Source organism: Pararge aegeria, chromosome 27, assembly GCF_905163445.1.
Source record: "Pararge aegeria chromosome 27, ilParAegt1.1, whole genome shotgun sequence".
In the NCBI taxonomy this organism is placed as follows: Eukaryota; Metazoa; Arthropoda; class Insecta; order Lepidoptera; family Nymphalidae; genus Pararge; species Pararge aegeria.
In genome coordinates this window covers 6,320,800-6,388,209 of record NC_053206.1, presented here as the reverse complement: position 1 = coordinate 6,388,209, position 67,410 = coordinate 6,320,800, and the positions used below count along the sequence as shown (strand labels likewise).

The 67,410-nt window shown below is 36.9% G+C and overlaps 6 protein-coding genes across 7 annotated transcripts; 2 read left to right on the top strand and 4 right to left on the bottom strand.

Annotated features, from left to right (window-relative positions):
* Positions 1-17,831: 17,831 nt before the first annotated feature.
* LOC120635816 lies at positions 17,832-45,577 on the bottom strand. The gene is made up of 11 exons (XM_039906980.1): positions 45,235-45,577; positions 42,407-42,506; positions 39,785-39,952; positions 37,333-37,436; positions 34,281-34,377; positions 31,083-31,254; positions 28,125-28,247; positions 25,878-26,039; positions 24,925-25,101; positions 22,508-22,632; positions 17,832-20,594 (listed from the first exon to the last, which is right to left on the bottom strand). The coding sequence occupies exons 1-11, from the start codon at positions 45,314-45,316 to the stop codon at positions 18,875-18,877; spliced, it is 3,030 nt and encodes a 1,009-aa protein (XP_039762914.1). The 5' UTR covers positions 45,317-45,577; the 3' UTR covers positions 17,832-18,874.
* A 186-nt stretch (positions 45,578-45,763) lies between these two features.
* Positions 45,764-46,436, top strand: LOC120635817 (protein LLP homolog). The gene has a single exon (XM_039906981.1). It carries the CDS (start codon positions 45,856-45,858, stop codon positions 46,294-46,296), a length of 441 nt encoding a protein of 146 aa, XP_039762915.1. The 5' UTR covers positions 45,764-45,855; the 3' UTR covers positions 46,297-46,436.
* A 1,480-nt stretch (positions 46,437-47,916) lies between these two features.
* LOC120635706 lies at positions 47,917-50,265 on the bottom strand. The gene is made up of 2 exons (XM_039906826.1): positions 49,880-50,265; positions 47,917-48,114 (listed from the first exon to the last, which is right to left on the bottom strand). The coding sequence occupies exons 1-2, from the start codon at positions 50,180-50,182 to the stop codon at positions 47,929-47,931; spliced, it is 489 nt and encodes a 162-aa protein (XP_039762760.1). The 5' UTR covers positions 50,183-50,265; the 3' UTR covers positions 47,917-47,928.
* A 187-nt stretch (positions 50,266-50,452) lies between these two features.
* LOC120635569 (GATA zinc finger domain-containing protein 4-like) lies at positions 50,453-52,039 on the bottom strand. Its single transcript, XM_039906581.1, has 2 exons — positions 52,018-52,039; positions 50,453-51,300 (listed from the first exon to the last, which is right to left on the bottom strand). The coding sequence occupies exons 1-2, from the start codon at positions 52,037-52,039 to the stop codon at positions 50,453-50,455; spliced, it is 870 nt and encodes a 289-aa protein (XP_039762515.1).
* Positions 52,040-52,656: 617 nt separating this feature from the next.
* LOC120635828 (zinc finger imprinted 3-like) lies at positions 52,657-57,117 on the top strand. Of its 2 annotated transcripts, none has more exons than XM_039906998.1 (4): positions 52,657-52,830; positions 53,175-53,303; positions 54,815-54,952; positions 56,203-57,117. In XM_039906998.1, exons 2-4 carry the CDS (start codon positions 53,194-53,196, stop codon positions 56,783-56,785), a joined length of 831 nt encoding a protein of 276 aa, XP_039762932.1. In that variant the 5' UTR covers positions 52,657-52,830; positions 53,175-53,193; the 3' UTR covers positions 56,786-57,117. The 2 variants fall into 2 exon arrangements, with proteins under 2 accessions (XP_039762932.1, XP_039762930.1); XM_039906996.1 differs by having other exon boundaries at positions 54,794-54,952.
* Positions 57,118-61,035: 3,918 nt separating this feature from the next.
* LOC120635783 lies at positions 61,036-66,992 on the bottom strand. The gene is made up of 6 exons (XM_039906939.1): positions 66,731-66,992; positions 65,363-65,470; positions 64,388-64,588; positions 63,361-63,436; positions 61,485-61,559; positions 61,036-61,212 (listed from the first exon to the last, which is right to left on the bottom strand). Exons 1-6 carry the CDS (start codon positions 66,966-66,968, stop codon positions 61,164-61,166), a joined length of 747 nt encoding a protein of 248 aa, XP_039762873.1. The 5' UTR covers positions 66,969-66,992; the 3' UTR covers positions 61,036-61,163.
* Between the last annotated feature and the right edge of the window lie 418 nt (positions 66,993-67,410).

The window sequence follows — 67,410 nt, the reverse complement described above, 5'->3', positions numbered from 1 at the left end:
ATGTATAACTGAACATTGGTTAAAAACTCATGAATACATGTTTAATTTTGGTAACCATCATGTTGGTAGTTCGTTCACCAGAGTTACTGCAATTCATGGTGGCTCATTAATAATTAAATAAAAATTTGAAATTTAAAAATAGAACAGACATTGTGAGCCTGTCTGTTGAACGAACAATTGAACTTGCCTCAGTGGAATTAGAGCAATTCATTGTTGTTACTGTATATAGACCACCCTTATCAAACTTTGAACTTTTTGATCATGGATGAAGTATTACATAAAATATCTAAATCGAATAAAAACATTATTGTGTGCGGTGATTTTAATGTCAATATTTTAGAAAGTAGCTCTCAAAGTAGTAGGTTATTAAATCTATTTAAGACCTACAACTTATCAAATATGTTTATGGAGCCTACAAGAATAACTGCCACTAGCGCCACATGTTTAGACAATATCTTCACAACTATCAACCCAATCACTAAAAATATCATAAGTAAATTAGATTCTGATCACTGTGGTCAATTAATCCAGTTTAAAAATTGGGAAAAAACATTGTCTAAACATAAAATAACTTTTGTGACATCAGACCGACTGGAGAAAATGAGAATAGGCCTTGTTAAGGACCTTCCTTTTTTATCATCTACAATTGGCCCTAACGCAATGTACACTTCTTTCTTCAGTAAATTTATTCATCATCATCATCACATCAACCGATAGACGTCCACTGCTGGACATAGGTCTTTTGTAGGGAGTTCCAAGTTCCACGATTCTGAGCCGCTTGGATCCAACGGCTACCTGCGACGCGCTTAATGTCGTCTGTCCACCTCGTTGGGGGTCGACCAACGCTGCGCTTACCAGTACGGGGCTGCCATTCCAGCACCTTGGGACCCCAACGTCCATCCTTTCTCCGAACTATGTGCCCGGCCCATTGCCACTTAAGCTTCGCGACTCGTTGAGCTATGTCGGTAACTTTGGTTCTTCTACGAATCTCCACATTTCTGATTCGATCGCGTAGAGATACTCCGAGCATAGCTCTCTCCATCGCCCGCTGAGTGACTCTAAGAATTCTTATGAGGCCCATAGTTAACGACCATGTTTCAGAGCCATAGGTCATCACTGGCAACACGCACTGTTCGAAGACTTTCGTCTTCAGGCACTGAGGGATTTCTGACGAAAAGATGGCACGGAGTTTCCCGAACGCTGCCCATCCGAGTTGGATTCGGCGGTTCACCTCCTTCTCGAAATTGGACCTACCTAACTGGATCGTGTGTCCTAGGTATACGTATTCGTCAACAATTTCGAGTGCAGTGTTCTCAACGATTACTGGTTGAAGCGGAACATTCATCATTAGACATAATCTTCGTCTTGCTCATGTTCATTCGTAGGCCAACCTGTTGAGAAGCTCTGCTGAGGCCATCGAGCATCGTATTTAGGTCTCCCAGAGTCTCTGCCATTATGACTACATCGTCGGCAAACCGAAGTTGAGTGATGTACTCGCCGTTAATGTTGATGCCAAGTCCGTTCCATTCCAGAAGCTTAAAGACGTCCTCCAACGCAGCGGTAAATAGTTTCGGGGAGATAACATCTCCCTGTCGCACGCCTCGCTGCAATTGGATTGGTCTCGTAGTCTGATCCTGTATACGAACTGACATAGTGGCGTTTTTGTACAAACACTGCAACACTTGGATATACCGGTAGTCAATTCGGCATCTCTGCAGTGACCTAAACACAGCCCAAGTTTCCACCGAATCAAAGGCTTTTTCATAGTCCACAAACGCTAAGCAAAGTGGCCGGTTATACTCTTCAGTCTTCTGTATAACCTGCCGCAGCGTATGAATGTGGTCTATGGTACTAAAGCCCTTACGGAAACCGGCTTGTTCGGGAGGCTGGAAGTCATCAAACCTACGAGCGAGACGATTCGTAATGACTCTCGAAAACAGCTTGTAGATATGACTCAGCAGCGAGATGGGTCTGTAATTCTTCAACAAGGTATTATCACCTTTTTTGAAGAACAGAACCACCACACTCCTGTGCCATGCCTCTGGCGTTGTGCCTTGGTGAATAACGGAATCAAACAATCGCTGAAGGACTTTCAGTATCGGTTTTCCACCTGCCTTCAGGAGTTCTGCCGTTATTCCGTCATCACCCGGCGCCTTGCCATTTTTAAGCTGCTTGAGAGCCACACTAATCTCGTATAGGCTGACGTCTGGGATATCTTCGGTATAGTGTCGAGTTAATTTGGCTCTAGGATCCTTAGCCAAATCTTCAACAGGCGTCTGTACTGTGGTGTACAACTGTTCATAAAAGTTCTCAACCTCACCCAAGATCTCAGGTTTGGAAGAGACAAGACTACCATTATTGGTCTTCAGTCGCATCAACTGGCTCTGACCGATAGACAGATCTCTAGCGAACACTTTAGAGCCTCTGTTTTGCTCGATGGCATTTTTAATACGCTCTGTATTGAAGTGCCGCATATCACGAGTCTGTGATTTAGAGATCTGCCTATTAATCCGCCGGTAAGCGGACGCGTCTGCTATAGACTGTAGTCTCATCTCTTGCCTCTCCGTCATAAGCTTGAGTGTATTGGTTGAGAACCTATTGGCCTTGTTTCTACGGTGGGCCTTGTAGAATTTGGACCCGACTGTTTGGACAGTTTCCACAAGCCTGTTGTTCAAATCGTCCACAGTGTCGCAATCTGCTAGGCAACCGAACCGGTTCTGTAGTTCTAGTTGAAAGCTCTCGGGGTTTTGAATATGGGCACGAGTAGGCCGGAGTGTAGACTTCACCAGTCTGACTCTTTCAAGTTGAACGTTTATACTCAATGTGCCTCTTACCATACGGTGATCACTTCCGGTTTTAACCCTGTTGATCACAGAGACATCATTGAATACATGCCAATATTTAATTCCATTTTCACTAGTAAGTCTGTCATGATTACTGATACACTAGTTTTCAGTGAGTGGGCTACGACTGAATTGCATAAAAGTAGACAAAGGTTATATGATCTGTACGCGATACGAGAATATAACACCAGTGATGAGTTCAAAAAAAATGTGCAATTGTTTTCCAAACAATTTAAACGTGAATGCATTTTGGCTAAATCTATATTCATACAGAATAAAATAAAAAATAGCAGTAATGTTATAAAAACAACTTGGAATATAATTAATCAGGAGACAGGAAGAGTAACACCTCGAACTAATGACATCAAACTTGATGTAGATAACAAGTCAATAACGTCAGCTTTCGAGGTTGCAACTGCTTTTGAAACGTTCTTCACCAACATTCCTGTCTCCACAACAAAATCATTGAAATCATCACCGGACACCGCTCTCTCTTTGTTGAAGTTTAATGTGCCTGAATGTAACGATACTTTTAAGTTCAGACACGTTAGCAGCTCAGACGTTATTAAGGCATTTAAATTATGAAATAATAAGAAAACAAATGACTTGTGGGGCATTTCCGTTAACGTTGTAAAGTCTTTGATTGATATAATTGCACCTGACCTATCATTCATATTTAATAATTGTATAGACTGTGGTGTGTTTCCTGATTTAATGAAACATAGCAAACTAGTTCCGTTGTTCAAATCGGGTAGTACTACCGACCCCTCTAACTTTAGACCAATATCTGTACTACCTACTCTCAGTAAAATCTTTGAAAAACTTATATTAAATCAATTACTTCACTTTTTTAATAAGAACGATTTATTGCACGGGCAGCAATTTGGTTTTACACGGGGTCACTCAACAACCGATGCTGGTGTTGAGTTAGTAAAAAATATATTTGAAGCCTGGGAGAAGTCACGGGACGCACTTGGCGTCTTCTGTGACTTGTCCAAGGCTTTCGATTGTGTACAACATGAAACATTAATCAGGAAACTACACCACTATGGAATTCGGGGCATAGCTCTAGATTTAATGATTTCCTATCTTAATGATAGAATTCAAAAAGTTGACGTGAACGGAAAGCGGTCTAACGGGTCATTTGTGCAAATTGGTGTACCCCAGGGATCTATATTAGGACCCTTCCTATTCCTCATTTACATGAATGACCTTCCTTACCTAGCTGAGGACAATCACGGGATAGTATTGTTTGCTGATGATACATCATTGATGTTTAAAATTAAACGTCGTGAAAAAAATCTTGACGATGTAAACATATGTCTCGCTAAAGTAGTACAATGGTTTGAGGCTAATAACTTAGCTCTTAACGGAAAAAAAACGAAGAGTATTAAATTCACACTACCGAATGTTAAACAAGTAAAAACCATTGTACAACTTAATAATGAGGAGTTGGATTTGGTGGATACGACAATCTTTTTAGGAATAACTTTAGATGCTAAGCTTCAATGGGGCCCACATATAAATAATTTAGCGAACAGACTTAGTTCTGCAGCATACGCGGTAAAAAAGATTCGTCATATGACAAACATAGAAACTGCTAGGCTTGTTTATTTTAGTTATTTTCACAGCATTATGTCCTATGGCATTTTATTATGGGGTAATGCTGCTGATATAGATTCTATTTTCGTCCTGCAGAAAAGGGCTGTTCGTGCGATATATAAAATGGGCCCAAGAGAGTCATTAAGGGATAAATTTAAAGAAGTTAAAATAATGACGGTGCATATATGAAAATTTAATTTATGGCCATAAAAATATATCAAAATTTAAAAAGAAAATGCACTGTAACAATATAAATATTAGAAGCAAAAATAAACTCGTTGTGCAGTTTACTAGGCTACACAAAATTGCAAATTCATTCAAGGGCAATTGTATATTATTTTATAACAAATTACCAAATGAAATCTTTGAGTTGTCTCTCAATAAGTTCAAAGTTTATATAAAACGTAAGCTTACAGAAAAATCCTATTATAACATTAAGGATTATTTAAACGATAAAAAAGCTTGGGTGTGAATTGCTCTAGCTTCATAGCTTAATTTAAATTTACTGGATGATGGTGATAACAAAAAAATAAATTTACCCGGCTAAGTTTGTTGTGGGCTCTTCTTAGACCAGGGCGCGTTTGGAACCCTCGTAGCTTTAGATTTAAGTTGGCGAACGAAGTTATCACCATCCCGTTACAATTATGTAAACAATTATGTATGAACGCTTCATAAGTGCCTGTGATAGGCCTACATGAATAAAGAAATTTTGAATTTGAATTTTTGAATTTGATGACGTTTTTGTTTTCGTTTACGTATTCGATGATGTTTTCGTTTTTGTATACGATAACTTATTCGTTTTCGTATTCGAAGACGTTTACGTTTTCGTTTTCGTATACGATGACGTTTTCGTTGTCGTTTACGTATATGATGACGTTTTCGTTTTTATTTTCGTATTCGAGAGCGTTTTTGTTTTCGTTTTCGTATTCGAAGACGTTTACGTTTTCGTTTTCGTATACGATGACGTTTTCGTTGTCGTTTACGTATACGATGACGTTTTCGTTTTTATTTTCGTATTCGAGAGCGTTTTTGTTTTCGTTTTCGTATTCGAAGACGTTTATGTTTTCGTTTTCGTATACGATGCTGTTTTCGTTTTCGTATTCGATGACGTTTTCGTTTTCTAATACGATGACGTTTTCCTTTTCGTTTTCGTTTTCGTATTCGAAGACGTTTACGTTTTCGTTTTCGTATACGATGACGTTTTCGTTTTCGTATTCGAAGACGTTTTCGTTTTCTAATACGATGACGTTTTCCGTATTCGAAGACGTTTACGTTTTTGTTTTCGTATTCGAGAGCGTTTTTGTTTTCGTTTTCGTATTCGAAGACGTTTATGTTTTCGTTTGCGTATACGATGCTGTTTTCGTATACGATGACGTTTTCGTTTTCGTATACGATGACGTTTTTGTTTTCGTTTACGTATTCGTTGATGTTTTCGTTTTTGTATACGATGACGTTTTCCTTTTCGTTTTCGTTTACGTATACCATGACATTTTCGTTTTTATTTTCGTATTCGAGAGCGTTTTTGTTTTTGTTTTCGTATTCGAAGACGTTTACGTTTTCGTTTTCGTATACGATGACGTTTTCCTTTTCGTTTTCGTTTACGTATACGATGACGTTTTCATAATTATTTTCGTATTCGATAGCGTTTTCGTTTTTATTTTTGTATACGATGACGTTTTCCTTTTCGTTTTCGTGTTCGTATACGAAGACGTTTTCTTTTTTATTTTCGTATTCGATAGCGTTTTCGTTTTTATTTTCGTATACGATGACGTTTTCGTTGCCGTATACGATAACGTTTTCGTTTTCGTATTCCATAACGATTTCGTTTTCGTTTTCGTTTACGTATACGATGATGTTTTCGTTTTTATTATCGTATTCCAGAGCGTTTTCGTTTTTTTTTGTATACGGTGACGTTTTTGTTTTCGTTTTCGTATTCGAAGACGTTTACGTTTTCGTTTTCGTATACGATGACGTTTTCGTTTTCGTATACGACGACGTTTTCGTTTTTGTATTCGAAGATGTTTACGTTTCCGTTTTTGTATACGATGACGTTTTCCTTTTCGTTTGCTAGCGGTCATGCCCGAACCCAGCTGCTGTTGTGATGCGGTGAGCGTTTTGTCGCGATTACGAACCATATCCGGTATTGCAGCCAATAACTCTGCATTTAGTTTCGGCGCTTACAGAAGTCTACAGTTGTCTGGAATAGGGTAGTCTTTCAGCAACTTCTCTTTGTTTTCTTTGGGCAAACCTTTCCTTAATACAGGAAGCCTTATTTTGGATAAACTCTCATGTATGTATTCACCATAGTCAGGTGATTTAGACGTGGATTCTCCAAGAGCAGCCACTATTTCGCTAGCGGCGGCTTCTTCGTGAAGGTCAGGCTCAGTTATGTCCTCATTTTGGTCGGGGATATCGATTGGTACCGACCCCGCATCTTGTGCGATGTCTGGTGCAATTGGTATTGAATCAGGGATCGTGTCACAGTTGTGTTCATGATCTCCGTTATCTAAAATTACAATTTGTGATTTCATTTGTAATAATTTTAATTTGAGGTAGTTCGAAGAAGAAAATTTTGTTATAGTTTCTTTTTTCATAAGTTCGCAGAGGAACGTTACATCTAATTTAGATTGAAAACGTTTTCCTTTTTATTTTCGTATACGATGACGTTTTCGTATACGATTCACGTTAACGGTGTCTTTTACGTATGCGATGACGTTTTTGTTTTCGTATACGATAACGTTTTCGTTTTCGTATTCGATGGCGTTTTCATTTTTATATTACGTATACGATGACGTTTTCGTATTCGTATTCGATGGCGTTTTCATTTTTATTTTACGTATACGATGACGTTTTCGTATTCGTCATCGTATACGAAAAATGCCCGCGACTTCGTCTGCGTTTGATTTTGTTTTCTGATGTGGCATTAAATAAAGAGTAAGTGACAAATGTACGTCAGTAAATAAATAAGTATATTATGTAAGTAAATTATATAAGTAAATAATGTACGTAAGTAAATAATGTACTCAAGTAAATAATGTACGTAAGTAAATAATGTACTTGAGTAAATAATGTACTTAAGTAAATAATGTACTTAAGTAAATAATGTACTTAAGTAAATAATGTATTTAAGTAAATAATCTACGTAAGTAAATAATGTACTTAAGTAAATAATGTATTTAAGTAACTAATGTACGTAAGTAAATTATATACTTAAGTAAATAATGTACTTAAGTAAATAATTTATTTTAGTAAATAATGTACGTAAGTAAATAAGTACATAATGTACGTAAGTAAATAATGTTAGCAAGTAAATAATGTTAGCAAGTAAATAATTTTAGCAAGTAAATAATATTAGCAAGTAAATAATGTAACCATGTGAATAATGTAAACAAGTAAATAATGAATTTAAGTAAATAAAGTACTTAAGTAAATAATGTACTTAAGTAAATAATGTACTTAAGTAAATAATGTATTTAAGTAAATAATCTACGTAAGTAAATAATGTACTTAAGTAAATAATGTATTTAAGTAACTAATGTACGTAAGTAAATTATATACTTAAGTAAATAATGTACTTAAGTAAATAATTTATTTTAGTAAATAATGTACGTAAGTAAATAAGGTAAATAAGTACATAATGTACGTAAGTAAATAATGTTAGCAAGTAAATAATGTTAGCAAGTAAATAATTTTAGCAAGTAAATAATATTAGCAAGTAAATAATGTAACCATGTGAATAATGTAAACAAGTAAATAATGAATTTAAGTAAATAAAGTACTTAAGTGAATAATGTATTTAAGTAAATAATGTACTTGAGTAAATAATATACTTCAGTTAATAATGTACCTAAGTAAATAATGTATTTAAGTATAAAATGTACTAAAGTAAATAATGTACTAAAGTAAATAATGTACTTAAGTAAATAATGTATTTAAGTAAATAATGTACGTAAGTAAATAATGTATTTAAGTAATACATATACTTTGGGGCTAGATGGCGATGTGTGTATTGTCGTTGTATATTTATAATTATATATTATAAATAAAAACACCTTAAATCCATCAGAAACTTTATTGATCCGAAAAAACATTAAAACTACTCTCTAACATAAATAGGAAACCATACATTTAATACGTTACTAAGTCTTATTACATTTGAGATAAACATTAAACACAACATTTGTTTAGAATTGTCCAATTACAACCAAGTTAGGTAACATTGCCCTTAAACTTTTAACGGCCAATGGAAAATGGGATGGAATTTATTAAAATTCAAAATTCTTTATCAACCCATTACCGACCCACTACAGGGCACGGGTCTCCTCTCAGGATGAGAAGACCGCAGCCCACCAGGCTGGGCCAGTGCAGATTGGTGGGCTTCACACGCCTTTGAGAACGTTATGGAGAACTCTTAGGCATGCAGGTTTCCCTTCGCTGTCCAGCACGGCTAGCATGGGCAGGAGACCAGTGGCGTGCACTTCATACATGCACAAAAGCACTGCTTACCCCAAAATTGATATATAGCTCTTGTAGGAGGAGGATGAATGAATGAATGAATGAATGACTACACTTTTATTGTACACCAAAGAAAAAAAGTAGTTACAGAGATATAAAAACATATCAAGAGAGTACAATTTGGTGGCCTTATCGCTACATAGCGATTTCTTCCAGGCAACCAATGGCGTAAAAGGAAAAAACATGGAAAAGAGGTAGGTGGTGCAATAAATAATATTTAAAATTATACAAATATATAAATAATATATATATGTATATATATATATATAGGATTTAGGATGAGGAGGATTTTTGCCACATATGCAATTTTCCTGCTGTAGGCATACCCTGGTAAGAAACCCAGTGCAGGCCACTGCAGGAGACAATTATATCCCCGGGGAAAGGTTATAAATTTATCTTCTACTCACTTCACAGCTTTATCAACTCTCAGAGCACTGGCGCACAAGTGAAAATTATATCCAAATAATATATCTGTAATAATAACGGCGTCGTTTCAGTCAATGGTCTTCTCGCGAAAAGCTTCGACCAACATCTTAAGAAGCTAGTAGATACAGAAGGCCTAGTCCTTGAAACGGCGCGTATTGTTAGGAGGTTCCTCACTCTGGAGCCCTGACCGCCGGTCGCTTGGGCATTCAAAAGCCCCGCAAGCGGAGGGTGGATTGGTTTTTCTTATAAATTTTTAAAAGTGTTTGTTTTTCCAAGCATTTTTAAGAATTAAAAAAAAATTAAAATCAATAATTGATAGAAAAAAAAACGGAGGTAAACGTCTCCTATTCCAAGTTCCCATGCTTTAGGAGGTGGCCACATTAATTAAATCTAAGGATATAATTGGGGCATATAACTTTTGTCTCCTACCCGTGCTAGCCCCGCTGTGGTATTTCAATTGCTTTAATTAAAATACGCACATAACTACGAAAAGTTAGGGGTGCGTGCAAATTTAACTCATTCTTTATCTCACTTTATAAGCACTTTTGAAAAACGTCTGTTTGTCTGTATGTACTCTACCACGGGTTGTGGCAGATTTTACCGAGAAAAAGCCGGCAACTATAAATGAATTATGAATTTTGAATTTTAATACTGAATCCACCTCGAGGTTTAATACAAATAAAAACCAAATTCCATTATTGTTAGCTGTCATTTTGTTTGGTTGTTCACTACCTACTTTAAAATTCAGTCTATAATATTTCCAATTATATAAAAAACCAAAGAATTAAGAATATACAGAATCCTCATTCAGTTATTATTGCAGGCATTGAGTTCAGAAACAGAAAACGCCCCGAGCACGTCTGACTTCACACCCGCGGAATGTTGCCAGCTCACCCATTTTCCCGATTTTATGTTAAACGTTTGGAACATTAGAGGTAAAATTACTTTAAACTGCTAAATAAATGTTTCTAAAAACACTTTTTTTTAACTTCATTTATTTAGCAACGAGCGCTTGACTGCAAACACACCTGATGGTAAGTGATGATGCAGCCTAAGGTGGAGTGCGTTTGCCTAGAAGATGCCTATACACTCTTGATTTGAAGATACTCATATTGTAGGTACTGGGGAAAATGGAAGCTGGAAAGGCACTCCAGATCCTAGCGGTGCGAATCAGAAACGAAGATGCAAAAACTACTAAAGTGGAGTGGTTTTCGGCGCTTTTAATATTAGTCGTGTACACGGTTTCTGTGCATTCTTAACTCTGGGATAAAAATCAATATGGCGGCACCTCAAATTTAATGACTAGGTAATATTAATAATGCAAATCTGTCAGTCCATCCGCTGTTATCTTTAACTACAAACAACTTTCTTACCCCAATGAATCCGTCTTAATGAATCTGTAAAGCTACAAGTCGCATGAAGTTAGTTTTTTTTTACATAATTGGAAACTTCTATTCGAAAATAGGCTCCCGTCGGTCATCGAACCGGGGACCTCTCGCCAACGAACCATTACTTCTTATTTTTCTTTGCCTATGCCATTAGCAATTTTACTTATGACCTATTTTCTTTGACTTTTTAGTGTAGTTTTTTCTTTAAATAGAAAAACAACAAGTGTCTTTAAAATAAATGATTGTAAAATAAAATAAAGAGGTATTTTCATTTATTTTTTACAAAGAAATTGAAGAACTCTACACTAAAAAGTTGCGAAAAGTTTGTTTATGTTATAAAAAGAAGAAAAATAAACTATAGATTAAAAACTCACAAGCTAGGGTTGCCAACCGTACCTATAATAAAGTACTGTACTCTTTTTTAATGTAAAAGCTAAAAAGTGTGTTTGTTTACTTGAAAGCGATTATCTCAGGAACTACTGGTCCGATTTGAAAAAAAGTTGGAAAATCCAAATGTGCACACCTCATAATCTCATTCATTACAATAAAATGGACGAGATTTTTTGTAAATAAGAATTAAACTACATCTAATTATACCGTGAAAAGTAATAGGCTTCTATTCCTCAAAATACTGAAGCATATAAAAAAAAAACCAACTCGATAAGTGAAGTATTTCGCTCGTTATCGTGACTACAAGATACGGGATCCGCACATACAGACACACGGACGTCCAAGGCAGAACTTTTTAAAACAATTTTTTTATTAGTTTAAATAATAAAATGAGATTTAAAAATATCATGAGTGATAAAAATGGCGTTTTTTCTCAACATTTGTCTATTTATATTCACTTATAAAAGCAATAAAGAATAAAAAAGTGACATTTTAAGTTGGAGAATCACTCGGTGTGCGTAAACTGACAGTAATACCCACCTCAACACTTCGCTTATGAGGCGTGCAATTCTCTCAGTGGCAGATAGCCCATTTATCGAGGAAGGCTAAATGCTATATATCACGCTAAGACCAATAGTAGCGTAGCACCAATGAAGAAAGTTTCAAAATCCACTGCGTGCGTTGCGTAAACGTTTCGATGAAATGTCCCTTTCTTTCACCCCTCCATAAATCCCTATCCCACAGTTCTCTTTCCCTCTTCATCTAGGGTAGATAAAGAGGGAAAGCGAATATCTGTTATCGGATATTATACTCTATTTCTTTAAAAGAAAAGTTGGCAACCCTACCGTATACCCCATACTTTATGGTAAACTGCGATCAACTTTATAAACTTAAAAAAATAATTGTATGATCTTTTTTTTTTTTCTTAAATTAATACTTTTCACTACCATAACCATGCAATACAAAAATCTACAGGTTATTACACTTAAAGGTCGATGCAGACTTTTAAAACGCAAAACTAATACGCTGAACCATAATTTAGTTAACCTTATAACATATTGTTTAAAACATTGCCTGCTGTCCGTTGGAAAAACAGATCAATTTTATGCACTTATTAAAATTGCGTTTTTACATTGTTGATTGTTATTTTTTAGGTAGTGAGAGCGGCGCGGTGCGAAGGTGGTAATTTTCGGTTTCCTCATTAATTGTGGTTCAAAGCAATTTTATTTTAATGCTGCTGTTCTTAAATCAGAAATATGATCTCCATTTTCAGAGCGTATGTCATATAACTGTAATTTTAAAATAAAAAGTTTTTTGAGCGATTGTCTAGAGGGAAAATTTTTTTTTAACACCTACATCAATTTTGAAAGTTAGATTTTGGGGAATTATCCACCTCTCGACTAACGAATTCTAGTGATAATCAATGGTTTGGGAAGGCACTAAGATACGAGCATTCCTATTATAGGGGGTCGATAATCCAAACATGTATTTGTTACTTTTCCATTTCTGTTTTAGAAAACATAATTTTAAATCGTTTCAAAAAAAAACGCTCGACGTTCTGATTATAAAATCTGCATCCACCATTATCTATTACATCGATATACTTAAACACATATAAATCGAAATTTTATTTTCATTTACTTATATTAACACATATATATTATTATTTTATACATAGTTTTGCAGAAAAAAAATAATACATTATAATATGAGCTAAAGAAAACTTACATTTTTATTTTAATACTTTTATAAAGCGAAGCTTCTAATGGCGTATTTTCATTGGTCGATTTACAAGTTACGGGGAATCCCCGCAAAATTGTTCTAAGTTCAAAATCTAGGATATTTTTATTAAACTAAAGGAAGGCAAAAAGCTATGGGTTCTCGACACCGATGACCTCTACATCAGCATAGGCGTAGCTTCTGGTCTAGGGATACTGGAGCCAAAACTATATATTTTTTATGTTTGTCTGTCTGTATTTTGGCCGCAATACATTTTTTAAGACTTTCTAATTTCAGCGAGATTTCTAAGGGCCAGCTACTGTACACATGTGGACATATCTTGTGATTTCGCCATCAACGACATTCTATCATAGCAGTAAATGAAGTTAGGTTGTAAACTTGATTTTTTTTATACCGTACCTTGTTTCAATTGTGCTTTCGATAATTATTAAAACATATTAATCGGAGCAGTACAATAGTGAGTACTCAATAAACTCATATGTTTACGTAGTATAGTACATTATTAAACAAGTATGGTAAATTGTATTTTTTGATAGGGAAGCTGAGAGTGTAATTATCAAAGCATACGCCTTTTTCATCACGCTTGCGTATTTATATGTATATTATAAGTATTTATGTATATTATTCATAAAAATATTCATCAGTCATCTTAGCGCCCATAACACAAGCTACGCTTACTTTGGGGCTAGATGGCAATGTGTGTATTATTGTAGTATATTTATTTATTATTTACTAGCTGTGGCCCGCGACTTCGCCTGCTTTTGATTTTGTTTTTTGATGTGGCATTCAATTTAGTTTTAGTTCTAAAAAAAATTAAAGTATTCAGTATCGCTATGAGGGCTGCTGTCCGCTGAGGAGTTCTGTCCTCTATCTCCAACCACATTCATCAGATCTACACAAAGTTTGGGCAAAATTAAATACATATTATAACCTTCTAAAGTACAAAAATAATTATTTAAATCGGTTATAATTTGTCGGAGTTATGGTGTAAAATCGTCAAACACTTTCATCCCCTCTCCCAAAGGAACCGAGCTTAATGACGGAATAAAAATTATTCTATATTACTTCAAAACTTCCACGAATATGTGTACAAAGTTTCATGTGGGTCGGTTAAGTAGTTTTTTCGTGAAAGCGTAACAAACAAACTTACATTGACATTTATAATATTATGTAGGGATTTCGTCACTAATATTAATCGAAGGCTCGCCCAATGGAACTCCCTGCATAATCCACCAATGAGAATGCGCTTACAATAATAAAATACATAAACAAGCATGCGACAAATATGTATCCTCTTTCTATATTGAATAATTTACATCAATAATATTAAATATTATTTAGTATACTCACTTATAAAACTAACATCGACTTTTTTTTTTTTAAATACCAAAACCTCGATTCACACTATAGTAAAAGAGCTGGTTCTTTAAGACAATTTCTTTAACCAATACATGCCGCGACATGCCTATCACACATAGTACGTGAATCCTCGCTTGCATTGCCTTCCGTCCCATAGCATGCCTTACCGTCCCTCAGCATGCCATCTCATGCCATCGCGTCCCTAAGCATGCCAGAGCAACGTGCCGCTATTTAAAGTCTCGTCCACTCCATTAAATGTCAGTGGCATATTACTATCCTTCAATTATGCTGATTGTCTATTCAGGGATCAAGGGAAAATATTAAACATATTAAACATAATATATATCACAATTTTTGTCTCGGTGGGTTTGTGAAACAAAAAAATATGTTCGCTTTTTGTGACATTTTTTGTTTTTTTTTTTTAAATAAATAATAATTAAATATATACTACGACATTATCGCCATCTAGCCCCAAAGTAAGCGTAGCTTGTGTTATGGGTGCTAAGTTGACCGATGAATATCTTTTTAATGAATAATATACATAAATACTTTTAATATACATATAAACACCCAGACACTGAAAAAGTTATGTTCATCCCACAAACATTTTCCAGTTGTGGGAATCGAACCCACGACCTTTGACTCAGAAAGCAGGGTCGCTGCCCACTGCGCCAATCGGCCGTCAAACATTTTAATGCCAAACAAACATTATAATGCCGGAAACTGACGGATTGCCGGAGATTGGCGGATTGCCGGAGACTGGCGGATTGCCGGAGACTGCCGGAGTGCCGGAGAGATGAAAGTTCGATTGCTGCCGGTTCCGAAAGTCTTTTAATCATTTTAATTTTATAAATATTCGGTTACTCTACTTACATTTGTGCTCAATGCTTTTTTAATTTATGTTTTATAAATTATGTAAGTACTTTAATTGTATGCATTGTTTAAACTTGTTTATATTCTATTTTTTTTGTTTTTTATTTCTGTTTCTGTATTCATTATGTTTTATTGCGTGTGTACATTAAAAATGTATGAATTCATACATTTTCGGTATAGATTGTAATATGTATTAATTTACAAATAATGAGGGACTTTTGTCGAAATAAATTATTAAAAAAAAAAAAAAAAATTCCACCATCTTTAGTGACGATTAAAACACGGGTGAAACAACATGGCAAAACTAGTGCATCAAAGTGCAATCATAGTATATTGTGAATTACTAACACATATGACCCTTTGTAGTCTGAAATAAATGCATTACAATACAATAGTGTGAATCGAGCGTTACATTTAAGAAGTACATACATTAATACTAAATATATTGCACACTAAAATTCAAACCTATTTCATAAACTGACAGTACTGCTACAAGAGTTAGTTTCTGTGTGTTTATCCGAACGCGCAAATCTCAGGAACTGCCTTTCGGATTTCAATATTTTTTTACACCATTGCCATTATTATCAAATTTAACGCAGAATACAATTGTCACCAACTCACTCCCCGCGGGTGTCGTACGAGGCGACTAAGGAAATACAATGGTGAGAAGCGTTCTCTCTGCTACTACAACTATCTACTGCAAACCTTCCCGCTGGAAGAGGACTTAAGTCCACCAGTGGACTGTTGAGAGAGAGACAGAACATTTAAAAAAAATACCTCACGTAATTTATTGAGACATCATACCGGATCTGAGACTCTGTCGTAAAGGTGGTGGCTAGCCACGGCCGAAGCCTCCCAACAAACCAGACCAGAGAAAATTCAGAAATCATAAATTCCCAAGTTTCCTGCCGGGAATCGAACCCGGACCACCAACTTATTCATGTACTCATTTTCAATTTCTGTCACTTGTAGTGTGACAAAAAAACTGTGCGCGACAGTTCCGACGTTGCGCTGCGTATATAAATGAATGGGTAAAAGTTTAGTGTGCAAAACTGTAACTATTACAAAACTATATATTTTTTTTTTTATTTCTCTGAGATCTTTGTTGCGACTTAACTAATTTATAATGTATCCCGCGGTCTTAACTATAAACGATGTGAGAAAAATCACTTACTTTAGAAATCTTTTAAACCTTTTTAATTATATATATATATATATATATATATATATATATATATATATATATATATATTTATACATACATAAAAAAAGTTATATTAACTAATTATAAACCATAATGTTAAAAATAAAGTGTTTTTCTAAGTAACATCGATGGTTTTTATAACCTTTCGTATTTTTGCGTTATATGGTAAGACAGTTTTAAGGAGACACAATAAAGAAATCTCTTATAATTTTATACGAAAACTAATATTTTAAACAATATTTTTCGTACCCATTATATTTTTGCATTATATATAATAAAACTAGTCGATAAACTAGTCTAGTATGTTAAAAATATTGGTTTCTCTTCTAGAAATCTCGATGGTTTTATTACCTATTATTTTTTTGCATTATGTGGTAAGAATGTTTATAGGGAGTTAGAAAAACCGTTTGATAAACCAGTCTATGTTAAAAATAATCGTTTTTCTTAAAAACAATGTTTTTTTTTACCTATTATAATTTTTGCATTATATGGTGAGAGAGTGTTGACAAACGCGTTGTTAGCTAAACGACCTTTTTCTTCTTTCAACTGACAATTACTTTTAATTAATAAAATAAATATTTGAACCCTGGTTCTTAACGTGTCTTACATTTAACTCACATTACATTTTAGTGTAAAAATAGAAAAAAAAACACCAGTGTCTTGAAATTAAATTTTTGAGTAAAGTGTGTTTTGAAAATAGAAAAAAAAACACCAGTGTCTTAAAATTAATAAAAATAATTAAAATAGAAAAGGCATTCCCGAATGTATTTCAGTTTTGATTAGTTTTTTAACGTTTCTAAAACCTACTTTACACTAAAAAGTAATTCTGATATTTTGTTGTAAGACAGGTTTATTAAAAAAATATACTATACTTTTAAACGTGGCCAAACAACATTATATATTCTTCTTTGTTTGAATTCCACTACAAGTTAGACCTTGACAGTCTAAGATGGGCTAATCTGTTGAGGGAAGTTTTGAATAGCTATTTTTTACCCTTTCTTTCGAAGGTCGCATAGCTGATGATAGAAAGAGATAAATATATATCTAACTTTTCCCTCGTCATCGTTTTTAAATAAGACCGCTAAGTGTAGACATCAAATCGATTAATATTTATAGAAAATAGCATAGCCACATAAATCGTAAATGTGTACTTAATTTTTAACAGTGGATTAATATTAACGACTTAAAAAAAAATGGCGCCATAGTTTAGCGGCAACCCTGGAAATCGATTCATTTGATAAATTATAATGCCAACGTTAAAAAAATATAAAGGATAGTGGTAGACGGCAGAGTGGCGCAGTGGGCAGCGACCCTGATTTCTGAGTCCAAGGTCGTGGGTACGATTCCCACAACTGGGCAATGTTTGTGTGATGAACATGAATGTTTTTCAGTGTCTGGGTGTTTATCTGTATATTATAATTATTTATGTATATTATTCATAAAAATAATTCATCAGTTATCTTAGTACCCATAACACAAGCTACGCTTACTTTGGGGCTAGATGGCGATGTGTGTATTATCGTAGTATAGTATATAACCCTGGAAATCTGGAAATCGGTTATTTTAATAAATAATCGTACAGACATTAAAAAAAAATATATATTAATGGCGGCATAGGTTAGCGGCAACATTGGAAGTCGTTCAATTTCAACGCACATCTCAAGGTCGGCTGGTAGAAAAGGCTTTAGCATTAAATTTGCCTTTAGTAAAACATTTTGTTTTTGGTGTGCAATAAAGTTCAAATAAGTTTAAAATTTGCATATTACATTTAACAAAGTGAGCTTTCTTCTCTTAAAAATATATAAGTGTCAGTTATTGCCACTTTACCTATATAAATACCACTTGATTCAAACCCACTCAATTTTAATGTTTTATTTTTTTTACGTTGGCAACCCTATCTGGTAGTTTGTAGTAATGATTTGAAAATTTGTCGTATTTATTAATATTAATAGATATTAAAAATTAAGTGCCGAATAAATAGCAATTTAATATTATAATTTCATGTGACATTACTTCCATCACACGAAGACGGTTTGTGTCTTTTTTATAGAGCAACGGTGTAAATGGAATTTGGAAATCTTGACTGATACGTAGGTTGTATTATAATTTTACTACAAGTTAAAACTCTGACTTTGTTGATACAGTTTAAGATAGCAGACTAACCTGTTAAAAATTTTCGGAACGCTAAATTGCTTGGCGGCACGGCTTTATCGGTAGGGAGTGTTCGCCAATATTAACAAAAAAAAAAATAAAGGAAAATAAACAGGATGCATCAAAACCATTAATATATAATAATGTTATATATTAATGGTTGCATAATGTTTGAAAAACAAAGATTGATTGATTGGAGACAGTTTGGCTTAAACTGCCCTACACTAGCACGTGCCGCGAAGCGACTTTGCGTTCCGGTACGCACAAAAATATACCTTTCGTTTACTGCTCTACAACCCAAGACATTCGTCATTCGTGACACGGAGGCGCTGTTCTGCGATTTGTGTTAAATTTTTTTTTTTTATAATTTTTTTTTTTTTAATTTACTCATCCTCCTCCTTGCAGTAATACTGGCTGAATACGACGTCGCAATCCGGGCGGAGACTTTTGAATTGGTCGGCGCCATTCTGCGTTACGAACGTTCCAGAGAAATCCACGAACTCCAAGTTCGGGGCTGCTGTGGCTAGGTGCAGCAAGCTGCGATCAGTGATGTGCCTGTAACCGGTCACGGATAGAAACCGGAGGCTGGACCGGTCGGCTCGCGACCCGGGCGCCTGACCAACCAACATGGGCCCGTCCGGCCCTATATGTATGATGTTGATATCTTCGCCATCGGCCCTGCCGAATCGGCGTATGGCGAAATCGGTCACCAAACCACTCGAATCGGTATGGGTCGGTCGGAAGTTCAACTGCCGCAGAAGTTCCGCTGAATCCCTCGGGAATCTGTATGTGTTTAATTGCGGCCCGACGCCCACGTACAGTACGTGATGTCTCGGCTCAATTTGGTACTGTACTGGCGGTAAAGGCTCTCGCCTCTGTACGTTCTCTGGTGCGCAGTTCACGTACACTGGATCTTGGTTCTTCCTAAACAGCACGTATTTGTCTTTGTCCTCGTTCTGTCCATCTTTGGATGTAGATGCCCCTTCGTTGACTTGTCCGTTGCTCGGTCCGGGCTTCGCGTCGTCGATTTTAGCATCATCCATTTTAGCGTCGTCGACTTTATCATCATACATCTCAGCGTCGTGGATTTTATCATCGCAGAGTTCTTCATTGTCGTTGTTGACGCTTCCTTGTGGATCGTCGTTCATATTCACGTCGTTAACTGCAGCGCCTTCACCATCTTCTCCGTTTAAATTTTCTTCGCCGTTGACATCTTCTCTGTTTACATCTCCTTTGCCGTCAAAACCCTCTCCGCTTACATTGCCCTCCACGTTTGTGTTCGTGCGTGCAGGATTTTGGTTTTGTTTCAAATCGTCAGTGCCACCAGGTTTGGAAGTCGATGGCTCGGACTTCGGTCGCGAAGAGCTGGCAATCACTATGAGTTCATTCTGCCTGCCACCTGATGTGTCGCTTACGTCGATTAGCTGATCGATTTTAATGCAATCAACCATGCATTCTGAATCATTTCCTCCGTTGTTAACGTTCGCGTTATTTTCTCTGTTATCGTTGCTTTTGTATTGATAACGGTATTCGTGATTAGCACTCTCCCGATCGTTATCACGATTGCCGTTGTCAGCGTTAGCACTCCTCTGACCCATGTTACCAACGTTGATAACGCTAAAATCAATTTCAACGTTTCCCACGTCGATACTGCCCATTGGGTTAATCAAATTGAATTCGAAATTCGGTGGAGCTCTGTTATTTCCATCAGGGTTCTGTGCGTTGTTTTCGTTATTTTTACCCCGATTCTCGTTAACATTTGCGTTATTATCTCCGTTATTATTCCCGTTATTATTTCCGTTATTATTCCCGTTATTATTTCCGTTATTATCACCGTTATTATTTCCGTTATTAGGTTGTGCGGTTTCGTCGAATACGAAAAACCCGTTTTCGTTACGCACCACGGGCAATATCTTTTTTGTAACGGTGTTATTTTCGAAAGATATCTTTACGCCCGTACGCTGTCGCTTGGAGGACGGCTCGCTGTTGTCATCCGAGTCGTCTCCCGCATCGTCATCGGGTTTTCTCTTTGCATCTTTTTTATCTTTGTCATCTTTATAATCTATATTGTCTTTGAATCCCATTGTATCTTTCGGTTGAGATCTGAAAAACAACAAGTTTTAACGTATGACATTGTGCTTAATTTGCTATAATTAAGGGGGGTAAAGGGGAGAGCGACAGAGCAGTGGCAGTTAAACCATACATACCTGATCGGTTCACCGGTGACCTTGGGTTAAAATAAACCCTAAAAGTCTTGTGCAGAAGGCTAAAACAACTGCACTATACAACGTGTAACGGAATTAAGAAATACTGTTGAAGGGTGCATAAGTATATTTGATAAGGAATCACCCTGTAGAAATATTAAATCAAAAGGAGCATATTTATTTTTCCATGCACACGAATTCTAAACATTACTTGTTGTTGACAACCCTATTGAAGATAAAAGACCAAAACGCGCATAGCACCTACGCTACGCGACGCGTACTAATAAAGTGACAGGAGACACATGATTCTACTTTTGCATGTGATGTTAGGGCTGTATCTGATTTCTTTCAGTAAAAACTACGGCACTGGTTTTTAAAAAAACTGTCAGAGTTTCGGTTTCATAGACAAGTCTCGGAGGTAGTAAATAATATACCTCTAAAGCGTCTGAAGTACAGTAGTTCGGTTTTCATTTACACGCTGTATATCCGTATTCGGAGATTTTCGGCATGTATATTATATGGAAAAGTTAAAAAAAAAAAAGTGGCCCCGAGTACCGGGCGTCACTTAATTCCATTTTTACATAATCGGACTTCAATTTCCGTAAATTAAACTTTCATAAAGAGAAATTATTTCAAAATCCATTAACGTTTACAGAACCACAATAGGTGGTCTGGATATTTTTTATACTTAATTAAAAAAAAAATTAAGTCGCCAAATTTTCTAAATTCTAAATTATGGAAACTGACAAAAAGAAAATAGTCAGGGATCAATATAGGGATAAAGTGGTACTACTTCAAATTTATGATTGGATAAGTAGTATTGGATAGAAATTGACAGCCGATTGGCGCAGTGGGCAGCGACCCTGCTTTCTGAGTCCAAGGCCGTGGGTTCGATTCCCACAACTGGAAAATGTTTGTGTGAAGAACATGAATGTTGTTCAGTGTCTGGGTGGAATATGTTATATTATAAGTATTTATGTATATTATTCATAAAAATATTCAACAGTTATCTCAGTACCCATAACACAAGCTACGCTTACTTTGGGACTAGATGGCGGTGTGTGTATTGTCGTAGTATATTTATTTATTATTTATTATTATTATAAATAGGCGTTACTTTGCGGAATTCCATGATGTAGCGGTCTCCACATTACAGAACTAGATGGCGCCACAAAAATCCTGCACCACGCTAGCGAAGTGTTCACAAATAATGCCTATATATACAACTTTCAAAAATGACCACCCGCTCGGGGGAAGATCTTCCTATTGTTACGGTCGAGCGTATCACCATAGCTCCCGTACACATGATATATTATGAAAATTAAGCTTAATTTGCTATACTACGCGTAAAGCAGGAGAATCTGTATGGTGTAATTTATAATTTCTTCAATCCTTATACTCCACACCAAACAGATCTTAAGCAATGTATCCTCTACGCACGTTTCGCTCCGAAACCGGAGCATCCTCAGGAGATCTTAAATCATTATAAAATTAAGCTTCATTTTCATAATGTGTATTTTGTTAGTAGTTTTTTTTGTTTTTTTTTTTTTGCCCCTGCGATTACGGGTGCTGCATTTTTCACATATATCCGTCCCCCCTAGTTTAATATGTCCTCAAAAATTCAATCTAGGTTTATTCAAGGGGCGGATAAACAAATTCCTTAAAAGCCGGCAACGCATCTGTGGCTCCTCTGGTGCTGCGGATGTTTATGGGCGGCGGTGATCACTTACCATCAGGGCACCTGATGGTAAGTGATCACCACTTGCTCGTTTGCCCGCTATTGATATAAAAAAAAAAAAAAAAAAATAGTACCTTGCATCCGTGGATCCTGGAGCTTGGCCGATGGGAGCCAGTGGTGGCATGACATTTCCCATGCCAAGGCCGATATCTCCGAAGCTCGTATCTGGGCTATATGTCGACTTGTTGTCATCCGAATCCTGTAAAATAATGCAATTTTGATATTAATAACAATAATAATCATAAGAAGGCTCAGAATCACTCAGCGGGCGATGGAAAGAGAGTGAGAGTGAGAGTGAGAGTGATCAGATCAGAAATGAGGATATCCGTAGAAGAGCCAGAGTTACCGACATAGCTCAGCGAGTTGCTAAGCTGAAGTGGCAATGGAATGGAAGGCAATGGCAAGTCGGCCGTCAGTCTTTATGGTCGAAGTAAAGGATTTTTATTTTTTTTTATTTAAACACTCGCACTAAAGTAACTTGTGTTACGAGTGTCGCCACCTTCCTTCGGACCCATTACAACAACGTGAAATTAGGAGAGTACAATCATCGCGATACATAAGAGATAAAACAAAAATATTTAAATATCAAATTAATTACAATGATTTGAGTTTTTTTTTTTAACTATATTTATTTATTAAACTAAATCTATTCGGCCCAGTTGTTACGACTTCGGCTTAACTTTCGGGGGGCCGATTTCGCACCTCTACCTTTTCCAAGTAACCTGCTTTTTAAGAAATTAATATCCCTACTAATATTATAAATGTGAATGTAAGTTTGTTTGTTACGCCATCACATGTTCATGTTGACTTTGCATCAACATAATTTTAACGTCTTTAAATTTGTCCCTTAATCTTCAGCTTCATCGGTGAAGGAAACGATCGCGAGGATGTTGCTTCGCCGACAGAAGCTAGTGAACAATAATGAAAAAAAAAGTTTGCATCCAAGCGGAATGTGTGCCATTATCACAGTTAAACTCACAGTGATAAATGTTTGCATCCAAGCGGAATGTGTGCCATTATCACAGTTAAACTCACAGTGATAAATGTTTGCATCCAAGCGGAATGTGTGCCATTATCAGAGTTAAACTCACAGTGATAAATGTTTGCATCCAAGCGGAATGTGTGCCATTATCACAGTTAAACTCACAGTGATAAATGTTTGCATCCAAGCGGAATGTGTGCCATTATCACAGTTAAACTCACAGTGATAAATGTTTGCATCCAAGCGGAATGTGTGCCATTATCAGAGTTAAACTCACAGTGATAAATGTTTGCATCCAAGCGGAATGTGTGCCATTATCACAGTTAAACTCACAGTGATAAATGTTTGCATCCAAGCGGAATGTGTGCCATTATCACAGTTAAACTCACAGTGATAAATATTTGCATCCAAGCGGAATGTGTGCCATTATCACAGTTAAACTCACAGTGATAAATGTTTGCATCTAAGCGGAATGTGTGCCATTATCAGAGTTAAACTCACAGTGATAAATGTTTGCATCCAAGCGGAATGTGTGCCATTATCACAGTTAAACTCACAGTGATAAATGTTTGCATCCAAGCGGAATGTGTGCCATTATCACAGTTAAACTCACAGTGATAAATGTTTGCATCCAAGCGGAATGTGTGCCATTATCAGAGTTAAACTCACAGTGATAAATGTTTGCATCCAAGCGGAATGTGTGCCATTATCACAGTTAAACTCACAGTGATAAATGTTTGCATCCAAGCGGAATGTGTGCCATTATCACAGTTAAACTCACAGTGATAAATGTTTGCATCCAAGCGGAATGTGTGCCATTATCAGAGTTAAACTCACAGTGATAAATGTTTGCATCCAAGCGGAATGTGTGCCATTATCACAGTTAAACTCACAGTGATAAATGTTTGCATCCAAGCGGAATGTGTGCCATTATCACAGTTAAACTCACAGTGATAAATATTTGCATCCAAGCGGAATGTGTGCCATTATCACAGTTAAACTCACAGTGATAAATGTTTGCATCCAAGCGGAATGTGTGCCATTATCACAGTTAAACTCACAGTGATAAATGTTTGCATCCAAGCGGAATGTGTGCCATTATCACAGTTAAACTCACAGTGATAAATGTTTGCATCCAAGCGGAATGTGTGCCATTATCAGAGTTAAACTCACAGTGATAAATGTTTGCATCCAAGCGGAATGTGTGCCATTATCACAGTTAAACTCACAGTGATAAATGTTTGCATCCAAGCGGAATGTGTGCCATTATCACAGTTAAACTCACAGTGATAAATGTTTGCATCCAAGCGGAATGTGTGCCATTATCAGAGTTAAACTCACAGTGATAAATGTTTGCATCCAAGCGGAATGTGTGCCATTATCACAGTTAAACTCACAGTGATAAATGTTTGCATCCAAGCGGAATGTGTGCCATTATCACAGTTAAACTCACAGTGATAAATGTTTGCATCCAAGCGGAATGTGTGCCATTATCATAGTTAAACTCACAGTGATCTCCCAGTCGTGGAGTGGCTCGTGCTGCGAGCGTTCGTCGTCGGCGTAGTGTGCGTGCGGTGTTGTGCGTTTGGGACGACGCGCGCTCAACCACAATTTCTCCAGCTGTGGCAGCCAGCCCAACGCTGACACTTCCGAGTCGCCCACCGGTGAACCGCGGAGGTCTAGACTCTGAAATATATTTTTATTAATTTATGAAAATTAAGATTAATTGGCTATACTCCGCGCAACAGATCTTCGGCAATGTAACGGGCTTCGGCTTCGGAGCGAAACCGGAGCATCCTCAGGAGATTTTGACTTTTCAATGAATAATTGTTAAGAATCATTCATATGTCGATATATCATGGATTTCCGCAAAGTAATGCCTGCTTCTATCCAATATACTTTTTGATTTGAAATAAATAAATAATATTAAAAAATACTTTACAACAATACACACATCGCCATCCAGCCCCAAAGTAAGCGTAGCTTGTGTTATGGGTACTAAGATAGCTGATGAACAGTGGCGGGCACTTCATATATTCACAAAAGCACCCATAAATGCTTATACCTAGCCCCAAAATAAGCGTAGCTTGTGTTATGGGTACTAAGATAGCTGATGAGATATTTTTATGAATATAATACACATAAATACTTATACAGATGGGTATCTGCAGTCTGAGATGATAGCGGGCTAACCTGTTAGGGAGTATGGTAGTCATACTCCTAATCGGTTTCCACGTGACATCGCACCGGAACACTGAATCGCTTAGCGGCACGTCTTTGTCGGTGGTAACTAGCCATGGCCAAAGCCTAGCCACCAGACCAGACCAGAGAAAATTTTGAAATTATTAATTCCCAAATTCCCCCTGCCGGATATCAACCACAGCACTCACGGTAAGTATAATATTATCCTATTAGCGGCCGCCATTTATATTTTTTGTCGCATCAGAAGTGGGATCACCAACCTTCAAAACTCTGAAACCATAGCGAGCTGTCAGGGACGCGTAGGCTACGAACTCGGCCAGCTTGTAGCAATCTTGCATAATCAGTTCCTCAAGCGCCGCCATTTTGCTGAGCGGAAGCAGCGTCGCCGGGTCCATCCAATCGCATTCGGAGACGTTCAGACTCTATAAGAATAGGAATCTGTTGAAAAGCTGTTCTTTTTTTTATGAACAATATAAATAAATAAATATACTACGATTGTCGTATGGCGATGTGTGTATTGACACACATCGCCATCTAGCCCCAAAGTAAGCGTAGCTTGTGTTATGAGTACTAAGATAACCGATGAATATTTTTATGAATAACTAACTACCCTACCCGTACCCAGCACGCTTCGCCGAGTGAGATTTTGCTTTATTTTATTTAAACAAGAAACTTACATCATTAAATTTTTAATTTAAGTCTCATAATATATTAAATCATTTATTTCTCTCCGTATTCATTCTCTTCTATTCTCTTCTCGAGCGGTTTAAGATCATTATCTACACCCATGTACACCCAACAATAGAATATCATCATAGTAAATAAAAGCTGTATTTGACAGTTTGACAGTTCAAAAATAGGAGTGCTCCGATCGTCACCAAACTTTACAGGATTACTCGCCAGGTCAATCCGGAGATTCCCTGAAAGTTTCATTGAAATCGGTCCAGCCGTTTCGGAGCCTATACGGAACATACCCACACACTTTCTCTTTTATATATATATATATATATATAGATAGATAGATAGATATACATAAACACTTATAATATAAAGATAAGCACCCAAATATTGTCCAGTTTTGGGAATCGAACCCACGGCCTTGGATTCCGAAAGCAGGGTCGCTGCCCACTGCGCCAATCGGCCGTCAAATAAGCAAGGCGGTAGTACTTCCCCGGACGAGCTCTGTCACAAAAAAAAATTCTACTACTACTGAATATTGTATCGCTCATAGTTTCACGAGTGAGGGAGTTATGGTCACCTAGTCTAATTAAATAGACTACGACAATACACACATCGCCATCTAGCCCCAAAGTAAGCGTAGCTTGTGTTATGGGTACTAAGATAACTGATGAATATTTTTTTATGAATAGTATACACATAAATAATTATAATATACAGATAAACACCCAGACACTGAAAAATATTCATGTTCATCACACAAACATTTTCCAGTTGTGGGAATCGGCCCCACGGCCTTGGACTCAGAAAGCAGGGTCGCTGCCCACTGCGCCACTCGGCCGTCAAAATTGCCGTCGTGGCCGTCTGTATATCGAAGAAGCGGTGACCGCCCAGTAGGTAGGAGCTCGAATTCACTTTCGGGGGGCCGAGTTCGAATCCCAGCGCGCACTTCCAACTTTTCAAAGTCATGTGAGTTTTAAATATCACATATCTGCTATTTATATAAAAGAAAGTTACGTCAGTTACACCATTTATAACTAAAGAACGGCTTGGCCAATTTTTATGATATTTGACTTTTTGGATTCCTCTTAGACCGGAATAGGATAATCCCTACTATAATATTATAAATGTGAATTTAAGTTTGTTTGTTACGCTTTCACGCAAAAACTACTAAACCGATCCTCATGAAACTTTGTACACATATTCTTGGAAGTGTTAGAAGTAATATAGGATACTTTTTATTCCGACATTAAGTGCTCGGTTCCTTTGGGAGAGGGGATGAGTGTTTGACGATTTTACACCATCACTCCGACAAATTATAACCGATTTAAATAATTATTTTTGTAGTATAGAGATTATAATATTTGTTTATTTTTGCCCAAACTGTGGTTGGAGATAGAGGACAGAACTCCTCAGCGGACAGCAGCAAACCCCTCATTTAAGACATAGCGATACTGAATACTTTAATTTTTTTTAGATCTACAACTAAATTTAATGCCACATCAAAAAATAAAATAAAATAAAATAAAAAAGCTAGTAAATAATAAATATTAAAATATAACATTCATCAAAAAAAATCATCCGCGGTGGAAGTTCGCTGGGACAGCTAGTATACCATGAAATATCACTTGTTTCAACGGTGAAGAAAAACGTCGTGAGGAAACCTGCATGCCAGAGAGTTCTACATAATGTTCCCAAAGGTGTGTGGAGTCCACCGATCCGCACTGGGCCAGCGTGGTGGACTGCGGCCTTAACCCCTTCTCATTATGGAGGGAGACCAGTAATGGTTTAGTATGATGATGAGTCTAACGCAGCTAGTTCCACTGTACCTCTAGAACGGGCAAGTAGTCTTGAATCTTGAAGAGGAATGACTTGTTGAAAGTCATATTGTAGCATTTTGTTCCCTGCAGCGAGAGCTTCTTTAGAGTCCTCGGGAAACTGCCGAGACAGGTCTGCAACAATATTTAAACCAAACAATAAAAATATACTAAGAGTAATATGGAGATAGATATTCTTAATGACAAGGTTGCTTGGAAGCATCCGGCTCCGCTTTCATCTCTCACTAGATAAAAAAATGAATGTTAAAATGTAAATTGTTGTGTAACAGAAAGTGGATATAAACAATCGACTTACAAGAAATGGTCATAAATTAGTGACATCTGCATATCGTCTGCGAAAGGCGCAGAAGTAATTTGTGGGATTGAGTATACGCTTTTATAATATGATTCCTAAGGTAATTTTGGACCTACCAATGCATAAATTTAAAGAATATGTTAAAACACATTTATTACAGCGAGGTTACAATACAATTGATGAATTGCTTAATGACAAGGTTGCTTGGAAGCATCCGGCTCCGTTTTCATCTCTCACAAGATAGAAAAATTAATGTTAAAATGTAAATTATTGATGTTGGAAAAGAGCAACTGCTGAGTTTCTCGCCGGCTTCTTCTCGGTAGAATCTGCCTTCCGAACCGGTGGTAGAGTCACTACAAACGGACAGACTTGACGTTTCATAAGTGCTTATATTGGGCCTACTTGAAATAAATGAATTTAGAATTTTTGAATTTTGATATATTGAAAGAATTTTCAAATCAAATCAAATCAAATCGTTTATTTGCAGATTGGTGTTACATTGTTGGTACACAAAATATAGGGACAAACAACCCGCCTTAGATGGCATGCAAAAAATATATATGATCGTACACTAATTCCTACTTACTATAGTAATACTATCCTAAGTCAATCCACATTATTAAAATAAGAATAAACTTTAAGACTGATATTGATACAAATAACAATTCAAATAATAACAGTGCATAACCAATGTAAATAAATTTGTAACCTATCCAAAAGTTTTTTTTATGGGCTTTTTATTCCACTACTGCAGGGCTACTAGCACTGGTAGGAGATAAAATGTATATCCCCCGATTATATAATTAACGTGTCCACATGCTTAAGCACGGTAAGATGGAATAGGAGAAGTTAACCCCCGTTTATTAATTTATAAATATTAAATACACATATATTATTTGGATATTATTTCCACTTGTGCGCCAGTGCTCTGAGAGTTGATAAAGCTGTGGGAGAAGATACATTTATATCCTTTACCCGGGGAGATACTTGTCCCCTGCCCATGCTAGCCGCGCCATTTGGTTAGCAGCGATGATGCGGCCAAAAAATGGTAGTGATTAAACCGGTCCTTCTACCAGACAAAGAAGCAATCTTATTTCTTATTATCAGTACATTCCTGCAACCTCGACGGTGCCATATAAGATATAAAAAAAAAAAAAAGAAAAACATTAAAAACTGCAGCCAATGTTACCAAACTTTAGACCCAGAGTGTGCAGTTGGGGACATTCAGTTGACAGCTGAAGGAAATCTAAATATAGTCCAACTGCAGCCAATGATACCATACTCTAGCCCCGGAGTGTGCAGTTGGGGACATTTGATTGACAGCTGAAGGAAATCTAAATAACTCCAATTGCAGCCAATGTTACCAAACTCTAGACCCAGAGTGTGCAGTTGGGGACATTTGGATGACAGCTGAAGGGAATCTAAATAACTCCAACTGCAGCCAATGTTACCATACTCTAGCCCCAGAGTGTGCAGTTGGGGACATTTGATTGAGAGCTGAAGGAAATCTAAATAACTCCAACTGCAGCCAATGTTACCATACTCTAGCCCCGGAGTGTGCAATTGGGGGCATTTGATTGACAGCTGAAGGAAATCTAAATAACTCCAACTGCAGCCAATGTTACCATACTCTAGCCTCCGAGTGTGCAGTTGGGGACATTCGGTTGACAGCTGAAGGAAATCTAAATATACTCCAACTGCAGCCAATGTTACCATACTCTAGCCCCGGAGTGTGCAATTGGGGACATTTGATTGACAGCTGAAGGACATCTAAATAACTCCAACTGCAGCCAATGTTACCATACTCTAGCCCCGGAGTGTGAAATTGGGGGCATTTGATTGACAGCTGAAGGAAATCTAAATAACTCCAACTGCAGCCAATGTTACCATACTCTAGCCTCCGAGTGTGCAGTTGGGGACATTCGGTTGACAGCTGAAGGAAATCTAAATATACTCCAACTGCAGCCAATGTTACCATACTCTAGCCCCGGAGTGTGCAGTTGGGGACATTCGATTGACAACTGAGGAATTCTAAATAACTCCAACTGCAGCCAATGTTACCATACTCTAGCCCCGGCGTGTGCAATTGGGGACATTTGATTGACAGCTGAAGGAAATCTAAATAACTCCAACTGCAGCCAATGTTACCATACTCTAGCCCCGGAGTGTGCAATTGGGGACATTTGATTGACAGCTGAAGGACATCTAAATAACTCCAACTGCAGCCAATGTTACCATACTCTAGCCCCGGAGTGTGAAATTGGGGGCATTTGATTGACAGCTGAAGGAAATCTAAATAACTCCAACTGCAGCCAATGTTACCATACTCTAGCCTCCGAGTGTGCAGTTGGGGACATTCGGTTGACAGCTGAAGGAAATCTAAATATACTCCAACTGCAGCCAATGTTACCATACTCTAGCCCCGGAGTGTGCAGTTGGGGACATTCGATTGACAACTGAGGAATTCTAAATAACTCCAACTGCAGCCAATGTTACCATACTCTAGCCCCGGCGTGTGCAATTGGGGACATTTGATTGACAGCTGAAGGAAATCTAAATAACTCCAACTGCAGCCAATGTTACCATACTCTAGCCCCGGAGTGTGCAGTTGGGGACATTCGGTTGACAGCTAAAGGGAATCTAAATATACTCACACGACCGCAGTCAATGTTGCAATAATCTAGCCCCAGAGTGTGGAGTTGGGGGCACTTGATTGCCAATTGCTGCAACAGCCCAAGGGAGAGGGTGAACTGGGGACCGCGGCAGCGCTGGGGCCCCGCCCGCCCGTCCTCCCCTTCTAGAGGCCATGACGGGAAGCTACGGTGTCTGGGGACAATATGGTAAATTATAATAACACGCGTAAGGTGTCGTGAGTTGACGGCAGCAGCCTTAGTACAAGATTTGCTTTAAACCCTGTATTGTCAAAGTAAAATGGACCAAATGTCACTCATGTTAGGGTCGCAAATTCTGTACTTTTAAATTTTGTTTTACAAACGTTCTGTCAATAGCCCTAGCTAAAGCCTTATAGGCAAATTTGAGCTTTAATCCAAAAACAATAAGATCAATTTTACTCTGATGTTGAACATGTTGCCATAAAACGACTCCTCGATCAAAGTCAAAGTCAAATATTTCTAATATATTTCTAATTTATATAATATAAGCACTATTGAAACGTCAAGTCTGTCTGTTTGTAGTGACTCTACCACCGGTTCGGAAGGCAGATTATACCGAGAAGAAGCCGGCAAGAAACTCAGCAGTTGCTCTTTTCCAACATCAATAATTACATTACATTACACATACATACATTTTAACATTCATTTTTCTATCTTGTGAGAGATGAAAGCGGAGCCGGATGCTTCCAAGCAACCTTGTCATTAAGAAATTCATCAATTGTATAGTAACCACGCTGTAATAAATGTGTTTTAACATATTCTTTAAATTTATGCATTGGTAGGTCCAAAATTACGTTAGGAATCATATTATAAAAGCGTATACTCAATCCCACAAATTACTTCTGCGCCTTTCGCAGACGATATGCAGATGTCACTAATTTATGATCAATTCTTGTAAGTCGACTGTTTATATTTTAATATAATTTCTGTTTGTTTCGTACGTGCCGTTGTTTGTAGTTTTAATATTACCTACATGAAATAAGTTGTAACTATTCTCATTGAGTGAAATTGTATTTTCTTTTGAGAAAAAATAAACGTCTTTAACCACATGTTGTCTTACAAATACTACGAAGTATATTATTATAAATATATTTTGTAGCTACAGTAAGTATACCTATTTCTTTAAACCTGTCACGTAGGGATTCGCGCGGTTTAAGTTTATATATTGATCGTACAGCTCTTTTCTGCAAACTTTCGACTAAGGGAATATAACGTAGAGCGGACAGCAGCGTAATATATGCTACTACTACCATATACTGCGTTCACCAACCCTTGTTCTCTCTTCGCGCCCCAACTAATCGACCAAGCACAGTATTTTTGGCATAGAGTTAGTCTAAAAGGATTTACAGTGACACTAGCAGTTGCCCGCGACTTCGTCTGTGTTTGTTTTTGTTTTTTGAGCTACATGGACATTAAATTTAGGTGTAGTTGTACTGAATTTTTTAAGCTGTGTATTCTTATTTAAAAAAAAAAACGCTAAACAATATCTGAAAAGAACTGTCTGACCAGTCTCAGCTGTTATAGGACGAATCAAAATCGCATTGTTAGTTGATTTATATGCTAAAGGTTAACGAAGAACGTTTCTAACACTTTTTATATAGTCGTTGTGTAAAATCGTCATACTTTTTCATCACCTCTCCCAAAGGAACTGAGCTTAATTTAGGGATAAAAAGTATCCTATATTACTTCTATTACCTCCAAGAATATGTTTCCAAAGTTTCATGATGATCGGTTCAGTAGTTTTTGCGTGAAAGCGTAACAAACAAACTTACATTCACATTTATGATTTATAATATTAGTAGGGATAGGGATAGAGGTATGCTATTTTTATCCCAGTAGGGCTAGCACACCACGAGATAATTATCTCTACCCGTTACTCGTACGTTTTATGCAGAGATTGACGAGATAATGTGAAGACAACTCTCTCGTGTCGTGCATCCTAGCACTACAGAAAAACAGGCAGATCCCACAGGATTCTGCGTTTATCGGTACGGGGTCACCACTCCAGCACCTTGGAGCCCCAACTTCCATCGGTTCTCCGAGCTATGTGCCCCGCCCATTGCCACTTCAGGTTTGCGACTCGTTCAGCTATGTCGGAAACTCTGGGTTCTTCTACAAATTACTGATTTAATCACGTAGAGATACCCCTAACATAGGTCTTTCTGTCGCCCGCCGAGTGACTCTGAGCCTTCTTATGAGGCCCATAGTTAGCGACCGCGTCTCAGATCCGTAAGTCATCACTTGCAACACGCACTGTCCGAAGACTGACTTTTTTTTCGGGATTTTGGACGAGAAGATGTTACGAACTTTCCCGAACGCTGCCCATCCGAGTTAAATTCGGCGGTTCACCTCTTTTTCGAAATAGGACCTACCTAGGTTTATTTACCGGCCGCTCTAATCTATCTATCTATATATAAATTGCTGTCCGTTATGGTCGCACTAAAACTAGAGAACATAATTTTTTTTTTAAATGTCCTCTTGTTAAAATTTCTAACTATTTGCTCGTTGTGTAATGTTTCGTGTATAATTGAAGGAATGATGTAAACTGTGTTTCAGTAGTCAACTGAATTCACAGTTTATACTAGTTCAGTATTCAATGAACAATTGGATTGTTTTACAATTACACATAGGTATATATATATATATATATATATATATATAAAAAAAACTGCTAGACCGATTTGGCTGATTTAGGTTTCGAAATTCTTGCTGAAGTCTAGCTGAGAAGGTTCAAACGGTGAGAATAATACAAAAATTAAAGTAATATCTACGTTTGTGTAGGCCGAATTCTGCCGAGTCCACAATAAATAATCCCTGCTTCCCTACTAATATTATAAATGTCAATGTAAGTTTGTTTGTTACGCTTTCACGCAAAAACTACTTAACCGATCCTCATGAAACTTTGTACACATATTCTTGGAAGTCTAGAAAGTAATATAGGATACTTTTTATCCCGACATTAAGCTCGGTTCCTTTGGGAGAGGGGATGAAAGTGTTTGACGATTTAACACCATAACTCCGACAAATTATAACCGATTTAAATAATTATTTTTGTACTATAGAGGTTTTAATGTGTGTTTAATTTTGCCCAAACTATGTACTTTTTTGCGGTGTGCAATTAGAGTATATTCATTCATTCATTTATAAATACTACTACGCTGTACCTACGTTTACACTTACCTCGATAACGGTGTACGCTGGGCGCTGATGAAAAATCTCGCCGGGTGTCGTTCCATTCTATCCATATTTAGGGGGATAGGTATTTCGTGTATCGCATCTGCAATAACGAATGCCATCTATATACAACGTGTTACGGAATTACGAAGGACCATTGAAGGGTGCACAAGTTTATTTCATAAGGAAACACCCTGTAGAAATATTAAATCGATATAAGCATATTTATTTTTCCATACATACTAATTCATAACATTCTTAGTGTCTACTTATGACAACCCTAATCTATATACAGCGTGTAACGGAATTACGAAGCACCATTGAAGGGTGCATAAGTACATTTCATAAGGAAACACATGTAGAAATATTAAATCGATATAAGCATATTTATTTTTCCATACATACTAATTCATAACATTCTTAGTGTCTACTTATGACAACCCTAATCTATATACAGCGTGTAACGGAATTACGAAGCACCATTGAAGGGTGCATAAGTACATTTCATAAGGAAACACATGTAGAAATATTAAATCGATATAAGCATATTTATTTTTCCATACATACTAATTCATGACATTCTTAGTGTCTACTTATGACAACCCTAATCTATATACAACGTGTAACGGAATTACGAAGCACCATTGAAGGGTGCATAAGTACATTTCATAAGGAAACACATGTAGAAATATTAAATCGATATAAGCATATATATATTTTTCCATACATACTAATTCATGACATTCTTAGTGTCTACTTATGACAACCCTAATCTATATACAACGTGTAACGGAATTACGAAGCACCATTGAAGGGTGCATAAGTACATTTCATAAGGAAACACATGTAGAAATATTAAATCGATATAAGCATATTTATTTTTCCATACAAACTAATTCATAACATTCTAAGTGTCTTTATAACAACCCTATTTTTTTTTGGCGTCGTGGAAAAGCTTTATTGCTACCTCCTACCATCGGGCAGGGCGAATGTTATGTAGGACTCCCCTCTCTAAAGGGGGTATACCCAGAGTAAAAACCGACATGTCCCGCTTGTTGGCTTTGTTAGACGCCCGGGGAACCCCTGCACAAATATTATATCAAAAGAAGCATTCTAAATGTCTACTTGTGACAACCCTATTGAAGATAAAAGACCGACACGCGCATAGTACCTACGTTACGTGAAGCGTTTTTTTTATTATTTTTTTAAATATATAGACAAGTGCTTGTCTGCAATTAGACCTGATGGTAAGTGATGATGCAGCCTAAGATGAAGCGCGCTTGCCTAGAAGATGCCTATTCACTCTTGATTTGAAGTCACCCAAATTATAGGTATCGGGGAAGACGGAAGATGGGAGGGCATTCCAGACCTTTGCGGTGCGGATCAGAAAGGAAGAAGCAAAACGCTTCGTACGTGTTGGTGGTATTTCAACAACTTAACGGTGCAGATTCATTCGGTATCTCGCAGTACGATAGTAGAAAGGAGATGGTTTGACCAAATCGAATAGCTCCTGAGCACACTCTCCGAAATGTATCTCGTAGAATAAATAAATAAATATACTAGGACAATACACACACCGCCATCTAGCCCCAGAGTAAGCGTAGCTTGTGCGATGGGTACTTAGATGACTGATGAATATTTTTTTATGAATAACATACATAAATACTAAGAATATACATATAAACACCCAGACACTGAAAAACATTCATGCTCATCACACAGACATTTTCCAGTAGTGGGAATCGAACCCACGGCCTTGGGCTCAGAAAGCAGGGTCGCTGCAAACTGCGCCAATCGGCCGTCAAGAATACAGCCAGACAAGCAACCTAGCGCCGGTGTTCAAGGCTTTGAAGTCTACTGACTACAAGGTCGTTGCCAATGAGTCTCCTAGCACGACGATCCACCGAATCCAAAGCATCGAGCTGGTACTTGGCAGAGCCATCCCATAAATGGCTGCAGTACTCCATGCGCGACCGAACTTGATCTTGGTACAGGGTAAGAAGCTGTTCCGGCGTGAAGTAGCGCTTAACTTTGTTGAGGATGCCAAGTTTTTCGCCAGCAGTTTTAGCTTTGGATTCGATGCATTGTCCGAAGCTTAGATTGGACGAAATACTGATACCTACCGTACTTAATAATCTAGCAGGAGTAACTTGCATTTCACTTTTGCATGTGATGTTAGGGCTGTTTTTTATTTCATTCAGTAAAAACTATGGCAGTGGTTTACTCAAAAACCATTTTGTTTCACAGATATGTGTCGGAGACAGTAAATAATGTAACTCTAAGCCTCATTATCGGGCAAAACTTTTTTTTTTTTTTTAATAAATAAATAAATAAATATACTACGACAGTACACACATCGCTATCTAGCCCCAAAGTAAGCGTAGCTTGTGTTATGGGTACTGAGATAGCTGATGAATATTTTTTAATGATTATAAAACACATAAATACTTATAATATACAGATAAACACCCAGACACTGAAAAAAACAATCATGTTCATCACACAAACATTTTCCAGTTGTGGGAATCGAACCCACGGCCTTCGGCTCAGAAAGCAAGGTCGCTGCAAACTGCGCCAATCGGCCGTCAAATATTTATATTATTCGTAAATATATTCATCAGTCATCTTAGTGCCCGTAACACAAGCTATGCTTACTTTTAGACTAGATGGCGACGTGTGTATATTCGTAGTATAAATGTATATAAAATTACAAAGTGTTAATGAAAACTGGAATAATAATCAGAGGCTTCATCGTCACATCACATCAACCGATAGAACTAATAATCAGAACGTAGAATATGTATAAATTATAAAATATCGATAATTAAAATTATTAAATAAAATATAAAGATATAAAATGATAATAATATTGTAATTTTTACCTTTTTGTATATTTAATATTAATAATTCATTAAAGTTTTTTTTTTTTATTACGTTTAGTTTTTAATTATTCTGCAATAGTATCTAATAGATGGGTCATGGTTACGTTATAAAAAACTTATTATTAAAATAATGAAAATAAGCAGTTATATCAAAATTCAATGAATGGATTCATTACCACAGATATTAGTGCGCGCACTGGCCGCGGCGGCGGCTTTCTTGCTGTACGCGGATATCTCATGTTCCGCCTCCTTGCGTGACACGTTGATGAGGCCCATGCATCTGGGGGTACAAAATTATCATCATCATACAATCATCATTTATTTATTTTTATTTATTTATACACTTTATTTGTAAACCACAAATAGTAAAAAAAAAAACAATGGACACAACAAAAATAAACTTAAAAAGTAGGATACAAAAGGATCATTGTTAGCTTATCATCTACAGGGTGTTCGTCGCATCGTATCATCAATGGGATTATTAGCGGTGCCCCCCCCCCCCCCTTGAACGCAAGTAACAGATATCTTTCAAGGAATTAAGAACATACAGAATCCTCATTCGGCCATTACTATTATATTAGCTTCGTGGGACTGTAGTGACGTCACAAAAAGTTCTCACACACCAGAGAAACGAGACGACTGTGCACACTCACCCCTCCGCTTCCTTGGCTTTCCCACTCGGCAAGAGGACATGGGCGTCCGCGTGCAGGGCATTGTCCAACAACCACTTAAGCCTTCTGGGGCTGCCGTGACGTCACAGGGAGCTTTCGCACACCAGAGAAGCGAGACAACTGTGCACACTCACTCCTCCGCATCCTTGGCGTATCCAGTCAGCAAGAGGACATGTGTGTCCTCGTTCAGGCCATACTCCATGAACCACTTCAGCTTCGTGGGGGTGCAGTGACGTAACAGGGAGCTCTCGCACACCAGAGAAGCGATACAACTGTGCACACTCACCCCTCTGCATCCTTAGCGTACCCAGTTAGGAAGAGGACATGGGTGTCCTCGTTCAGGTCCTAGTCCAGGAACCACTTGAGCTTCGTGGGGCTGCAGTGACGTCACAAGGAGCTTTCACCCACCAGCCGATAGAGACAACTGAGCACACTCACCCCTCAGCCTCCTTGGCGTACCCAGTCAGCAGGAGGACATGTGTGTCCTCGTTCAGGCCATACTCCATGAACCACTTCAGCTTCGTGGGGGTGCAGTGACGTCACAGGGAGCTCTCGCACACCAGAAAAGCGAGACAACTGTGCACACTCACTCCTCCGCATCCTTGGCGTATCCAGTCAGCAAGAGGACATGTGTGTCCTCGTTCAGGCCATACTCCATGAACCACTTCAGCTTCGTGGGGGTGCAGTGACGTCACAGGGAGCTCTCGCACACCAGAGAAGCGATACAACTGTGCACACTCACCCCTCTGCATCCTTAGCGTACCCAGTTAGGAAGAGGACATGGGTGTCCTCGTTCAGGTCCTAGTCCAGGAACCACTTGAGCTTCGTGGGGCTGCAGTGACGTCACAAGGAGCTTTCACCCACCAGCCGATAGAGACAACTGAGCACACTCACCCCTCAGCCTCCTTGGCGTACCCAGTCAGCAGGAGGACATGTGTGTCCTCGTTCAGGCCATACTCCAGGAACCACTACAGCTTCGTGGGGGTCCAGTGACGTCACAGGGAGCTCTCGCACACCAGAGGAGCGATACAACTGTGCACACTCACCCCTCTGCATCCTTAGCGTACCCAGTTAGGAAGAGGACATGGGTGTCCTCGTTCAGGTCCTAGTCCAGGAACCACTTGAGCTTCGTGGGGCTGCAGTGTCGTCACAAGGAGCTTTCACCCACCAGCCGATAGAGACAACTGAGCACACTCACCCCTCAGCCTCCTTGGCGTACCCAGTCAGCAGGAGGACATGTGTGTCCTCGTTCAGGCCATACTCCATGAACCACTTCAGCTTCGTGGGGGTGCAGTGACGTCACAGGGAGCTCTCGCACACCAGAGAAGCGAGACAACTGTGCACACTCACTCCTCCGCATCCTTGGCGTATCCAGTCAGCAAGAGGACATGTGTGTCCTCGTTCAGGCCATACTCCATGAACCACTTCAGCTTCGTGGGGGTGCAGTGACGTCACAGGGAGCTCTCGCACACCAGAGAAGCGATACAACTGTGCACACTCACCCCTCTGCATCCTTAGCGTACCCAGTTAGGAAGAGGACATGGGTGTCCTCGTTCAGGTCCTAGTCCAGGAACCACTTGAGCTTCGTGGGGCTGCAGTGACGTCACAAGGAGCTTTCACCCACCAGCCGATAGAGACAACTGAGCACACTCACCCCTCAGCCTCCTTGGCGTACCCAGTCAGCAGGGGGACACATGTCCTCCACACATGTGTCCTCGTTCAGGCCATACTCCAGGAACCACTTGAGCTTCGTGGGGCTGCAGTGGCGCCACAGGGAGCTCTCGCACACCAGAGAAGCGAGACAACTGTGCACACTCACCCTCTGCATCCTTGGTGTACCGATTAGGGAGAGCACATGGGTGTCCGCGTGCAGGGACCACTTAGGCTTCGCGGGAATGCAGTGACTTCACAGGGAGCTTTCACCCACCAGCAGATAGAAACAACTGAGCACACTCACCCCTCAGCCTCCTTGGCGTACCCAGTCAGCAAGAGGACATGGGTGTCCGCGTGCAGGGCGTTGTCCAGGAACCACTTGAGCCTCGCGCGGCTGCAGGACTCGGAGCGGGCGTCCACGTAACGCCATAGCGACCGCTCACGCACCAAGCTTCCAAGACGTGGGCACGAGCTGCCATCAAAAAAACACGCTGTATGAGAGTGTAATAAGTGCACTTTGTTGGCTGTCACTTGGTTTATGTCTCCAATTTATTGAAGCGATTTTGTCGATGTTCTTTATAGTAATAATTGAGGGACCAACGAGATGGCCTACCTACCTTACTTCAATAGCGAGAAAATACAAGTATTTTCTCGCTATTGAAGTGAAAAGTTGTATATGTATCACGTGACAGAAAAGTTTTTTGTTTCCTTTGCCTTGGAATGCCTCACTAGACTCAGGATTCTAATTTACCTAATTCTTCCTAGCTCCAATCCTTCACTAGATCGGGGTTAAAACTAGGCAATCACAACAAAACAAACTTTGCCATCTTGTTGAACAAATAACTATTCTACTAGATCGAAACTAAAAAAAAAAAAATTCAAAATTCAAAATTCAATTATTTCAAGTAGGCCTAATTAATAAGCACTTATGAAACGTCAAGTCTGTTTGTAGTGACTCTACCACCGGTTCGGAAGGCAGATTCCACTGAGAAGAGCCGGCAAGAAACTCAGCAGATTGCTCTTTTCCAACATCATTTTAAATTTTAACAATCTTTAGAATTTTTCTGTTTTGTGAGAGATGAGAGCGGAGTGGCCTGCTTCCAAGCAGCCTTGTCGTTTAGGAATTCATCAATCGTGTAGTAACCACGATTTGTTAAATGTGTTATAATATATTGTTTAAACTTAGGTAAAGGTAGATCTAATATTGCCTTTGGTATCATGTTATAAAAGCATATACCCATCCCCACAAAGGATTTCTGTACTTTTCTCAGACGATATAGAGATATCACTAATTTATGTCCGTTTCTAGTTAGTCGACTATTTATATCGACTTTTTGTTTATATTTACTTATGTTTTGTTTAATAAAGATAATATTATTATAAATATATTGCGAGGCTACTGTAAGTATACCTATTTCTTTAAATTTGGTACGAAGGGATTCGCGTGATCTAAGTTTATATATCGATCGCAACTGCACGTTTCCTACTAGATGTTTACGAATGTGGTTATCGCCAACATCTCACTACCGTGTAATTCTTATGTACGCATCAAAAGTGCCACCTATGGGCCTACTTGAATAAAGATATTTTTGACTTTGACTTTGATGACGCTACAGTCGCTATAAGACTGATGTGAAAGGCCGAAATTAGTATATAATTTCGGCATCAACGGTAGGAGAGCCGTAGCTTAATTGGTGAAAAGCGCTCAGGTCGCTATTACCCGAGAGTCGCAGGTTCAAATCCTGTCGGTTCCGAAAATTTTTATATGCATTTTAAATTTATAAAATTGATAATTCCTCCAAGTGAAACACTAATAAAAAATTATAAAAATAACTATTGTTTATTAAATTATATCCTCCTGTGCCAACCCTACCAAAATAGGTATAAATTTTTCACGATTATCAGAAGCTCTGACTCTGTTCAGTTTCTCCTCTGTGCCGGAACACAGCGTTCCAACAATGCTGCATGTCGGCAGAAAAAAGCATGGCGGTTTATCCCGGACGAGTTTTGTAAAAAAAAAAAAAGCTCAACTACGACCAAAAACCTTCAGTTGAATCGTTAGAAAAAATTAATTACCATAATACGTATATTTATTTATCTTATATCTTTAAACGAGCAATTCTTGACAGCCGAATGGCGCAGTGGGCAGCGAACCTGCTTTCTGAGTCTTGGCCGTGGGTTCGATTCCCACAACTGGAAAATGTTTTTCAGTGTTTGGGTGTTTATCTGTATATTATAAGTAATGTGTATCATATTCATAGAAATATTCATCAGCTATCTTAGTACCCATAACACAAGCTACGCTTACTTTGGGGCTAGGAGGCGATGTGTGTAATGGCGTAGTATATTTATTTATTTTTATTATTTTACATTTTGTATACAATGTGCCTATTTGAATAAAGGAATATTTGACTTTGACATTGACTTTATTATATTATTATAATTCTTGTATATGTATAATTGGAATCTCGGAATCGTCTCCAACGATTTTCATGAAATTTAGTGTACAGGGGGTTTCGGGGGCGATAAATCGATATAGCTAGGATTCATTTTTAGAAAATGTCATTTTATTTGTGTTTTCCGGTAATAACCGATTTGGTGCAACGAAGTTGAACAGGTCAGCTAGTGTATATAAATTGAAAAATTAAAAAACCCCCCACTTTCAATGTAGTGAACATTATTCTACTAGTCAAGCTCTTTTAATTGATATCCATAGGCAGTTGTGAAAAATGTTGAATCTGTCATTTTGTGGCGGCGGCCATCTTGGATCGATTTTCATCAAACATATTTTCTTCAGAAAAAAATTAAATCGATCGTCGGTTCGTCTGTTCGGGAATTACGATGCCACATACAAGACGCACACACACAGACACGTCAAAATTTTAACACCGCGTCGTTTTTGGGTCGGATCTTAAAAATAACTTACAATCCCAATGCCTTCAGATCTCTGGGTGCGCAGAATCTCATGATGTACAGTAGCACATCATCCGACAGGTCCATCAGGTTCACACGTGCCGACATGGATACTGAAAATTAAAAAAATATATATATTATAGCCCAGTAAATACGAGAAACGAGATAAGATAACCAAGGTTTTTTTTACAATATCCTATGTAATACTGAAAAATTTGTTTGGCTTCAGTAAAACACGTGTCCCTCCAAAAAAAAAAAACACAATATAATTTGAATGCATGTAAAATTTACATACATATATGCATGTTTTAGGACACAATGCACTGCATGCAATAATGGCTGAATGAGGGTTCTGTATCTTCTTAGTTCTGTGGGTGTACAATAAAAATGTATTAATTAATTCATTCAATTTTCTCGCTCCACCTTACAGCTGCACCGTTGGTCTAGTGGCTATATATATATATATATGACATGACACCATTAGACCAACGGTGCAGCTGTAAGGTGAGGCGAGAAAGTTTAATTGAGATAAGATCGATATTTCATTAGCTTTCTAGCTAGGCATAACGTTTGCCTAATTGAGTTACTATTTCCGTTTAAAGTCACCTCAGTAGAATACCTCGACGTGATTTACGAATGTAAAGCATCTTGCCTACTGTAAGATAACCAAACCCCCATATTGCCAGACCTACAATGACGCAGTTAGCTCTGAAACGAATCGATCAATCTAAGGCCACGAATGTACTACACGACAAATAGGTCACTGAGAGCCCTAATTAGGGCTACAGAAATTGTATTCTATTTGTATGTCGCAGTGGGCAGCGACACTGCTTTCTGAGTCCAAGGCCGTGGGTTCGATTTCCACAACTGGAAAAACGTTTGTGTGATGAACGTGAAAGTTTTTCAGTGTCTGGGTTTTTATATAATATATATCTTTATATATATTACTTGTGTGCGTTTGTATGTCACTGAACTGCTCCTAAACCGATTTGAATGAATTTTTTGGTATGCGTTTGGGCGGCACCCTGGATGGTTTAGATTCACAAATCAGCCCGACAGATGGCGCTGGGGTCCGCTAGTATATTATAAGTATTTATGTGTATTATATACATAAAAATATTCATCAGTCATCTTAGTACCCATAACACAAGCTACCGCTTACTTTGGGGCTAGATGGCGATTTGTGTATTGTCTTAGTATATGAATGAACGAATACACTTTTATTGTACACCAAAGAAAAAAGTAGTTACAGAGATATAAATACAGAGCAAGAGAGTACAATTTGGTGGCCTTTTCGCTACATAGCGATTTCTTCCAGGCAACCAATGGCGTAAAAGGAAAAAAAACATACAAGCAATTTTGGATAGCAAATTAAAAAAAAGTACCTACATCAAACCTTTTTAAAATGTTTACATATACTAAATTAGAGTTAGTGATTGACTGTCAGTCAGACAGTCATAGCGATTTCTTCCAGGCAACCAATGGCGTAAAAGGAAAAAAAAACATACAAGCAATTTTGGATAGCAAATTAAAAAAAAGTACCTACATCAAACCTTTTTAAAATGTTTACATATACTAAATTAGAGTTAGTGATTGACTGTCAGTCAGACAGTCATAGCGATTTCTTCCAGGCAACCAATGGCGTAAAAGGAAAAAAAAACATACAAGCAATTTTGGATAGCAAATTAAAAAAAAGTACCTACATCAAACCTTTTTTAAATGTTTACATATACTAAATTAGAGTTAGTGATTGACTGTCAGTCAGACAGTCCGTCAAGTTGCATGATATTGGGCTAAGCTGTTAAGGTATGGCAGTTATACTAAACTCTTATGCCTAAAATTTCTATACAATGTAGTACCTGAATGCTAAATTGTTTAGTGGCATATTGTTGTTGTTATGGTATCCTAGTGAATTATTATATCTATATGAACATCTGATAATTCAAGTCTCCATATTAAAACATATGTATTGCCAGTGGACTTGTGAAAGAATTTTTATTATTCACATAGCTTTAGTCTAAGATTGTAGCTGTCTAACAGATATACGTTCAGTTTCTACACAAAACTGTTAGGGTGATAATAAGCCAGTCACACTGCCAGCCTTCTAAGCTTCTGGAGTGAGCTAGGCTGGGAGTAGGGAGACCATCTGTGGCCATATATACAACGGTTAGTCCCGGCCAACCAAGTACAGAGACCAGGGGAACAGAAGAAGATGACACAACCAGAGGAACCCACCAAACCAGCCCAGAGAAATTACAGAAATTACAAAATATACAAACAGAATCAAACACTAGCAATTTAAGCACCACAATTCTCTTAGCTGTGCCAGGGCAGTTGATGCATGTATACTACATAGGTATATTTAAAGCTATATATAAAAAATATCATCACATAAACCGATAGACGTCCACTGCTGGACATAGGTTTTTTGTAGGGAGTTCCAAATTCCACGGTTCTGAGCCGCTTGGATCCAGTGGCTACCTGCGACACGCTTAATGTTTTCTGTCCACATTGTTGGGGGTCGACCAACGCAACCCAGTTTGTTTACCAGTTCGGTTCAATTATAAAAATATATATATATACACATATATGTATAGCTTCTGAGTTGACACCTATACAAGTACAATCCCACCTAATTCCTTGTGTTTGAGACCAAAGTTTACTAGTATTTCAGCAACATATTGCACCCATCTATATATGGAATTTCCTACAAGAGTCCACCAGATGAGGTCCATCGGTGGACATAATGAAAATCTACAATTTATACTTTAAGACGAAAATTTACCATTTACAATCGCAAAAAGTAATTATAAAAATAAAAATTATTATTTTTTATACTACCGTCTTGCGCACTCAAGTCGAAGACAAAGCCGCTGTCGTCCATCTCCTTTTTCTGCACACCGATATTGTCCGTATCACACATTTTATAGCGAAAAATACACCACTTTTAGGTACAAACAAATGTTATTTTTTTTCACTCAGTACGAAAATAGTACCACCACAAAGGAGTCCGAATTCATATCGATAAAACGCTGACTAAGCGTAGTATACGATCAAAGGATAAACAGTTTATATCCCAAAATTGGAACCGGTCCAATTTAGACAAGGAAATTCATCGCCAAACGCCCTAAAATAATAAGAAAATCTGACAGCAGACAGAAGGAGGATGAAGAAGAAATTGATTTTGTTTTGTCAATATTTGTTGCGCATAGTGATGCGCATAAAATAATCGTAGTTTTTTTTTTCAAATTACACCGGTCTTACAAATAGCGCGATGTGGTTCTAGCTTTAACTATCGAAAAGATAAGTATTCAGACCCGGACAATATATGTTATTTGACAGTGAAAAAAACCTTGTTCATGGTTTCTTATTTGCTACTTGGTCTGTGTGGTGTTATTCTTTTCACGTGTATTTTTGACAGATGCGAATTCCGTCTTACAAATATAAATAAAAACCTTTGTAATGGCGAAATCAATTAGAAGTAAATGGAAGCGAAAATGCAGAGCTATAAAGCGGGAACGATATGCTGTAAAAGAACTGTCCAGGCTAAAGAAGATGTTGGGAGTAAAAGAGGAAGAAAAAGTGACTGAAAGTGAGGTTATGGAGTCGGATCAAGTTATTTTCCTTGACGCTGGACAGATTAATAAGAAAAAGAAGAACAAAAAGAAGACCGAGGAACCGAAACCCACACCAGAGGAAGACGATGATGTCCAAATGAGTTCGGATGACGAAAATATCGAGATAGACTGTGAGAATGGCAAGAAAAGAGTGTTTAGTTCTAAAACCCTCAAAGATCAGAACGGGCAATACCCAGTATGGTTACACAAAAGAAAGATCGCGAAGTTAGCCTGCAACAAAAAGAACATGAAGAATAAAAAGAAATCAAAGAAACGAAGAAAATAACCAATAGATCACGTTAGTTTTATCTTAAGTTACTTGAACTCAAACATGCAACTTCTGCATTGTGCATATGTCATATTTTATTCTGTATTGTCTACCTGCAGCCAAGATACAGTCCTTGATTAAAGGTTATGATTATTACATTTAATTATTTCATTTTATCCTACTATAATATATATAATATACTGGCGGACCCCAGCGCTATTTGTCTAGGAGTTGTTCAGTGACATACACACAAGAAATATATATATGAAGATAATATAAAATAAATAAATACATAAAGCCTCTATTGCTGATACAAAGTATGTACTATGTATAAATTAACTCGCACTTCAGCATATTGTATATATATAGGCCATAGGCCTCCTCAAGGTGTTTCCATGTGGTTCAGAGCTTTCCTTGACCATAGAAAGTATGCCTGCCATCTGCTTGATATCATCAATCTTTCTTTGTCCACCCTGTTTTTGTTTCAGATATATATATTGACGGCCGATTGGCGCAGTGGGCAGTGACCCTGCTTTCTGAGTCAAAGGCTGTGGGTTCAATTCCCACAACTGGAAAATGTTTGTGTGATGAACATGTATGTTTTTCAATGTTCGGGTGTTTATATGTATTTTATCAATATTTATGTATATTATTCATTGAAAAAATATTCATCAGTCATCTTAGCCTCCATAACACAAGCTACGCTTACTATGGGGATAGATGGCAGTTTGTGTATTGTAGTAGTATATTTATTTATTTATTTATGTATAATAATATTATAAATATGAAAGTGTGGTGGTTTGTTACTCATCACGCAAAAACATCTGAACTGATTTGGATGAAATTTGGCATGCATGTAGCCTTTGACATGGAAAATGACATAGGCTACCTTTTATTCCCAATTCCTTAAGCAGTTCCTGAGGGAATATCCCCTATCAGCTAGCACGGGCGTGAGATAAATATTATATCCTCGATTATATCCCCTGACAAGGTATATAATTAACATGCCCACCTGCTAAATTACAGGAACATAGAATAGGAGAAGTTTACCCCCGTTTATTAATACATATTTATTATTTGGATATTATTTCCACTTGTGCAACAGTGCTCTGAGAGATGATTAAGCTGTGGGAGAAGGTAAATTTATATCCTTTCCCCGGGGATATAATTGTCTCCTGCCCATGCTAGCCGTGCTGGTTTGAGTAACAACCATCCATCCAAACTTTGCATTTATAACATTAGTATAGGTTGTTAAAAATGAATTTTTTCTCATGCTATAATATTTAACAGAACTGTCAGCACAAGTTTGACCAAACACTGCTAAACTAACTATTCTGAAATAAATGCCACTTATAAGTCCCTAAATGTCTTGAAACTATGACACTGGTGGATGGCATGACACTGGATACTCTCAGTTTAACCATGACAGAATCATTTGGTTTTTTGTATAATTACTCTTATGTCATCTAAAAATAATCATTTTCCTGATATAAAACCTATTTGATTGCCAAGAGTAGTCACCAAAAGAGCATGTTTTTTATATGTTATAGTCCACAAATAGTGAAAATCATTGTATCTTTAATATTAAGAAGGATTTAAAGTTTGGAATTACAGTGATCTTAGAAAGAAAACTCAACGCATGATAGAAAATCATTTTTTATTATTTAAATCCACAGTGTTGACATTGGGAGGTTCTTCACAAGGTTTGTAAGTTTCAGCTCGCAAGACAGCCTTGTTCAACTCACGCATGTGTTCATCGTTCTGAACATGCCTTGAAACATAATGTACAGATGTTACTATACTGCATATTGTACAGAAGCAGTTGGTGCTATCAATCTGGAAAAATTATTAAATTTGTATCAACACTTTGTACTTAGCCAAAAAGCTAAACTATTAAAATTGAATTGAAATTGACTTATTTTATGGTAATATGAACAGTGTACGTCGCAACTTAGTAGATAAACTGTTGCATGCTAGGTAAACTTAACACTTTGTTATAGTCTGCTGCGTTATTGCTGGGTTCTATCAGGTACCCTTGTTTATATAAGACTTATCTGTGGAAACCTGTTATTAGTTTTAAGTCAACCAATTTGTTAATTATTTAGTATCTACAACTGTTGGTTTTCCAATTAAAGAAAAAATTAAATTAAATTAAATAAAAATATTAAATTCTATCATTTTAGAGCCATTAGCAGCAAAGCTCATGCTGATCTGATTGTCTTGCAGCTTACTGACTCATATTTGAGCAGCGTTGTAGGACTAGGCTCTATGATCTTAGAGCCTATGAGAGAGAGTCTTTTCCCAGCAGTAGTACATTAGTAGGCTGAGCTCCCAGGTGTAGCGGCGAGTGCTGTGTTCGATTCGGTCAGGTCTGGTGGGAAGCTGTGGCTATGGACAATCGAAATTGTTTCCCAAGTCATTCGACAAAAAAAAACAAAACAACTAATGTCACAGAGCAGAACCAATATGGTAGCAGGCATGACCACAGGGCATTAAATAGACACCTAACGATAATGAGAATTGTAGAAGATCCATCCTGTCCAGAGTGCGCTGAGGTGGAAACCAGTTTTCACAGCTGAGTGCCCCATGTACGCGCTGATTAGATGGAAACTACAAGGTAAGGATAGAATAAGTGAAGAAGACCTAGCAAACCTCTCTATAGGGGATATCGTTAGGTTCACCAAAGAGACTGGTAGGTTTCAGGGGCGATGCTGCCGGGCCCCCGTAAACCTGTGTCTCAAACATGGGGCATAGGGTGGAATAGTCCTTACAGAGGACTGATCACCCGTCTGGCAATGGCAGGCGTCCGTCCCCTCATTATATATATATATAATATAACTGCCATACCTACTAACAGGTTTTGGGATTTGTTTTCTTTGCTGACAGCGCGGTGGGAGCAAGGAAGAAAAGAAGAGAAAAAAATCTAAGACAGATAGTCTTAGAATTTTTTTTTAATTTTTTGCTCATTTTACCGAAATTCGCCCATAAGTCTATTTAGCACAGCGGGTGGGGCTGCTCTCCCCTCGCGACTCCGGTTCATAAAGACAAGACTACGTAGGGTTGGGGAAAACTGCTTCGAAGGTTAATTATTATTTTTCCTTAACTTAAACATTTTTATTAAATTGCATTAGAAAAATCTAAACTTTTTTTAGTCAAAAATTCAAATCAATTCAATCAAAATTCGAGTCAATTTCGTCTGAATTTACGTGTCAAAACGTGAATATCAAAAATTAATTTTTCGAAAACTATTAGTTTCCGTGAGAAAATATTTTAGTGCAAGGCTAACTATAATAAGAACTTGCTGTTGGAAATATAAACAGCCAAATCGCCGTTAGCGATGGGAAACCTGTGTCCTGATTTGCGCCTTACCATCTTAAACACTTCATGTATCTTATGTTCACAATCACAATTTATGGTACATAATTAACATAAATAAATAAATATCATTGCCTTGCCAGTAGGGCTAGCATACGCACCACGAGAGTATTATCTCTACACTTTAATGGGTAGACATAACTCTCATGTGGCGCGCATCTTAGCCTCGTAGGTGAGATTGCAGTATGCTTACCTGTAGTGGAATTTAAAAAAAAAACCTGCCTACCTGTCTTACTAAATTTTCACCTAACTCTTCCAAATACGGGTATATTTTCAGCAATCTGTGATGCTCTGCCAAAGTTTTGTGGTATTCCTTCAGTTCAACCTCAGCATCCATGTTTGTATTACAAAGAACGCATTTGAACACGTCTCCCACATTTACAATACAATGAAAGGAGTCTGATGTCACTACCAGTTTTATGGAGCTTTTTAACGTTAATATTATAAACTGTTGCTCATACTGTGACTGTCTAGTCCTTTGTTGTAGAGTTACTTGAGTTTTGGGTTGTCTTAAAAGAGGTAAGGACATAATGTATTAAATACTTTAATACTAAATTATTACCTAATTCAATCAAAAGACTGAAAGTTAAATTACTACATATGGCGGATTAGCGCCGAGGGTAGATTTAAATTTCGAACTCTGACAGTAACAATTGACAAGTATAGTTTTTAATGTAACATTTCACTTTACTTATTACTTGTCACTTTATTTATTTATTTAATTAATATAAAAAGAACGGATTCCAATATTTATTTATCTGTAGAAGAAAGTATTATCGATCATAAATAATAAAAATAATTATTCTTCACTAGTGTCTTCTATCATCGTTCTGTTTAATTCTTTATGATACTCATCATAATCTGAAGATGATTGCAGGGCGAATATTCTACCACCTTCTTTATAAATATGTTTGGTTTGTACATTGTTTACCATATTTGATTTATTTAATTCACTGTCTAGTTTTAGATTACTATATTTCTTTTCTTTATCTGCTACTTTAGGTGAGACATTTTTTTCATGGTTATTCACAACTTCCGTAGATTCACTATTATTTATTCTATCAATTATTTCGCTTTTTATATCTTTATTATGTTTGAGAGTCTCTTGAGTTTTCTCTATGCTATTTTCCTCTGCTTTCTTGGCTTTTGCGTTTATCTCATAAACTTCATCGTAATCATCTACTTCTTGGTTTAACTCTATATCGTTACTAGGAAAATTATTAGTATCATTTAAATTATTTATATCAATATTATTATGCGCTTCATCATCTGACCGACTATCTATAGATTTAACATTTTTATTATTATTACTATCTAACTCTTCGATGGCCCTTTTTGTGAAAAGTTTATACTTCAACGATAGTTTATTAATTACAGGTGTTTTAGTTGAAATAGAATCATTAATCACATCAATGTTTACGTTACTTTGAAATTCATTAATATGTTTTCGTCTATCAGCGTTTAGATCTTGGTTTTTCTTTTCGGTTTTACGACTTGAATGGCTATTTATTTTTTCCGCAGCCTTCTCAGCAATAATATCAGCTATTTTATCAAAATGATCAGAGGCAAGCAACTTCTCTAAGATCAACTCAACGTTCCAATTATTCGTGCTTTTTGCTTGTTTAGCAAAAAATATTGTAGTAAGTGCTGTTGAGAAATTAGTTAATTAGGTGATAATTTTCTTTTCTAACGTAACTAATAGCTAAGCTACGAGTAACATTAATTAGTACAGGTTGGTAAAAGGAAAAACGTAGAACCAGAAAAATATAAATATATATACTAGCAAACCCGTTGCTCGCAGACACGTTATTAAATATAATACACATACAACTAAATAAATGCTTAAATTCATTATTAGTTTAGCAATTATGCGTGTACGTGTGTGTGTGTGTGTGTGTGCGTGTACGTGTGTGTGTGCGTGTGTGTGTGTGTGTGTGTGTGTGTGTATGTGTTACAGACTACAGTACAGTAGACTTCAAGTATGCAAATACTTGAACATCGAAGTACCTGAAATTGATCTTATTTTCAAGCAAATCTTGAACTATATATATCAATATTGGATTGGATTTTTTGGTACTTGGGAACGACAAAACAAGTATGAAGGTAACCCTATTACACATTACACACATATTCTGTCGGTTCCAAGCCCCAACATACAAATAATTAAAAACAAACTCGAAAAATGCATAATATATCTACTAATGTATTAGAGTAAGTAGTAGTTATAACATATACCTATTAAAAATAAATTTTATTTATGCCTTCAAATAAATTTGTGTCAATTAATGAAGGAGGTAGATACATTTTAATTTTTGAATGTAGTTGAATCAACAAAATTATTAATTGTTATATTTTAATACTTACATATCAATAGAATATGTAACATTCTTATTCGCCATATAAATATTACTGCTAAGGATATAAAACGTTTTTATTACATTTCAGAATCACATAAAAAGTATCGCATGAAAAATGAGAGTTTTTTTATATCTCTAATATATTATATTTAGACGATATCGTGGCACAATACTGAGCGCTGTTGTCTTTAATTTCTGGTTCTATCCCGGAGAACTCACTCAATTGTTTCTGGAATAGTTCAGTGGAAAGCCTCTGCCGTAGCTAGTTACCCAGGCAAAGAGGTGCTGCCAAGCGATTTAGCGTTCCGGCACGATGCTGCGTTTAACTACAATCCCTTATGGGGTATGGGTTCGATGTAACTGCTATTCATCCTACCACTAGATAACGTATAATGCAGTCAAAGGCTAACTTAGCCCGCTACGATCTTAAACTAAATCATCACTTACCACCAGATGATATAGCAGTCAAAGGCTAATTTAAAGTAAAATTTAAAAAAATAGTGGTGTTTGAATGGACAACTGTCATCTTTGTGCGAGTTAGACTTAAAAAAGCTAGAACCCTCTGGGTCTTTGTGAAGTGTCAAAAGTTTATCATATAGTATTTTATCTGTGTAAAGTGTCCCATTAATTATTAATCTGTTTTCTATGTTTTGTAATTTGTTTTTGTTTTGCTTTTGCGATTTTACTTTAACACGAAATATAAAGTTAGAACTTCATTGATTTAATATATAATTATTATACTACTATTGTTGTATTGTTGATGTTAGTTGCTTGCTCTCCGGAGTCTTACCCACTAGACCATTACAACTTTTTGATAGAGGTTGGTATATTTTAAGTAATTAACTGGCTTCAAGGCTGAAGGAAAACATCGTGAGGAAACCTGCATGCCTGAGAGTTCTCCGTAACGTTCTCAAAGGCGTATAAAGTCCACCTATCCAGAGGCCAGAGTGGTGGACTTCTGCTTAAACTCTTCTTATTGTCGGAGGAGACCCGTGCCCTGTAGTCTGTATTCTGTAATGGGTTGATATGCTGATAAAATGTTATCTTTACATTGATTATATTAGTAAGACATTCATAAAGTAATATTCAAATTATACGTAAATATGCCTTGCCTTATATTACGAAAAATATTTGTATAAAAAACTAATTCCCTGTGTTTTTCAGGTCTTGAACCATATGGAATATGGAAGCGAATGCCAGTAGTGGTTCATCAGTCTTTATTGATTTATCAACAAGTGATTTACTTGAAGAGTTTAATGGTTCAACGCGTAACACAAGTCAACAGGACACAAAGTAAATATGAACACCTTATTACATTAATTTGTTTTAATAAACTAGCTGTGTGTATCGTCTGCTACTACCATTTCGTAAAACGAAGTATCTCCGTAATTCTTCCACCTTCAAGCCTGCTGAAATCCGTGAAAGTAATTCCCTTCCGATATTTAAGAAGTACTACTACTTCTCTTTGAGTGATGGCATTTGAAGTAGATTCTTTATTATTGTTTGTAAATTATGCATATAAATCTACTTATACATATCTTATATCTTTAAACGGGCAATTCTTGAATACTATATATAATTGGAATCTCGGAATCGGCTCAAATGATTTTCATGAAATTTAGTATACAAGGGGGCGATAAATCAATCTAGCTAGGATTCATTTATATTGGAATTTCGGGCAAGAACTGCAAAAAATATCCTTTTTTAGAGATTCTGATGCGTGCGATGCGTGAACGGTAAACGTTACGCCAAACGACGGAAGTATGTAGTAAGTATATCGGAATGGTCGGAATTGTTGTTTCTTTAAAGTTCTATAAAACAGTCCACAACAACATACGAATATTTTTTGAGTTGGCTCCGTTGGGTTGGAAGTCGCGCGGGTCCGCTAGGATATATTATAGTAAATTTATTTTAATTATCTATGTATTTGTATCTATACATTTTGTTATTTATGTATATATATCAATTCTCTTGGCACTATCCCGTTCTCTTACAAAGGTTGTAAGATACTGGTTGCAGCAATAAGGCTGCCTTTGCATGTCTATATTGTTTACTGTATACTCCTTCCTTTTTCTTTTCCTGTATGTTATTCATGCAATAATGTTTCTTCTTCTTCTTCTTCGCATATTTACTATGTTGCATATGAATGCAGCAATACACATGCTAGGCTAGTATTTGCATTGCTGCATTTGTATTGATTACCTGTTGATGTATTATTTTATTTTTTATTTTATTTTAATGATAAATTATCCACGTATTCTGATAAATTATACATGTGTTCTGTCAATAATGATAATGTGCTATTATTTTATATTGAATTTTATTTAACGCTGAGTTGCAATTATATATGCTTTTTGTAACTTTTATATGCATTTAAAAAATTTATGTAAATTGATATTACCAACAAGTGTAGGTAAGAATACAAATAAAAAATATAAAAAACCAATATATCATCTCTTGTTTCAAGAAGTCCTCGTTACTGAAAATGTTTGTAATGATAACACAAAATGATAGTTTGTAATCACGAAATGCATGATAAACCTAGGGTTTTTGCAATTCAAGCGGTACAAAATTATGTTTAGAAATGGCCATCGTTCTGCATTGCACCTGTCAAGGCGGATCGCTAGTTTTTGCAGTTTTATTTATTGAAAATAATATAACAATCCTACTAGGAATATAAATTAAAATGTTTTACAAAATACATTAATAATTTATCATTAGTTTAATACAATGTTTTAGGGATTCTTTGTTACTGTCAGCATGACTATTCACTCTATTTTCAGACAGCCACATTCAGGGGACAGTGACCCGGTATTAAAGAGAAAACTGAAATGCCTTGATTGCAATCGCTACACGACTAGTGATGAAGGCAAGATGACTCGTCACATAAGGAAGGTCCACAGAGGAGAGAACCCCTACCAGTGCTATATGTGTGACTACAGGTAATTCTTTTTTTTATTACACTGCGAGTTAGCTCTTGACTGCAATCGTACCTTGTGTTAAGTGATGATGCAGTCTAAATATGGTAACAGGCCAAAGTTAGGGAGTTAGTTATATTCAGCCCATACCCCCTAATCGGTTTCTACAAGACATCATACCGGAACGGTAGGTCGGGTGGTAACTAGCCCCTGCCAAAACCTCCCAGCCGACCATAATTTTTTTACAATTTCTGCTAGCTGTTGCCCACTTTCTGCGTTTATTACTGTTTCTTTAGAAATCCCGTGGGAACCATATTTTTCCTGGGATAAAATGGCTGCCACGCCGGCATGGCTTTTATTTCATATATAGCTACAGCTATAATACTGAAATGAAAGGCATATACTTTTTTAGACTTCGGCAGTAGAAGAGCCGTAGCTTAGCGATTGCCAGAGAGGCCCAATTTTAAATCCTGTCCATTCTGTAATATTTGTATGCATTTTGAAAATATATAATAATACTAGCTGTTGCCCGTGACTTCGTCTGCGTATGATTTTGTTTTTTGATGTGGCATTACATTTAGTTGTAGATCTAAAAAAAAAAAATATTCAGTACCGCTAGGCCTTAAATGAGGGGTTTGCTGCTGTCCTCTATCTCCAACCACAGTTTGGGCAAAATTAAAAACATATTGTAACCTATATACCTAGTACAAAAATAATCATTTAAATCGGTTATAATTTGTCGGAGTTATGGTGTAAAATCGGCAAACACTCATCCCCTTTCCCAAAAGAACCGAGCTTAATGTCGGGATAAAAAGTATCCTATATTACTTCTGACACTTCCAAGAATATTTGTACAAAGTTTCATGAGGATCGGTGAGGTAGTTTTTGCGTGAAAGCGTAAAAAACAAACTTACATTGACATTTATAATATTATTAGGGATTTCTGCAAGGCCAATGTACATTTACATTATAATAAATATAAATATACTACGACAATGCACACATCGCCACCTAGCCCCAAAGTAAGCGTAGCTTGTGTTATGGGTACTAAGATGACTGATGAATATTTTAATGAATTATATATACATAAATACTTAGAAAACACATATAAACACCCAGACACTGAAAAACACTTAATGCTCATCACACAAACATTTTCCAGTTGTGGGAATGGAACCCACGGCCTTGGACTCAGAAAGCAGGGTCGCTGCCCACTGCGCCAGTCGGCCGTCTTTTTTGTTTATTCTATTTTGATTATGTTTTCATTGTCACAGTACTTACAACAATTGCCTGTTCGACGAGCACGTGAGAATCCACAAAGGTATAAAGCCGTTTAAATGCGCGTTCTGCCCGCACCGGAACGTCTCCAAAAAAAATCTGAAGAGGCACGAGAAAATACACCGTCCGGACAACCCGTTGAAATGCGCCAACTGCGACCACATTGCCAGAAACAAGAGAAGCTTCGACTGCCACGCCAAGAAATGCCCCCCGGACAAAGTAGATGCAAGTCACACTTGCTCGTGGTGCGATAAGCAGTTTGAAGATGAGAACGCATTAGTGAGCCACAAGTCGCACCTGAGAACTTGTAATATGCCACTCAAGGACAGCTCCAAGAGGTGTGCGTACACAACATGCTCGTACAGAGCCATGAATCAGCACGAAGAACAAGAGCACGGGAAGCCCAAACGGACGTACAAAGCCCGAGTCAGTCGGTACATGTTCAAATGCAGTCTGTGCGAGTGGTCTTCCAACAGGAAGACGAAGATTCTTCTGCATCTAGTGCACCATCCAAACCAGCTGCTCGATGAGAACTTTATAGACCTTTCAGTGTTGAGGAAGCACGGGATTATGGAGTGATTATCCTTAGTTTGTGTCATTGGCTAAATACAATAATGCTGTGTGAAACTTTCGAACTTTTTGACACTTTCGAACTGTTCGAATTTATTTATTCAACGTTTTCGAACTATTTCACACTTTGAAACTGTTCGTTTCGAACTAGATTCGATTATTCTTCTTTCACTTAGCAATGCAGAAACAAATCGATATTTGAAGAAATATCCTGCGGACAAAGTAGATGAAAATCTTATTTGCTTGTGGTGTGATAAGCACTTTGATGGTGAGAACGCATTAGTGTGCCACACTTCGCACTTGAGAACTCGTAATATGCCACTCAAAGACTCATAGATCTGTCCGTGATCTGTCTGTAGAAAGCACGGAATTATGGAGTGATTATCGTTAGTTTGTGTGATCAGCAAAGTACAATAATGTTGATTCTATCGAATCTTAAGCATTTATCAACTGTGTGAAACTTTCGAACTTTTTACCCATTTCGAACTGTTCGAATTTATTTATTCAACATTTTCGAACTATATCACACTTTGAAACTGTTCGATTCGAACAAGATTCGCACGTGTTAATATTCTTCTTTCACTCAGAAATGCAGAAACAAATCGTCATGTGTCTGCTGGGAAGAACGGCACTATGGAGTGATAGTCATCGATCGGGTCTCCCAAATATTTTACGGAACTGAAAATTCGTAATTATCGAACTATGTCACGCTTTTGAACTGTTCGAATCCGACGTTTTCGAACTATTTGAAAATGACAATTTGGAACTGTTTGATATTCAATTCGAATTGGATTCGCACGTCTTATAACTCTTCTTTCGCGCAGCATCGGCGAAACATATATAAGGTAGAGGACAAGTTAACTACCAATCAGAAGAACTGTCCACTAGACAACTTTATAGAAGTCTCTATGTTGAAGAAGTACGAGATTATGGAGTTGATTACCAATATTTCATGTTCCAACTATATATCCAAAATGTTCGAACTGCATATTTGACATTTTCGAACAATTTGAAACTTTGGAACTATTCGACATTCTCTCACTATCGGACACTTGGAACTGTTCGATAATGCATTTCGAGTCTAGTCATATTTTACGCAGCAACTGAGAGACAAATCGAGGTTATATATTGCACAGAATAAGTTGAATAAGTAGAACAACTGCCGCCTTTGGTTGCTTGGAAGAAATCGCTATGTAGCGATAAGGCCACCGAATTGTAGCATCTTGCTCTATGTTTTGTATGTTTATATATCTGTAACTACTTTTATTATATTATATTTCAATAAAAGTTTATTCGTTCATTCATTCATTAAAAACCTGGCATTAATAAAACTGCTCTCGAGACAAAGGAGATTGAAATTAAATAGCTTGTGGCGTGATAAAACCTTCGATAGTGAGAATATCTAACGCCCATTTTTACTAAACCGCTTAAATCGGATGCCTAATGTTTTGTTTTGTTTAAAAAAAAAGTGTGTGCGTGTAACCTTTACGCGCGATTGAAGTGAAACTTTTATTATTATGATGAAAGAGTAAAATGTTCGTTGGACTCCGCCATTTCATTTTATATTCCATTTATATCTGTAACACAGTTTTAACTACCGCAGGAGACAGGGCTTCACACTCATGAAATGTATACGTTTATTTTGATAAAATAAAGATATTATTATTATTATTTAAAATTCTAATGAAATTATTAATTTATCATTTTCACATTTTATAAATATTTTCATTTTTTTAGATCAGCACACGTCAATATAATCTTGTCATTAATTTAATATAATATGGACTAACATTTGGAATAAATATAAATAAATAAAACATCCAAACAAACAAATTGTAATAAACAGCACTAAGATTCCCGATTCCTGAACGAAAGCTGTACGTCTTGGTAGGCGGAATGTCAATGTCAGTGGGAAAAAAGGGGGAATTAACCGGTGATGGTGGAAAAACAAGCATGGTTAAAACTAAAAAGTACAGTTGATAGAAGTTAAAAAGGTCATTCTGTTTTATTACACCTAATTATGAGAAGAAGTAATTGTTAATAAAGGAAAGTAAAATGAACAACCACTTTAATTGCGAGTCATTGAAACGCACTTTCTTACAAACCAGAAGTTGCTGACGAGATTGGAGATGAGTATTAACACATTTACATTAAACTTAGTTGCTAGAAGCAGTTATAAGCACCATTGTGACAAAATAATAATCGGTTATAGTTTAGGCATGATAATTAAACTTTATAAAACTATTTAAACTTATTAAGTCGGCAGGTACGATGATAAATTATAAGTACCTGCTTTAAATAAAGCGAAAGCAAAGTATTAGTATGAAAAATGTGTACCTAGTAGGTAACTAAAATAAATCTCTAGGTACAAAGTAAATAAATAACTTAAATATGTGCACTGTATTTTATTTATGAGAGCCTAACCCAATATTTCTAACAAATTATTATAGAATGTCGCAATCGTCAAAAAATTTATTTATAATTTATTTATTACAAAAGTAATAAATAAATATGTATATTTAGAGATTTTAGAAAAAATTGCAATTTAATTTAAGTTTGTAGGGAAAACGACACTAACAATACAAAAAAGGTATTTAATACTTTAAAATGTTAAGACAACAATTATTCATTGTAAAGTCAACATCTCCTGAGGATGCTCCGGTTTCGAAAGCGGAACGAAACGTGCGTAGAGGGTTCATTGCTGAAGATCTGTTTGGCGTGGAGTATAAGGATTAAGAAATTATAATTGCACCATACAGATTCTCCTGCTTTTCGCGGAGTGTAGCAAATTAAGCTTAATTTTGATAATATATCGTGAATTTCCGCAAACTAACGTCTGCTCCTATCCAGTATTTTCGGAGTTAAGTGCGTTTTTATAAATTCAACGATGCGATTAATATCAGTCGCGATGTTTTTACTCGAGCGCCAAAGAAAAGGATAGGCATTGGGAGTTAACCTGCATATCTGAGAGTTCTCCGTAATGTTCTCAAAGGCGTGTGAAGTCTACCAATCCGCACTTGGCGAGCGTGGTAAACTACGGCCTAATTCTTATTATTAGAGGAGACCGGCAAGGTGATCGTATCTTGCGACAGGCGTAAATCTAGTATAGTGTATAATCTATGGGCGTGAATCTAGTATAGTGTATAATCTATGGGCGCAAATCTTGCGATCATTGCTGTCAAACGTCACTTGTTTCTGTCAAACGTCACTTGTTTATTTATTGTATGGAAAAGTGACGTTTGACAGCAGTGATTGCAAGACTTACACCTGTCGCGAGATAGGTACGTAATCACCCTGCCGTGCTCTGTGGTGGGACGGTATCAGGTTAATTATGGTTATGTATAATAGATTTCTAGTTATGATAAATAGAAATAAAACAATAAAAACAATATTTAACATGTTTTATTAAAAACCTTACCAGAAATTTTTTTACCATTTACGAGAAAATACCAACGCTCAGTGGCGTGCATGGAAGGTATGCACAGGGTACGCAGATTATAAAAACTTAACGTCAGGCTTATTATGACACTTACAATGCCCATTAAGATTTTTATAACTTGTACTGGAGATTTTAATCATTTTATATAATCTGCATACACTCTATGCACGCCACTGCCAACTCTCCGAAATAACATACGAATTTAATTCTAAGTTCGAATGTATGATCAGATATTAAATAACTGATATTGTAACATAAAAAAGTGCACAAAAACCAATGCACTTTAGTAGTTTTTCCCGAACAAGCGGTTAGGAACTTCATACCATTTAGTAGTTGACAGTGATTACTTTACCTCTATGTTTACTTTATCTTTACTTTATGTTCTAAACGTTTACCATTAAATGGGGAAAATAGGTGAGCTAGCAACATTCCGCGTGTGAGATGTGCACGGGGCGTTTTCTAGTGGCGTGCATAGAGGGTATGCACAGTAGCGTGATCCAAAAAAAAAATTTTTTTTTTTTTCCAAACAGGCTCAAAAGTTTCTTTGGGAGTGAAAAAAATCTGTGGGGAGATGAGCCCTTAATTTTAAATTATTAAGATTGTTCTAATCGCATTTTTTTTAAATTCCCATAAGAATAATATGGGAATTTTTTTTTTTTGCCCAAGCTACGGTTCGCTTTAAAGATAGGCATTGTAAGAGTAATAAAAAAAGCCTATCCTTAAGTATTTATAACTCGTACTGGGGATTTTCTTCATTTTATATCATTTGTATACCCTTTATGCACGCCACTGGCGTTTTCACTGTCTGTGGACACAATGCATTACATTCAATAATGGCTGAATAAGGGTTCTGTATATTCTTAAATCTGTGAGCAGGTGCATGCAATACAATTAGCATGTTATCAATAGAAGAATTCGCGTGTCAATTAAATTATCATCTGTGCTAGATTAGCCATATTTTGGATTCCTTTCGTGGGGCTTCAAAATATAAGTTGGCCTGTAAACAAATCAAAATGATAACGTTACCTACAAAATACTTGAACACAGATAACGAATTTTTATTTAAAAATCTTGAGTGTAGTATTTCTTTATTTTTAGCTTCCTTTACTTTCATTCGTTCTAGCCGCAACAGATATAAGTACATATTACTTCAAAACTTCAACTCTACCTATTCGGTTCATAAAAAAAAACCGCTAACAACAGAGCGACCGCCGTACGAAGGTTTGAAATCCAAAAACAGCTTCAAAAATTAGTAAACACAAGAATTACCTGTAATCACCAGCTAACCATCCATAATGACCCATAGATGATGTCATCTCAGTGAATCTTGCGAACTGGATGAATCTGAGGAGTAAAATATTTAAGAAGTTATTTAATTATTTATTTATTGGGTCTACCAGCAATTTTACATGAAAAAAAATAATATTCCTCATCATATATACATTGCACAGAGTATGCAAAACCATTTATAGTTAAACAAACACTACATGTTATTCAAAAAAAAATCAAAATTCAAAATTCATTTTTTTCAAGTAGGCCTAATACAAGCACTTTTGAAACGTCAAGTCTGTCTGTTTGTAGTGATTCTACCACCGGTTCGGAAGGCAGATTCTACCGAGAAGCCGGCAAGAAACTCAGCAGTTGCTCTTTTCCAACATCAACAATTAAATATTAAATAAATTTCGCTTATGGACTAATAATTTTCGAAGTGAGTGAAAAAAAAACAACAAAAGCCGAAACAGAAACAAAGCGAAAAACCTAAATAATTATCATTAATACAATAATTTAAAACAGGTAAAAGTATTAAATATGTAAAAAAAAATATTTTTTTTCCACTACTTATACAAGTTAGCCCTTGAATGCAATCTCACCTGGTGGTGTTGATATAGTCTAAGATGGTGGCGGGCTAACTCGTAAGGGAGTATGGCAGACCCCTAATCGGTTTCTATTAGACATGGCACCGGAACACTAAATCGCTGAGCGTCATTTTAGTGCAGAGTTTATTTATTTATTCCCATCTTACATTTTTGTCATTACAGGAAAAAGTTATCCTAATAGGACAGTGCAGCATGTTATGTAAATTTTAATAATATATATAACTACTAGCTCTTACCCGCGACTTCGTCTGCGTTTGATTTTGTTTTTAAAGTATTCAGTATCGCTAAGCCTTAAATGAGTTTAGTAGTATATATATAAAAGATGTGACTGTAAATTAATTATAGACAAATAATTTGCAATAAAATAAAATTGCGACTATAATTAAAGATCTATGCTATCCTATCTCTTAAGTTGGACCAGACTGCTCATGGTGTGCCAATCTAATTTTAAATCGGTTAAGTAGTTTAGGAGTCCATCGCGGACAAACATCGTGACAGGAGATTTATATATATTAAGATAGTGTATATGTTAAGTTAAGATTGGATGTCATTTACAATGATATTAATAATTAAGAAGATATATCAAATACACATTTATTTTACCCGCATCTAAAGAAAATATTGAATTTAGAAATTTAAAACGTGGCAATTTTAACCTGCGATGCTGACAATCGCGACCTAAGTGATTTAACATCTAAGCTACGGTTCTCACATCAACTAAGTAATTAAGAAAAAAAAAACTCATTTTAGTGCTACTCTGTAAACAAAGCTCTGGACGATGGTTTTTTTTTTTACTTACCATCAGATGATTTTTCTTGGCCCGTCAATTATCACTAGAAAAATAAAATGGCTGCGAGCCAGTGGCGTGCACTGGGTTTCTTACCAGGGTATGCATACAGTAGGTAAATTGCATAAAATGGAAAAATTCCTCCTCCTATACGAGCCGTATTTCAATTTTAGGGTATGCAGTGCTTTTGTGCATGTATGAAGTGCACGCCACTGCTGCGAGCCCCTACATAGGAGCCGTTAAAGCCCCTATAATAATCCATCAATGAATGAATGAATACACTTTTATTGTATACCAAAGAAAAAAAGTAGTTACAGAGATATAAATACATATCAAGAGAGTACAATTTGGTGGCCATAGCTTTTTCTTCCAGGCAACCAATGGCGTAAAAGGAAAAAACATAGAAAAGGTCATCTATCAATCTAGGTCTACAAGGATATTTGGACAAGAGGTAAGCCGTAGCAAAGAATTAAGGACTTGCCTATTAGCAGCACATAATGACCAGCTAAGCGTTGAGCTTTTCACCAGTTCATTCTCTCCTGGCGGGGGTTTGAATTCTGTAAAAGTGACAAAGCTACTGGCAGATGCATTTTTATTAGCTAACTTTAATAAACGTGGCATTAAGAAATAAGCAGTGTTTTGTAGCTCACTAATCTTGGAATCAGTGAGGAGGCTGGTGGCACAGACTGATACAAGTTTCTTCAAGCAATCATAAGGAATTGCTGGATAAAGGGGTCTAGCTTCACTGGACCGTGACCCTCTCCACCTATTCTCTCCACCTTTACCAGTATTAATGATAGCGTAGTGGTGGTGTGTAACTTTTCTGTTTCTAACCCGCTTTCTGAGTCCAAGGCCGTGGGTTCGATTGCCACAAATAGAAAATGTTAGTGTGATGAACATATATTTTTTTCAGTGTTTGGGTGTTTATATGTATATTATAAGTATTTATGTATATTATTATTTAAAAAATATTCATCAGTCATCTTAGTACCCATAACACAAGCTACGCTTACTTCGGGGCTAGATGGCGATGTGTGTATAGTCGTAATATAATTATTTATTATTTATAATGACCTTAGTTCACCTACGACGGTGAGTGCCCAACGAGTCACACCAAAACGTGTCACACTGTAACTGGTTGGGAATTTTTACCCATCGAGTCACACTGTCCCTTTGGTGTGACTCGTTTAGAACCGTCATAAAAAAAATCCCATTCAGTCACACTTATTCATTTGTACGGGTAATGATGATGGTAAATTAGTCGGGCTACCCCAATCACTCTCATCCTTGCCTTTATGACGGTATTAAATAGTTGTTAAATTTTCGTGGTTGGCAATTCATCGAGGGGTAAAAAACTTCACGACAAGATTTTTCTTCCAACCAATTCCTGGTAGCTCGATGGGAAAAAGAATTCCCAACGATACACGGTATGACACGATTGTGTGTGACTCGTTGGGAACACACCCGAAGTTACGAGCAGTATAAGAAATTGCTGGTGAAAAGTTTACCTTCCCAATGCTGGCAATAGTAGAGGTCCCCGACACAATGGTTGACGAAGGTCATAAACTTGAAGTACAGCCCGTGACCTCGGTTGACGTTAACGCATACTGGGCTGTAGATCGGAGGGCATGCCATCGGGCAGGTGTGAAAGTCGAAGGCGGTTTCCACCTCGTACAATGCACTGAAGTTGTACGCGCCGGCTCGAGCAGCTGTTTGATGTCACGGTAATTTTAACTCAAACCATTGTGCCAGTTACTGATTGTGTTCAAGTTGGTAACTAATATCCTATTATACAAAAAAAGGAAACTCGAATTTTCAAAGTCCAGATGTTACGTTCCCGCCATAAAGTCTTCTCGTACATACTGTAGATCTTTCTAACATCAACGTTTCTATAATTTTTTTTAAAGTGTTTTACCTACACTTGGAGGTAATATAAATTTTATAAACTCTTAAGCTACAGTCACTATAAGACTGATATAAAAAGGCATATACAAATTTGGTGTAAGACCCGTAGCTTAGCGGTAAAGCGTTCAGGCCACAGGGCATGTACCTGGCGATTGCATGGGAGCCACAGGTTCAAATCCTGTCAGTTCCCAAATTTTTATATGCATTTTATTAATTTATAAAAACGACTGGTCCTTTATCCGACCTAATAAGCCTAGAAAATATTCAAAACATTGGATAGAAGCATCCGTTACTTTGCTGAATTCCTTGACAGGTCAGTAAACAATGTAAATTAAGAGTTATGGCCGTAGGCCACCACGCTGGTCCAGTGTGGATTGGTGGACTCCACATACCTTTGAAAGCATTATTTAGAAATCTCAAGCATGCAGGTTTCCTCGCGTTGTTTTCCTTAAACGTTGAAGCGTGATGTTTTATTACTTAATTCGAATTCGGCCCCCCGAAAGTAAAGTCGAGGTCCTAACCACCTACCTATCACCGCTATGCAGTACAGTTTAAATAATATATTTATAGTTAACTACCTTTCTTTGTACTAATAAATTCCGTTTTAGTTGTTTCTTTTAATGCTGGATTATTCCTTCTCGATTTCAAATAGTCACTACAGTTTCCAGAAGATACTATGGAGTATTCTGAAAAAGAAATCTTTTATCATAAAACGTAATCATCGCTATCATACGGTTTTTCGAAAAAAATATTCAAAAATTGCTTGTGCCCACGACTCCGTCTGCGTGGACTTAAGAATTGGGTCTAAAGCTTCGCTCGCCAACAATGGGAACCATTTGAGAGATCGGTATACAAGTACCTTTTCCATAGCATAGGTGACTTGCATACCAAAATTCAAAGCTGTCTGCCCGCGGCTTAGCTCATAAACAATTTCTAATTTTCCCTCGGGAACGGCTTAAGGAATCGGGATAAAAGGTAGCCGATGTTCTTTTCTATGTCAAAGGCTACATGCATGCCAAATTTCATCCAAATCGGTTCAGCCGTTTTTGTGTGATTGAGTAACAAACATCCAAACTTTAACATTTATAAAATTAGTAGGATTCATTTATTTCAAATAGACTCACTGTATAAGCACTTTTGAAATTTCAAGTCAGTCTGTTAGTAGTGACTCTACCACTGTTACCGAATGAGATACCGAGAAAAAGCCAAATTTTTACAGTTTTAACAAGATTGCAAGTTTGGAACCTTCTTTTAAATGTAGTAGTACTGCACCTGTATCAGAAGACTCCGCTCTTCCATAACAATATCCGTTAAATGCATATCCGTTATATATAAAATATGTAGCTACCTAGAAGGTATAGAGCTGTTTTTTATTTTAATAATACGTGAGTACCTAAACGAATAGGGTTTTATTTGCGTTCTCAAAATGCTTTCTTTCGATAGATGCAGATTTTTTTTACTTATCATGTAGAACGTTAACAACGTATACGTTGTTTGTTTTCTTTTTTTATGTACTTTTTTGTGGTGTGCAATAAAAGTAGGTACGTTCATTAATTCATTCACTCATTTAATGTCATGATGAGCTGCGGTGAAATCGTAAATTTAATATAGGTAAGTACTGCTACAAAAATCTAACTCAAAATTGCATAGTTCAAATCCAATGTGCATTCGAATTTGAAATAGAATCCCAGAAAATATAAAAAAAAAAAAAAAAATTTTAAGAAAAAATATATTCTTTTATTTTTATTAAACGGTCTGTCTGTCCTAACAGGGTTTTCATTCAATTTGATTTTGATTATTGTAATATTCCTATGAACAATGTATGAGAAATGTAATGTGAAATGCAAATAAATTGAGATTGTAACCGTAAGACACCCGCGAAAATAAGAGAGGTGGTGAAATCTGTACGCTGATCTGCTGTCACCATACAGCGACTTGGTACTTACCATTTTCAAAATCGTCGCACATATTGAACAAAAATAAATAACACGAATTTTCAAAATCCAGATGTTCTATTTTCCCGCCGAAAAGTCTTCTCGTACATACCGCGGTATCATTGCTCTTGCAAATATAATGTCTGTTGGAGCAAACTTTTTTTACGTGTTCGTATTTCAAATGCAAACCTTTTTCATTTGATTCTATTTCTCGGCCGTCATTTAAATGACAACACAATGTTTTTATCATTATAAGATAAATAATCGATTTGATATGTAGAAATTTCAAATTACGCATAGTACTTATTATTGTTTTTTTTATCTACTTAAATATTTCAAGTCGGTACGTTTAATATATTTTACCTTAGTTAAGGCTGGTCGTACATCGGTGATAGCCCAGTGGGTATTGTAAGGTTAAGTTGAATTTTCGTCACAGATAAATGCCATTCTAAGCTAGATTATCAATACGAGATGATATGCAAATCAATAAAATGAATCCTTTTGATAAAAACAGTCATGGATTTGGAGTATTTATATTTGATAAGAAGGTGCTGGCACGTTTGAACGTTGGACGGACTGGTGACTATAGCGACGCGGGGATTTAAAAAAAGAAAAGGGAGAACAAAGAAAGGGATGGCGGAAAAAAAGTGACATCGGATGTTTGGGATGATTCGGCGAGATTTTAAAAAGGA

What these genes read in the sequence shown, in the direction of transcription:
- LOC120635816 (XM_039906980.1), bottom strand. Translation starts at nt 45,316, where the DNA reads ATGTGTGATACGGACAATATCGGTGTGCAGAAAAAGGAGATGGACGAC. An exon ending in ACTACTTGCCCGTTCTAGAG is followed by an intron (nt 26,040 to 28,124) that starts GTACAGTGGAAC and finishes CTATTCTTATAG; the next exon opens with AGTCTGAACGTCTCCGAATG. An exon ending in TCCACGACTGGGAGATCACT is followed by an intron (nt 22,633 to 24,924) that starts GTGAGTTTAACT and finishes ATTATTTTACAG; the next exon opens with GATTCGGATGACAACAAGTC.
- LOC120635817 (XM_039906981.1), top strand. Translation starts at nt 45,856, where the DNA reads ATGGCGAAATCAATTAGAAGTAAATGGAAGCGAAAATGCAGAGCTATA.
- LOC120635706 (XM_039906826.1), bottom strand. Translation starts at nt 50,182, where the DNA reads ATGTCCTTACCTCTTTTAAGACAACCCAAAACTCAAGTAACTCTACAA. An exon ending in GTGAAAATTTAGTAAGACAG is followed by an intron (nt 48,115 to 49,879) that starts GTAGGCAGGTTT and finishes TAATTTTTCCAG; the next exon opens with ATTGATAGCACCAACTGCTT.
- LOC120635569 (XM_039906581.1), bottom strand. Translation starts at nt 52,039, where the DNA reads ATGTTACATATTCTATTGATAT. An exon ending in GTTACATATTCTATTGATAT is followed by an intron (nt 51,301 to 52,017) that starts GTAAGTATTAAA and finishes ATTTCTCAACAG; the next exon opens with CACTTACTACAATATTTTTT.
- LOC120635828 (XM_039906996.1), top strand. Translation starts at nt 53,194, where the DNA reads ATGGAAGCGAATGCCAGTAGTGGTTCATCAGTCTTTATTGATTTATCA. An exon ending in ACAAGTCAACAGGACACAAA is followed by an intron (nt 53,304 to 54,793) that starts GTAAATATGAAC and finishes CTCTATTTTCAG; the next exon opens with ACAGCCACATTCAGGGGACA. An exon ending in TGCTATATGTGTGACTACAG is followed by an intron (nt 54,953 to 56,202) that starts GTAATTCTTTTT and finishes TCATTGTCACAG; the next exon opens with TACTTACAACAATTGCCTGT.
- LOC120635783 (XM_039906939.1), bottom strand. Translation starts at nt 66,968, where the DNA reads ATGATAAAAACATTGTGTTGTCATTTAAATGACGGCCGAGAAATAGAA. An exon ending in GTGCGACGATTTTGAAAATG is followed by an intron (nt 65,471 to 66,730) that starts GTAAGTACCAAG and finishes TTTCTTTTTCAG; the next exon opens with AATACTCCATAGTATCTTCT. An exon ending in TCATTATGTGCTGCTAATAG is followed by an intron (nt 61,560 to 63,360) that starts GCAAGTCCTTAA and finishes TTTACTCCTCAG; the next exon opens with ATTCATCCAGTTCGCAAGAT.